Consider the following 72,089-nt stretch of genomic DNA (forward strand, 5'->3'; position numbering starts at 1 on the left):
TAAAAATTTTTTGAATTAAAATAGAATTGACCAGTACGTATTATGTGAACCAGAATCTTGCTCGATTGGAAAAATTCATACATTCAAAGTTTACATGATAACCATAATTTATTCCAGTTTTCACGCTAATTAATGACAATGTACTGTACGTAATTAAATGATCATGTAGCGGTTTTATAAAATTCTTTATATTCTATGATATTAATCAGATCAATCATGATTTAAAAATGAATCTTGAATTCAGTTTCAATTAGACATAAGATTTTGTTTTAACGGAAAATGATAAAAATATTATTATCTTTTTAAAACCAAAAACATATGCTGTAGAATAATATTCCTTTCTACGAATTTTGAACTTTAAGTATCATTACTATTTCATTCAAGCTAAAATGTACAAATAAAGATACAAAATAATGATCATCTAAGATTTTTTCTATACGATTTTATGTTTTATGTAATTTATTATCATTTAATTTATTATTTATTAATATAATGTAATATATAGCAAGGGGTATACTTGATAATAGGATAAAATGGCGCAGCCATTTTATCCTATTGTTAAGTATATCACATACAATAATTATATTCATATTGTGAGTTAAAAAAGCTTGTGTATTAAAAAAAAATTATATGTAAAAGTTTAAAAAGTTTATATAAATGTATAAATAAGTTTATTTTAAGTGATTGTTTTATTTTTTTATTAAATTATCGTATGATCATATATGGATTATTGTATATCTGCATAAAATAAATGTTTAATATGAACCTATGTGGCTAAATGATAATTAAATGTACTGTGCGGTCAGCTAAACCGTACTGTACCCAATCATAACTTATTATCAATATATACAGATCACGATACAAAGTTGTTAGCAATCAGATGATCTAAATTTCATAGTGTTGTTTATTGTGATTGGCCGTTGTAATAATAAGTTGTATTCCAAAAAAGGAAGGAAGTAGGTCCTAATTTGGTTAGCAAATATGGCAAAACAGGGTCCGTTTTTATATAAAATATATATAAACATAATTGAAATTTCGTTTCATTGCAATGAATTTCAATTTCAATTTCAATTTCAATATATCAATTGATTGTTTTTTGGACAGCAGTTGTTTAAATAAATTTCGTGAATTGAAGTTGATCATCATTTACGTCACAGTAAGTAAAAATAATCTAAAATTGGATTCACATGTTATAAAAATTGAAACTTGTATATAGTAACTATAAATAAATTAGTTATAATGAAGGTACTTTTTTTTATTAATAAAATTGTATTTTTTTATTTGTTTGTTAATTAAATTAAAAATTGTGATTTTTCCCATAAATTACACATTTTTTTAATTAATAATAAAAAAAAATAAATAAATTTACAAATTGAAAATCGAAAGATGATCATCATTTACGTCACAATGAAAATAATCTACAATTAAATTCACATGTTAATATTAGTTAAAAGAACTAAAGCCGCAATTAATAACTATAAATAAATTAGTTACAATGAAACCACCCTTTTTTTATAGCTATAATTATAAAAGTGTGGTTTTTTTCAACAGATTATTACACTTTTTTAATAATAAAAAATAAATAAATTTACAAATTGAAAAATTGAAAGATGATCATCATTTACGTTACAATGAAAATAAACTAAAATTGAATTCACAGGTTAGAAAATTTAAAGCCGCATATAGTAACTATAAACAAATTAGTTCTAATAAAATTACCCTTTTTTTATCATTTATTCAATTAATAAAGTAATATTTAACAGTTAATGAGATTATGTTATTTCAATCATAAACTATTATATAAATTAATAAATTAATTTTATTATATAAATTGTAATAAATTTTTGATAAAATCAATTTTTTTTCAATGTAAATAAATAATAAAATCGCAATTTTTCAATGAAAACTACTTTTTTTTAAATTTAAATAAATGTAATAAAATCATCATAATTTTGCAATAAATTGTAATAAAATCGTAATTTTTTCAATAAAATTGCATTTTTTTTAATAAATTTGATAAAAATCAAAATTTTTCATATATTAATAAATAATAAAATCGTAATTTTTTCAATGAACCACTTTTTTAAGTTTTAAATAAAATGTATCATAATTTTGTAATAAATTGTAATAAAATCACATTTTTTTAATAATCATAAATCATAAATAATAATAAATAATTGTAATATTATTACTTTTTTTTAAAAAATAAAATATATTATAAATATATTAAAGTCATAATTTTTTTTATAAATATAAGTAATTCATTTACTTTTTTTTACTTTTATTCATTTTTCATTTTAATAATAATCAGATTCAAAAAAAATTTCGAAATATGATTGCAAACATTACAACCATCGTGTATATACTTTCTGTGACTGATGAAACTATTAATAATGGTGTCTTGCAGAAAGGCATGGCTATTTCCCGAATTGATAATGAAGATGCATTTCAAATATATAAATTTTACAATTATATGACCTTAATAAATAACACAGACCTTGATTCAGATGATGGATCTGAAGTAACTTCGCCACTTAAGGCAGAAAATGTATACTTAATTACAGGAAAATTTTCAACAACTCAAGATGGTTCAATAAACGTCTCTATTACAACTAATGTACAACTCCTTATCGATAAGGAAGATATTCCTATAATAAAACCAACTGTACATCTTCTTGGAAAGACTTTGGGGTATGCAGAATTAACAGAAAGTGGATATACTTTACAAATACAAGTAAAGCCATATTTATATATCTAAGGATCAATTTACTCCATTTACTGTAAATTTAACTCACCCACCAAATGGGCGATTTAAGAACGCGTTAACAAAAGCCAGAAAAAATTCAACAGTTCATACAACAGGAGTATTTTTTTTTGCAAAAGATCAATTATACTGTGAAATTTTGGAATTTCAGTTTGTATCAGCAAAAATAGAATCAGATAACAGTATTGTAGTTCCATGGAAATCAAAATCTGATTCACGTAATGAAGGATCTTCAAAATCTGTTATAGAACAAAGAATTTCTCTCATACAACAGAATTCAACAACACAACCATCATTGTCAATGACACCAACTAAAAATAAACGTAAAACAAATATGACTAAAATAGCAGATATTTCAAGATCTTTGCTATTACAAAATCAACAAAGTGATGAAATTCATGATAGTGAAACTTCTATTACAAATGAAGAAAATGAAGAAAGAATTAATGAAAAGATTGAAGAAAATGAAGAAAGAAATGAAAATATTGAAGAAAATGAAGAGAGAAACGAAAATATTAAAAAAAAAATAATACACCAAAAATTTCAAATTCAACAAGAGGTAGAAAAAAACAAAAAACTAAATAATGTTTATGAACTAACGTAACCCAGTAATAATCTTTTCTTTAATTTTTTTTATTATCTGTTCTTTATATTTTATATGTAATAAGTGCTATATTTATTTTTTTTAATGAAATAAAAAACGTATTTTATTTTTTATGTCAAAGAAAAGTGGTTTAAAAAAAATTTGAAGTCTACGTAAAATTTAATTGCTGATCATGTTACACATGTCATAGATCACCTGACAAATACGAACTGTTTTTAAAATTCTTTTTTTATTATCTATTGTTTTTTATATTTTATATGTAATAAGTACTTTATTTATTTTTCAATGAAATAAATGAAATAAAAGAAGTTGCATTTATTTTATTTTTATATCAAAGTATAATTAGTTCAAAAAAAAAAATTTGAAGTCAACGAAGTCAACGTAAAATTTAATTGCTGATCGTACTATCATGCATGTCATAGATCACCTGACAAATACGAACTGTTTTTAAAATTCATTTTTATTATCTGGTATTTTTTATATCTTATATGTAATAAACATTTTATTTATTTATTTTTTATTAAAAAAAAAAATTGAAGTTATTGTAAAATTTAATTGTTGATCCTTAATAATAATATTACAAATATATGTTATAGATCACTGATCATATATATACGAACTATTAAAACTTTCATAATAATTTGATTACTAATAATTTTTTTAATAATTTATTACTAACATTAAATCATAATTAATAATAAAACTGAATCAGATGTCCTAAATGGGATCAAATTCAAACAATGAATTTAAATAGAGATGCATTCAAAGTAGATCCAAATGTGATTAAAGAATATTCTCGCTTGGAACAAGTAGCATCACAACCGCTTCCTATTTCATAAACAAACCTAGATTATCATGTTATCAGTTATCATATAAGTATAATAAAGCAATTAGGGGTTCTTTAAAAAAAGTGTTTATTTGACTATGCATTTATGCTCATGTTACACCTAATTTTATTTTGAAGGCCGCCGCCAGGCGGCCATAGTGGTACAGTTCTAGTTGTACAATAAAATATAATTGGTTATCACTTTCATACATTACAGTTTATCAATTATTTGTGAATGATTTTTTCATTCTATCATGAAATAGATGGTATTACATTTAAAGATGACATGCATCAAAAAATATTGATAATTTTTTTTGAATTTTTTGAACAAATACAAAATTCTAAAAATAAATAAGTTCTATATGAATATAATTCCTTCTTAAAATTTTAGTCCCTTCTTTATTAAAAAAAAAAAAATTACCAAAAAATTTCTCCAAAAACAATTGACTTGATAAATTAAATTATATATCAAATCGTGACCAACCTTTTTAATAATGAGAATTAATAATCAGATAACAATGAATATACAAATTTTAAACTGAAATTTTGTTCAGCTCCAGTTTTTCCATGCGAGATCTTTAAGGACAGTTCATTATCAAAAATGTAGTTTATTCGGAAATATGAACCAGAAAAGGTTTAACATAATATTTTTACAAAATTATTCATTGATTATACTCACCCACTATATATAAATTAATTAATTAAATTAATAGGTAATATTTTTTTTTTTTTACTCTTCAAAATATTTTATAATAAAATTTGTTATATCATCATGATATTTTAATAATTGTAATTTTCTTTTACATGATTTTTTAAAAATTAAAAAAGAATTATTTCTATAATTTATTATTATTTATTTAGTTATAATGGGATCAATCATCATTTTCGCAATTTTAAGAATATCATTTTCTTTTAAAATACAATTGAATTTGTTTTATCCATTCATTTGGATGAATATTTCCATCATATTTTGAAAGTTTCATTTTTTTTTTTAAAAAAAAAAGTTATGGAAGGTAAAAGAATTAACAGATAATCAAATGGCACGATAGCGCAACTTGAGCAAGTTTCACCTTGATCGATAATATGATACCATAATGGATTTCATATAATTGTGGAATAGTGTTTTGATATTCTGATTTACGTTACTTGTCATCCGTACATGTGACTGGCGCAGAGTATATTTATCTCAGCTTTGTTGGGTGGTCTGATGCCTATTTGTCACATCCACGTTAAAAAAATCGCGCCCACAAAAAAGGGTGTCGTCAAAATTTCAAATTTTCACGTGGTCGGGGTGAATAATTATATAACTTTTATCATATAGATTGGTTTGTGGCAGCGGCATTGTCTTCTATTCACAGACCGCTTCGGATTACCTGTTTGAAGAGGTGGGGAGGTGTGGTGTGCTGGTGCTAAAGTCTAATTTTTAGTTATAGGCCTTTAGATTAAGTTTTTTAACTTTTCTTTTTTTTTATGAAAAAAATTAAAAATTCAATAAAATACCAGTTGTTTTGCATTATTATGCTAAAAACTTCTAGAAGAAATGTTGCTTCTTTTCCACTAAGAATTTAAATTCATATATCTTCATACTCACAATGTATGTAGTGTACGATCAATTTTGGTTGATTCAAAAAAAAAAATAATAAGAATATTTTTTTTGTGTTTTATCAATGAAGTCCGTATTATATAATAAATAAATTAAACATTTTTATATTAAGGTTGATTTTCTTTCAGTCAAAAAACTTCTCCATAAAGTTGTTAATCTTCTCTTCCCGCGTTAAAACTGTAAGTTTTAAAATATTTGTGTATAGTTTTATAATAAAAAATTGTTTTTTTCTAACGTGAAAATTTTGTTAGAAAGATCGGCAGAGAGAGCTCTCAATTGTGATTGTAGGACTTCAACTCTGTCATTAGATTTTCAAACAATTCCTGTGATAGCTTAACACTGTCACACGAAAAAACTGAAAATACCATCATTGTTAGATTCTCTGTTTTATCACCTGTCTTGGAGTGAGAGATTCTTCAAATGAACGTCATAATCGCCACTAAGGACAACGCAATAAAAATTTTATTACTCTTTGTGCAAAGAATACTGAATGTACTATATAGACGCACAAACCTTGCTGTGTGATCATTTGTTTTGTAACACAGGAGTCCAGTTCGTCTCAGTAATCCCTAAAAGAAAAAGAAAATAAGTAATATTAAAAATACTACTAAAAAAAACAAATAATAAAATATTTTCTACCTAAAGTCTAGTTTATAATTTCGTCTGGAACTCCTATAAAAGAAGAAAGAAAATTGAAAAAAGAAGATAAAGAAAATCACCTCCAAGAATTGAACTTGGACACAGAAATTGTGGAACCAACGGTGATGGATTTTTGTTGAGTTGATAAGTTATTAAGGAAAGAAACTCAACAAAGGAATGAAATAAAGGATATCACATGTGAAGAAGGAAATCACATGAGATAGATCAAATGATCAAGAAAGGTAAATTTTACAAGACAAAGGATCTCTCTGACACCAATTAAGGGCGATGCAAATGATCCCCTTGTAAAATTTATCTATCTAAGAATGGTCAAATGATCAAGAAAGGGTAAATTTTTACAAGACAAAGGATCTCTCTGACACCAATTAAGGGCGATGCAAACGATCCCCTTGTAAAAATTATCTATCTAAAGAATGGTCAAGTAATCCCAAGTTGACCAAAGGGTAAAGATTATGTCTCCATGCTATATTTGGTAAGCAATGGGCCTAGCTACATAATATAAAATAATTTTGAAAAATATATAAAATATATGAATCAAGAAAAAATAAAAAAGTAGAATAGTATTTACTAAATGGATAATTTTGTATAGAAAAGAATAAGAAAAAAGGAGAATATAAATTATCCAATTAAAAATTGTAATTGTAATTGTAATTGTGAACATTAAAATTTGTACGAGCTCGTCTACGAAGTGGAGTTTGAATTCCAAATTCTTTCATAATTCGTTCTTCGTATTCTTTTTCCTCAGCAAGTATCATGTCAACTTCTGTAATTTCAACCTTACTGATTAAAGCAGCTTCACCTTCAGCTATCATATCAGATATTTTGGAATTAAGTCTTTCATAGATAATATCTACATCATCATCGAGATTATTATCAGTATCAACATGATCATCGAAATTATTATCAATATGACTATCCGTATTAAAACTATCAACATCATGATCGACATTATTATCGGTATGAGTATCCATATTTTTAATAATATTCATATCAATTGAAGATGATTTGTGACGTATAATTCTACGGCCACGACGAACACAGAATTTTCTTCTTCGTGAAGTTGAATTCGTTGGTGAGTGTGTTGGTGTTGAAATTTTTTGAGAAGTTTGAATAGTTGGATAATCAATTGTAAGTGAAAGTTTAGTTTCGGTTGTGGTTGTATTGGTAGTTGCAAATGTTGTTGCGTAAGGTGGAGGAAGTTCTTCATCAACAGTTTCTACATTTTCACCCCAAGTAGAAATATCTTTTTCCTTATAACCATAGACATTTTCATCATCATTGATATCATCGTAACCATAATTTCGTCTTGTTGAATGACCTCCAGTATTTAATGTATTTTCACTTAATATATTAATAGCATCAGTGGCAAAAGCGGAAGTATAGGTAGCAAGTTCTACAATTTTATATATAAAGTTTGCAAAAATTCCAGGACGACGTATTTGAGAAATTTTTTCTTGTTGTTGATGTTGAAAATCTGAAGTTGACTGCATTTTGTGTTGATATTTAGAGTAAAGAGTAACAAAAAAAATAAGAAGTGCGAGGTTGTATATTTGAGAGTAACGGTATTGGTAAAGAAAAAAGAAAAGTTTTTTTTTGCGTATTTTTAAAATTCATGTATGTATGTATGGGTATATATATATAATTTTTTTTATACATGTATAGGATGACTCAAAGGATGACTCATGGCTCAAATGAATTCACATTATTAAACTCGTGAGAAAAATATTACATTTTGATAAGATGGATACAATTATCACACACAAAAATTTGCACCCGATGAAAAAAAAGATCGGAACTATGTAATATGAGTAATATGAGTAATAATTAATAATTAATAACTTTAATTAAAAGATATATGATATAATGTACATATAAGTAATATATGTAATAGTTATTTCAGCGTAGCCGTGAAAATCATGTGACTCCGGGAAATAACTGTTTTATCTCACGGTATCCGTACCCTTTAATATATTTATTTTAACTAATAATGATTGATATTTTATTCCAATATTGATGGACTTTTTACCCAAATTTTTAACTAAGAACCGTGGGATAAAATATAATATAAATGTGATTGTAACATGTATTAACTGATGGTACGATAATCAATTGGTAAAACAATTGTCACATAGAAACACATTGTTTCAATTACTCTAGTTATTATATTAAAGAATTACATCGTACATAATTAAGATTAGTTATAATGTAAAAATCAATTATATAAGTATGACTAATCAGTAGTCAAAAAATAGATCAAAACGGATTGCTCAGTAAACGATAACCTTTCACGCGTTCTTTAATCTTCAATAGATAACGATTAAATCATTATTTCAATTGGTATTACAGTCTATTATAAAAATTAGGTATTTTTCGCACCAGGACCAATGAGTTTGTTTAAATAGTATTATAATATAGATGGTTACAGCAGTTTTTTGTTATATAAATTATATTGGAAATTGGTATTTTTGATTGGCCAGATTGGCGTCATGTTTATTTGTTTATTGAAACTCATTTTCATAATAGGTTCGAGGTTCGTTTCCTCGGTTCTTTCAACCTCAAGGTATTTTTCTTTTTTTCTTTTTATTTTTATTTCTAACTCACATTCTTACACTTTATTTCTTACTAACTCTATTTCGTTATTTTAGGTCTTTTAGTCCCTCCGAATCTGCAATTAAGGTTTAGTTCTTTGTTTCTGTTTCATATTTCGTTTTTCATTAATTTTATTCGGTTCTACAATTAATAAAGATATGTTTACTAACTTCATTTTTTTTTACTTTATGGTTTATTTTTTACTTGGTTTCCTATCATTATCTTTTGCTATCCAACCTCCTATCATGATCATTTTTTTATTTTTTGTCTCTCATCATTTTTCACCTCCTATTACTTCTCATTATTTCATTCTTTTCGTCTCCCATTATTTTCTATTACATCTTTTCATTTTCCACTTCCCATCACTTCTTTTTGTCTCCCATCACTCATTTTCGTCTTCCATCACCCTTCTTCATCTTCTCATTATTCCTCTTCATCTTACCATCGCTCCTTTTCATCTCCCATCACTCCTTTTGTCTCTCATCACTCCTTTTCGTATCCCATCACCTTCTTCATCTTCTTATTATTCCTCTTCATCTTCCCATCGCTCCTTTTCATCTCCCATCACTCCTTTTGTCTCCCATCAGTTCATTTCATTTATTATTATTCTTTTGATACTCATTTTCATGATAAATTATTAATTTAACTAAACTATTTGAATTAAAACCTTTATTCAAAAATCTGGTGATTATTTAGAGAATTTCGGATATGGATTTGGTTATAATAAAATCAACAATTTCTTAAAATCAAACTATTTATCCAGCTTCAATTTAATTGAAAAAACCTTAATCATATTTATTTAATAACTAGAATTAATACAATTAGAAAAAAGGAGTTATAGACTATAATGGAAATTTTATTTATGTGGTGTGGCGGAAGAACCGATAGTGATATTATTTTAAATGATGTGCTTATTTTATATACAATAAATCTTAATTTGGGTGAAGGAAGTTTAGTTAATGTACCAAGTCCAAGATTTAATTATAATGTCACTTTATTATCCAACAATAAGATTATTAAGAATTAATTTAATTCCAAGTAATATATTACGAAGGTTTTTTTCAAGAAGCTTGTTATAAGTCGAACGTACTGGAGGTTATTTTAAATTAAAAATCATTTTGTAAATGAATTTAAAATATGAAGAGAATTAAAAATTAATATTATTTTAGACAATCTATATTTTGATTAAAATTGAACAATTTATTACATGATAAAGTTATTTAAGAAAAAATCTGAGTTCTTAAGCGATACATGTTTTAGGTACACGACAGACTTATAATCTGGCGCTTGCCTTTATTTTCGCCAATAGTTAATCATTGTAACAATATTAAATATCGATAGTTTATTGCGTACAATATTGAAACGATAATAGGTATCTGAAGGGTATATAGCAAACATGTATTGTATGGTTAGCTTTGTATGTATTGTATTATTAAAACTTTTCAATGTATGTATGGTCTTTTTCCAATTATGTATGTATTGTACTATGTATTGTGGTAATTTCATGTATTATTTGATTTAAGGGTAACTTCTTGCCACACTTTTTATTACCAAATTTAACTATTTACATATTTTTCATAATGATTGTATACTGGCTAAAACAATTCAACGCGTATTATTATAATCTTTCTTTTCTTTTTATTTAAAAATAAATATTTTTACTTCAAAGGGTTAAGGGTGATCATCACCGTTGGCCGGAATTATCAATTTTTACCGGCACTATATTTTTTTAATGCTAGTCGATCATAATAATTCAATCACCAGTGATCATCACCTCCGGTGATAGTTAGAAAAATTCTTAGTACTATGTCCTATTATTCTTTCAGTTATTGAGACTATATCTGATGACGAAACTATATCTGAAAATGAAATTTAATTCCTTATGAGTCATCATTTATGAATATTGTAAATGTTGCAATTTTATTTATAATAAAAAATTAATTTTTTTTTTTTGTAAATGTATGGCGAAAATAAGTATGCCATACATCATTTTTAATATCCATACATGTATGGACTCAATCAAAGCATACATAAGCATACAATACATACAATGTTAAGCATACACTACATGTTTTATAATCACCTGTTATCACAATAGTAATATACTATACATAGGCCACCATACATCCATACATAGGTCACCATACATACATACATAGGATTCCATACTGTACTTGTTTTCGTTACCCCCGTATCTGCAAAATTCGTTGTAAAATCCTATTATACATCAAAAATAATTTAAATATAGTAATGTTAATTAATTTCTAGTAATATAGTAATAAGATATAGTAATAAGTATGAATATAAAGTCTTCAGTTAAAGCATCCCTATAAAAAATTTTATCCGTTATTTTTGTAAAAACTCCATAAAAATGAGCCTTTCACGGAAACTGTAAATAATTCGATAAATTCCGTAACATAAGGTTATTAATTCCGGAAATATGAGCCTTTTACGGAAAAAAGACGGAATATAAAAACGGATCGACTTTTTTTACGGGGCATTATTTGCATTAGTCTTACGATATATAGTCATTGTACGGTGGTACAACACCGTAAAATATCAATAATCAACTCCAAGAAATTTCATGTTTTTTTTCTTTATTTTTTTTTTTGAAGACCTTTATGCATCCTTTTTTCATTGTTTTAATGGCTCATTATTAATTAAATAATAATTCTAATGGGAGTTCAAAAAATGAAATTACAATACTTTATGATCAATTAAATTTTTCCTTTTCAAATTTAAATTACAACAATAATTATTAATCAAATATATTGTTGAAATTGTTGAAATTTCCTTTTAAATTTCAATGGCGTATATATCATCAACTCAATCGATTAACAAATATAGATAACTATAAATAAATGTAGTACAGCATTACTTGTACTACTAGTATTTACATAAATATTGTAAATATTGAATTAATTTTCAAACACTATACTTTCCCCTCTTTTTAATAAAAAAAATGTCCCAATTAAGCGAGGATATTCTTTATTTAATATTTAAAAATATTGAAAGATGAAAAAGGACACTTTATTCATGTCTTTCAACCAATAGAACTTGGTGTAGAACAGCTGTACCAATTTTATGGAAGAATCCTTGGAAGTTAAAGGATTCAGGATGGAAACAAATGTTAAACGTAATCATCTCACATTTATCAAATGAATCAAGAAATACCTTAAAGAATATATGTATCGATTTGTTACCTTTTTTAACAAATTCATATCAAAAACCCTTATTTGATTATATTAGTTTTTTGTAGTCATTTGGATTTAGTTAGTATTGATTATATAATCCTGAAATTTACAAATAAAGAATCTAATAGTATTTTAACAAATGAAATAATTAATCTTTTTATTAATTGAAGTAGAAAATTTACACACCTTTATATCCCTTATAATTTTAATTTTCAAATACATCTTATTCCTTAGAAGTTAGAAGTTGCCTCTCAGAAATTGAATTCCTTTCATGTAATGCTAATATAAATGATGATATTGTGGCCGGATTAGCAGATATTTGCAAATCAATTAAAAAATTAGAATTATTTATAAATGATGATAATTATGGGATTATTAGACTAATTGAAGCACAACAAAATTTATTTAATCTTGATTTAAAAATGCATCAAGGCAAAACTTATACAAAAGTGCTTGCATCTCAATGAATTGTATATTGTTCTTACTTTCTGTATTCATGGTTTACTAAAATATTATTCGTCGCAACAACTCCATTTTTTTTTTTTAAATGGAGTCAAATATATTACTTTATTTAGAAACTAGATGTAACCCGTCGCGCTGCGGTTATGCCTTACAGTGTCCGGTCTGATGATCTTTCCGAGTCCAGTCATGTCAATTTTTAGTACAATCATGTGGATTTGGGTCCGGACCCTCAGACCATGCGGTCCGATGATCCGCTTAAAATCACTTGGGTCCGATTAATTATAAAGCTTGATCTTGGATTTTTTTTTTGCCATTCGCTTTATAATGAGTCATTAAAAAAAATTTTTTTTAATTTAATGAGATATTAATATTATGCCATAATGAATAATTATAAATTCATTAATATTATATAATTAATAATTTTAATTAATAATTTCAAATTTGTAAACCTTCCAAATGAAATCTACAAAGTATTTCTTTCAATTTTCATGTATTTAATTTTATAAAGAAAAACATGGATGTAATTGACATTACTGAAAATAATAAAAATAATATTACATTTAATTCACTAATAGAAATACCAAATGTTAGTTATAAAATTTTCGGGTTAATATAATAATATTAAATACTATCATAATTGAAATTATTAAATACAAGAAATGTAGATCAGTCGTGTAAATTTAGTTCAGTCCGATTGATCAACATCACAGGACTCAGCACAATTAACTCAGTCTGATGGTAGCGAAGTCTGATCAAAGTTTAAATTCAAAAATTCACATGACTGTGCTAAAAACTGACATGACTGGACTCAGAAAGATCATCGGACCGGACTCAGTAAGGATATACTCGTCGCGCTGCGCCGGGATGAGAGTAATAATAAACACATATTTTATATTTTTATTTGCCATGCAGTGTGAATAGGTTTAGTTTTTTACTATTATTATGATGGTATTAGTAGGAATAAATATAATAAATCACACAATTTATATGATTATTTAAATAACAATGAATTGTGTGAGTATATGAAATATTATTATTAAATGCAAATTTTATTTAATATGAAACAAATGTTGCAGTACTATGAAATTTATGATTTTATTTATACATTTACAATGATAATTTTGTATAAGTAGTTTATTGTTACATTGTTACAAAAAAATCTTTTTTTTATCTTAAAAAATTTCATTGTAGCTTTAAAAAAATTACATCTTCTGCTGAAAAAAAATACATAAATATTGTTATTATATCTCAAGAAATTCATTATAGCAATCTATTGTTATAGAAAAAAAAATTATCTCACTAATTAATATGAAAAAAAATTCTGAAAAACTTCTATTGTCATGAAAATAAAGAATTCCTCAGAAATATTAATTATAACGATCGATTGTTACAAAAAAATAAATAAATAAGTACGGTAATTATGTTAGTCTATTATTGAGCTTGATACAGCCTAAAAAATATTGTTATTATTAATAATAAGAATCGGGAATTGTAAAAAAGTTTTTGTTGTAAAATTATTAACTTAATTATAAAAAAAGGTAATAACCATGACGCCGCAGCATTGATCCAAACCTAAATGGTGAAAGAATGTATTTAGGAAAAAAAAAATTCAGTTTGAAAAGCCAAACCGAAAGAGGAAAAGGGGAAAAAAATTTCAGATTGGAGAAAAAGCCAACCGGAAAAAAACAGAAAAATTTTGAAAAATAAAAATGAAAAAAATTTGAAAAAGAAACCGAAAAGGAAAAAGAAAGAAAAAACAACAAAAAAATTTGAAAGAAAAAGAAAAAAAAATGAAAAAAAAATTGTGGGAAAAGAAAAAGGATAAAGAAAAAAATCGGTTTAAAAAAGGGAAATTTTCAAAAAAAAAAGGAATCCGAAAAAAAATAAGTACCGAAAAAAAGAAATAATATAAAAAAAAAATCGGTCTTAAAAGATTGAAACAATAAGATTATTTAATAAAAAAAAATAATAATAGTTTTTCGGTTTGGGAAAAAAGTCCAAATCTAAACGGGGAAAGAATAGAAAAAACAAAAAAAAAATTTCAGTTTGTAAAAAAAACTGAAAAAGAAAAAAAAATGAAAAATTTTTAAAAAAAGAAAAGAAAAAAGAAAAGAAAAAGATGTTTCGAGAGAGAAAAGAGGAAATATGAAAAAAAGGAAAGAACTGAAAGTAAAAGATCAGTTCAAGAAAAAAAACAAAGGGAGAACAGAAAAAATTTAGATTGGTTCGAAAGAAAAGGAAAAAAAAAATTCTGATAAAATTCATTAACCGGAATTGGATTAGACAACATGACTTGCCGATCAAGCAGGCCTTCTAAACGAATTTTTATTATATTATTACAAAAAAAAATGTTTTTTTATCAAATCCGATCAATTGTAAAAAGAATTATTATTAAAAAATTTATAAAATTTATTAACTAAATAAACTACTGGCTATAGATGATCTTACAAAAGAGTTAGATCTTAAAAATCGCAAATTTCGAGATAAATGTATTTTAATAGCCCAAATACTCCTTGATGAAGAGCCATTAATCGACTATCAACCTTCTTTCTTGCAAGGATTAGAGCTTGATGCCTTCTTCCCAAAACATCAAATTACATTGGAGGCCAGCTGATATAAAAGATTCAAAAAATTTGAGGATATTGTAAATCGTAATCGTGTATGTATGTCTCAAAATCAATGAAGACTAATAACGTGACCGTAATATTTTACTCATGACATAAATACAATGAAGTATTTTAAGATCAACAAAAATTTAATTTATAAATTTAACTTATGCAAACATTTTTAAAAAGTTTAAAGTGTCTTTCAAAATTAAAAAAATTCATTATTCATCACACGATACGCGCCTATGGACAATTCAACCGTTATCAGTGGTATGAAAATGTTTTTGCACTGTTCTTTTTGTTAACATATCGATATTAATAAATCTATATATCTTTAGATTATTTTGATATGTTTAACAACATTGCGAAACTTCTCGGAGCTATAGTCTTCATCATAAAGTTTTTTGAACTGTTTAATTATATTATTCAAATCAAAAACGTATGTACAGTAACGTAACCTTAAATGATGATGCCACTGGTTTCACATTATAACATCTTGATTGGACGAAAAAGTGGAAAAAATTATGGCAACAATTGAATTCCATAACAAGTATTTAAACTTAATAGACAATAAAGTTAACTTCATAGACGATAAACTTAACTTCGTACTAGCTCTTATGAATGTCGAATCAAAATCGAAATTGAAAAAGAAATATGAATAACAGAATACAACTTTCTCGGTAAGACATTTTTTTCATGTGAATAATTTTGTTTGGTTAACCCAAAATTATTCCAATTACAGGGCTAGGTCTAGGGCTCGTGTTTATTTATGTTATAGTATGAAACACAAAAAGTTCTTTAACTAGTTTGTTACCTATCTTTATCGCTTGATGCTTACATAATGAAATTTAATTACGTAATGTTTTACATCCACTCACCACCCACATGTAGTATTATATAATACAGAAAATTATGCTCTGTTCAGTAAAAATATATTTCACTCTGAAACGTAACACAATTTTTTATCCGATTCAACTATCTATAAAAAGTGTCTGTCTCTGAAACTAATACACCAGCTTCTACCTCTACTTCCGCAACTGCAATGGAAGACTGCAACGGAAGAAAAAAATGCTCCCACTCAGGTTGAGGTGGTTTGAAAATATAAAATGAATGAACTTATTAATTTCTTGCGTAAGGAAGAAGACTTAGAGCTTGACAAGGACAACTTGAGGATTATTAAAAAAGAAAAGATTACTGGCCGTGACTTTTTCAAGACAACAAAAGATGAGTTTGGCAGTATTTGCTTGCTTAGCTTTAGGACCTGCGTCAAGGCTTGCGGACTTCGCTAAGGAACTTGGCAAGCGTAAATTAAAGCCATTTTCGTCTTATAAAACCCAGAAATACTTGGAGAATATACTGAGCAAATATAAAGTCGGTGGCAATAATATAACATGTATTCCCCCATTCACCAAAATGCGTAACTTGGGTCCAGCAACAGGAAGGAATGAGGCCTTATATCGAGGGAATATTATATGCATACATCTTCATTACTAAAAGACTTGCCAAGAATAGAATCACCTAAACCCTCAACTTGAGGTCGAAGGCGGAGAAGCATCGGGTCATATTAATTTTACTATCAAGAAAATCATATATACCGTGAATGAGGAGCTGATAGCTGTAACAGAAGGCAAACAAAAGGACTTGGTGGTGGGGTTCATGCAAAACGTGATGCAACTCGAGAGTTCCTACCACACGAACACAAGAAAAAGGAAGGCATATGAAGCTTTTGATCACGAGTTCGACTACCTATATGGAATCGTTACTACAGGTATGGCATTTTTTCTTGAGATTTTTTGCGAACTGCTGTCTTACGCTTTTCTTTATTCTAGCCTCGGCGGAAAGAACCTATTGCACGAAAGCTGACTATCACATCGCCCTTACCAAAGATATTTTAGATGATGACATAAAACTTCGTCAAGGGGTTAAGGAAGTTATGGAAGTGATTGTGGGTTTATTGAAGGATTGGGTGGAGGTTGATGACTCTCCTGATATTAAGAAAGCAAGGATGGAAAAATATATCAAGGGAATAATCGACCATAATATATTAGTATAGACATCATGTTTCGTGGGCTACGTCTCGAACTTTGTATTTTTTTTTTTCATGTATTAATTTTTTTTTCTTGGTAAACGGTGATCAACGTTACGAAAAGTAATGCGCACATGATTTAATTAATTTGAAATTGAATATACCCGAATTTATAAAAATAATGGAAAATATTCACTCCATTGATTCATTAAGAGAATTAAATGCTAAACTTTTAGCTGAGATTGCCAAGATTAGAAGGAAGAACGATAAGATTCCTGTACTGGAAAAGAAATTTGCTGAGGCTGAGGCTGAGAATGCGAAGTTGAAGCAGATTATTGAGGAGAATACGATACGCGAAGCCAGAGTCAAGTAACTAGAACAAATGAATACAGAGATTGAAGCTATATTTGCGATAGTGGAACAGGCTTCCTTGGTTGTGGATGGTCAAGCACAGAATGGTAAGGAAACGATACCAGAGGTGCGGTTATCTATAGATAATTCAATATCAGCTGTTGATTTATCCAACTCCGTAGTGGACCAACAAAATAATGCTAACACCAAATCAATGGAAGGGGTACCAAAAGTATCAGATAAGGAAATAGATGATTTTATTCCTGAAGAACCGATACCAAAGGTATCACCTGTCAATTTATTTCAGCCTTGTCAAAGATATCCAAAACTATTGGAAGAAAAGGAGATGGATTCTTTCCTAGATTAGGAAAACAAAAAAATGATTAGTAATCTGATAAGAGAGAGGAATAGGAAAAAGAAACTTCGAACTCAAGAACTCCACATCTTCTGAAAAGGAAAGCTCAACGTTCGAAGCATCAAACGTTCACAATTCGCCCAGGATAGAGAAAGGAAAACAGAATGAAACGAGTGTGGAGCACTCAGCGAATGTTGTTTCTGACAATAGTAATGAAAGGACAAAAAGGTACACCGTACAAAATTTTCCTGATTGATCATCATCATATGCTCTACTTGTGTCTTGAATTTGATGCACATAGTTCATATTTTTATTTATTAGAACCGATATGGAACTGAATTAGAACTGACGAACCGATTTCCTTCCCTAATCATCATTGATATAGAGAATCGATCACACAATGATCATCCCGATCCAGGGTAAATGTTCAATAATCTTATAATGCGCCATATTGTTCAAAAATCCCGGGTGATCACCAGAGAGTTACGGTACGTTTCGCCGAAGTTCATTTCGCAGAAGCAATTTCACCAAAGGGAAGTTTCGCCGAAGGGACATTTCGTTAGTAATCAACATATTCCTTGATCATTAACAATTCGATACAAAGAAAATAAAAATGTTCTCAAAGTACAAATTCTCTTTAAGCTATTTCATTTTATGATGCATTTTGTTCATATCACTTATGATATCATCTAATTTTCCTTTAGAGAACCAAAATTAATAAAAGAATGTGAACGTAAATTGTTAAATATAAACCTAAGTTGGGGTTAAAGACAAGAAAGAATGAATCGGAAACGAAAACGGAATTGATTGAATAATGATTATTATCAATTTATTGGCCTAACATATTTACCAAAAAATTTGGTAAGTTCGTAGGTTAGGCCTGATGGTGTGGAATCTCAATTGTTAATTTAAAATTCTTGATAAGCTGTATCTATTTCTTCATCTTCAATATTGCTGTCATTTTGAGATAGATTAATCCGTTATTATCAGAGATACAATCATCTGTATCCATTTTTTTTTAATCGTAAGTGAGCAATACCACATGAGGTTTTTGAGTTATTGGCGTTGTATTATTGGATTTTGATGGAGTGTATAATTACTCTTATTATTATAGTATCTTTGTCTTTTAAAGATTCGGTTTGTGTAGTTGAATCTTCGTAATATTGATCGCTCTTGTAGAAAATGAATTTCTGATTGTTCTTTTCTGATAGTATGTGTCTTTTTGAATTTCTTTAATTCGTTGAAAGTCACGCGATTCTCCCGAATAATTTATATTTATCTTCTAATTGTTGGTTAATTTCTCCTTGTTTTTGCAATGCGTGATGTTGTTCGATCACTTTCTCTAATGTATTAATTTTTAATTCTTGTAATTTAATTTTGTCAGTTAAAGTTTTGATATCTTGACGTTGACTGTATTATGATCGGTTGTTAAATATTTGTGGTATTTTTAGGTGGGCGTTGTGATTTGATATTTCTCGGGGATATTTTTTGAAGTGTAATGATTATTTTTGTTGAAGTAAGTAGTTTTACTAAATGGATTAATATGTGAAAGCTTTTGCTTTGATATCATTTATTTTTATCTGATTATCTTCAATAGACGAGAATTTTTTTGTTGATATGTGTGTTTAGGATTACCACAGACTGTACAATGTTTAAATCCATCATCTTTATTGATAATTAGAATTAAATAAAGTTTCGATCTTGGGTCAACTTTTAATTATTTGAATTTTTTTGTTAAAATCTTCTGATTTAACATGAATATATGCGTGTTTTGTAATTTGCTTGTTATTATGTGGTGTTATAGTACAACTTCACAAGCTTTTCTTTAATTCTAGTGATGATAGATGATAGACTATCTACTGTAGTATCAATATATAACCCTGTATGTTTGTCTTTTCGTATTATATTCGTTGTTGTAATTCGGATGAATAATACGTAATAATTTGGCAGATTTGGTATAGTCAAATTCTATTAGAAATGTGTTTAATATTGCTCGTTGCCCTAAATTTTTATCAAAATACGAACATCTTTCTTTCTTCGTTATTTTAACAATATTGCCATATTGTCTAAAAATGACATTTAAGTCGTGTTCAGATAGATGTTTTGAAACGTCTATGACGATTTTTAATTTCCTGATTTAGAATATTTAAAATTCGTTTTACTTCTTCTTTGGAATATACGAAGAAAGGTGCTTTGACAATATTATATTTTCAACATTAGTTACTGAATTCCGTGATGCTTCATTATGAAATCCTATAATAAGAAGGTGATGTTGATGCTTTTATGGGTCCTATGTATCCTTCAATACCAATAATAGCTTCTTTAAAACAAGTGTAAATTATCTTAAAGAAATGTTGGGGAAATAAGACTTCAATGTGAAACTGTGAAACTGGAAAAAAATTTTTCTTGTTAAACGATGTAATGACCTGGTTGGTAATCTCACGTTGATTTATTTGTTGAGGTTGTTGAGGTTGTTGATCATTTTGGTTAGAATGAAATTCATCAGTCGACATATTTGGGTAAGTAGGACATATATTTATGTGTGTTAATGTCGTAATATTTAAATTTTACTCTCGTGATATTTATTATATGTTTCAAGAAAAACATTTATGAAAAATATATGTTTTGGTAATGAATTATGTGTATTTTGTCTATAAATTTTCTTTTAAAATTTTGGTCTTTAGGTCGACGAGAGAGTCTTTTTTTTCGCAATTTAAAATTTGGGCAAATCGCAGATTTTAGTTTATCTTTTTTTGCTCAGCAGTTTCCATTTCCTGGTCTTATCCGTTTATTTCCTGATCTTATTCACAATTAATTAATTTAAATTAAATGTTTTCGTTTTGTATCTCAAAAGTCAAATAACCGTAATTTGCATTTGGTTGCGACCAAAGGTCAACATAAATAAATATTATTATTCGTTTTATAAAATGGCAATAACATAGTTTATTATTTTTGCAAAACGCAGTCATCTTGTATTGGTTACACGATTTTTTTTTTTGAAGCATTAAAATTATACGATTATACCAAATCCTATTACTTATTATTGTAATTTGTAAAATTCAATCTCTAGTAAAACTTTTTTATTATATAGTGCAATCTAATTATATTTTAACAACTTGAAAAACTTCATAATCATCTGCTTTAAAACTACCTATAGGTATATCAATTTTGGGATAAGAGCAATTATCCTTTTTATTAGGCTCACTATACCAAATACTTTGATAGAGAATTAAATCTCCCCAGCTACCACCAAAGAATGGACCATTTATTGAATGGCAGCCTATAGAATATTGGTCACCATTACTATAACTTACTTTAGTACTAGTAAAGTCATTTTTATTTTTAAACGAGAATATAAAGCTATCATAAGTAGACTTCCAACCCGAGGTATCCCAAGAAAGTGGATTATATCCTCCAACTATTTGATCCGAATTATTGATTTTTATTATAACTAAAGTAGCCCCTTTATTATCACATTCTTTATGAAATGCTTCAGCTGTGTCACCATTTCTACTAGCTCTAAATAAAAGTTGGAAATTATAAGGAACATATCCGGAGATTTTTTCTTTTCTATAAATCCAATTAGCAAAAATTGAAATATAATTCTGATTAATTATAACAGAATCAAGTTTACATTTTGATCGCCTAGGAGGTCGTTCATCTACATTTAATTTTTTATTTTGAGTCATATGAAATAGAATTATGTTATTAACTAAATCTTTTGGCATTATTTCTTTAAAAGGATATACCCTAATACCAAAATTTTCTGAAGAAATATGATTAAATCTTATTAATGAGATAAATTTATGAATTGTTCTCTCCATAATTGTAATTTCTTCATTATTCCATTGTCTAGGATCTTGTGAAATAATGGAATGTTGAGCCAGACACCATTTAATTAAACTTTCCCATATAATGATTTCATCTATCATTAAATCATCCCTTTTAAAAAGTAATTCTAATAAAGATGGTTTCAAACTAATAAATTTATCTGAACTAAATAATATTTCTGGTTCATCACAAATTTTCTTGAGCGAAAGATTTAATAATTCTGTGAAAGTTCCGTTTTGATAAGCTGCTTCAAGAATTCCAATGGGATTTTGTTGTAAAAATTCATGTTGATTTTTAATCAAATGCTCTTGAATATGGTTGGTTAAAGTTTGAATCCCAAGATCATCCACCGCTATCAAAAGCTTTAAGATATCAGGTCCTTGCAATTTCTCTAAATCGATCCTCCCACAATAAATAAACCTGAATATAAAGAAAAAAATTTTAGCTGTGACATTTAATTTAATATAATGTGCCATAATATAAATTTACATTGATCTGATACCTTAAAATAACTTCAAATAATTGAGGTAAAATATTAGGTTTTCTAAAAATAAATTTTCCATCCTTCTTCTCAGAAAATTCCTCAGAAAGTTCTGTGCGAAAGTATTGTGACCTAATACGTAAAATATTTGAATGTGCATGTATTTCTTTCACATTTTCATTTTCACCAACGTAAATAATAACATTATAATCTTAAGGTATTCAGAAGGCATCTTTATTTATTAATTTTAACCAGAATTTATTCAAGTATCTTTGCTGTTAAAAAAAAATTTGAATTTAAATGTTAAATTTTGTACGACTCACTCATGGAACACAATCACATGTAATTACAGAATTTCGGTGATGATCGGTATAATCATAATTTCAGCTAGCACTATTTTGATGATAGCTAAATTAACCAAATCATTTGTCTGAAATTTCTGAATTTTGTAAAAAAGTTTCAACAATTTTTATTAAGCAAATATTAAGAACTAATTTGGTTCGTATTATTTTTAATTATTTCTACCAAATGTTTTTTAAGTGAATTTTATTTACATATAAGATAGCCTTCTTTTAGAAAATGATATTTCATTAAAATCTGATGTACTAATTTTAAAAAGTTAAAACCTTTTAAAAGTTTTTGAAATTGATTAAAGTAAAGTACCACAAATATAACTATATTATTTTTGATAAGAAAACTAAATTCCGTTATGTCTAAACTTCGCATAATACTCAACTATACTTCTTTGATAAAAATACTTTATCACTAACTCAAAATATTAGTTAAAAAAGTTTAATTAATAAATGTATTTCAACAAATTGTAATAATAACAATTTTATTATATAATAATTTAAAATATATGAGTAATATATACTTTTGGAGTTGAAATGATAACAATTACTTCATTCCAACTATTTTTTTTTTTTAATAATTTGAAAGACTTCATAATTATCGGTATACCAGTCCCTGGATAAAGAGCACTTATAGAATTGATACCATTACTAAAGCCTACTTTTACATTTTGAAGGTCATCCTTAAATGAGTATATAAAATAATAGTGTGTAGACTTCCATTCATTACTTAAATCCCGGATTACTCTATATAGAAGATAGAAATCATAGGGAATATATTCGGAGACTTTCTCTTTTCTATAAATCCAATTTGCAAAAATTGCAATGTGATTTGATTGATTATAGTGGAATCAAACATATATTTGATCTTCTGGGAAGTCGTTTATCCTTATTTAATTGCTTATTTTGAGCCATTATCTTTACTCCAATTGTTATTCCTGCTATTCATACTCATATTTCTATATGTCAATAAAGTTGTAAATAATTTCCGCAATTTTCCCGTTGTAATTGGTGTAATGTCAAACGTATTAGATATATTAGAAAGTTCTAAGTATAGAAGTTAGGTGATTTTCACAATTTTTCTTTTAATAGGATCCATGCCTAACTTACAACAAAAACTTAATTCCGGCTGTAATTAAGTTTTTTTTATTTTGGACAATTTTGTGGTAACGATTTTCGGTAAATTGATTGTGACATGCCCATCAGACCGATAGTGCCGTGATTTCAATCAGCATACGGCATAATTTCGTATTACAACTTTAATACTGAACGGCATTTCATTTTCGTAAATTTTGCCGTATTTATTACTTACGGCGATCAACATTAGGATGATATTATGATATATAAATACTATATAATAGTAAGGGGATGGCCAGAAATGACGTCATTTCCTAAGAGGGAGGAGGGTTAAGACCATGATGATGTTACACACCTTCCATTTTTAGACACTTGTAGTTAATATATTCTAGTCAGAATCATGTTTTAATTTTACATTTCCTAAAACGAATGATGACATAGGGAGGGGGGGGGGGGGGGTCAAAAATCGTTGACTCAACTCATCTCTTCAGATACAAAGAACTGAAGAAAGGATATACAAATTATTTTAGTTCATACTATAACCTCAAAAAAAAAAAAAAAAAAAAAAAAAATGCTATTTGAGTTCTCAAGAAGTTGTTAACGATTATGAAAAATTATTTGAAAGTGAAAAATATCCCGATGTTATTTTTAAATAGAATTTCATGCACATTCACTTGTATTACGTACAAGGACTCAATATTTTCGTACGACATTCTCAAATGATTTTAAGGTACATAACGTAGAAGTTATATGAACATAAGTCACATGGATTATGGAATTAATGGAAAATTGTATATTTTAAAAATTTAGTAATTTTCTCTGTTAAAAATTTTAGATTTAAAGATTTATTTAGAGAATTTACAAGTACAAAGCTTTGATATATGACAGAAATTGATATTCAAACTTTAACCGAATATACACAAAATTACTTGACTATACATCATGTTTACTCCCTTCCTCACTTGCTACTCCATTGCATCTGAAATTTCAAACGAATTTTTTGATTAATCGAAATGACGTAACCGACCATGTTGATCGTCTGGCTGATTTGTGCGACAATAGATTTCATATATATACACCCAAAACCAGTTGGTATTTTATCAGTTAGTATATCTGCTAATCCTAATCCTTCGTATGAGGAAATAAATGAATATAATACGGAATAACTTTTAACTTTTTTACAAATGGTCCTTAGTGAGAATGTACTTGCAACTCTTTGTCAACAGGAAGTTGCTGGCCTTGACTTTTTCCAATGGACTATAGAAAAGCTTCGTAGTGAGCCATATAGCCTTCTTGATGGACTTGCAACAATACTTGTAACGTTAATCAATGATTTGAACACCCAAAGTAAGTTTTACCATATACTGTAATAGTTTAACGTTTGTACGTCCCGCGTGTTATTAAACAGACGTCTTTTATTGCAGTATTTTCGTACTGTTTTTTGTCATTACTTTTTAATGTGTGCATCACTATTTCCATTATATTCAGAACAACCATTATATTTAGAACAATATCCGGAAATTGGAATATGAGAATTTCCTTCTTAAGTTAGGAAATACACAAAATTCTACCTCTGTGTACAGATTTGCGAGAAAATATGGAATTTTTAAAAATTGGGAAATCGAGGAGGATCCCAGTATAAGATCACAAAGAGGAATTGGCGAAAATGTATTTAATGACTACCCTTGTGTTCCTGTTCAAGGATCAAATCCAGTAAGTGTAAAATCGATGCAATTAGGTAGTTTACGTGTATATGGAGATGTATATGGGATGTTTGCTCTCGGGTGAAAGATCAAGTTTACGCTGATATCATAATTGGCCATGCCGATTTCCACAAAGAATTGACAAATAACCCACCTGATTTATCAAAGGGTTTGGGCGGGCTGGGAAGTCAAGGATAGTTTAAGTGATAGTGTAAAAGTAAGTGAAGGGAAAGGTCGACCAATAAAATATGCCAGGGCATACCTTTCAGCGATTCCACCTTTATCAAACGCTTTCTACGGATGTTTATCTTATGTTAAATGATATTGATAACCTAAAAGTGAAGTCCAACTTATGAATGGAGTATAGAGACGGAGTATAGAGACGGCCTTACTTATCACAGCATAATTCTTCGTTATCGTGATGACCTGTTGACGAGAGCTTCTGGAGAATCTCAAATAATGATGAAACGTATATGTATAGAAGTAATAAGTCATTAATTTCTCCTGAAAGTCTCTTGGATTCTTTCATCGAAGAGGGTATCTACAGTGTACCAGATTAAACTCTGGAAATTGTATCCATGTGCAGATTACATCTCACCTTGGAACTGGAAAAGAGTATATAGTTTTTTTGGTACAAGTACATGATTTTGAAATAAAAGACGCCGTTTTGAAGGTAAATTATTTCCTGAGAATTTCTTATACTGCGTATAATAGACTTACCATATCGATCGTTTTTTTATCTATTGAAGTTCTCAAAGACAGTAAAATCTCTCAAATTTACCGTGAAATATTAGCGTTGCATGCACTAGGAGATCTTTCTTGCGTTCCCACAATTCTCTTCGAAGGTTATACAATGGGTGGATCCATGGCTAAACTAACCGATTTTGCGGGACAACACTTTGAATCATGGATTCTGATAACGGTAATATAGATGATTACACAATTTTTCAAATAATTCTGGATCTATTATCGTGCTTAGAGAAGATACATGCCCGTGGTTACACGCATGGAGATGTGGCCATACGAAACGTTATACAGAGAAATGGTAATTTTTATCTTATTGACTTTGGCCTTGCAACTCTGTTGCAACTTCTCTTCAATCCATGTCAAGCAATTATTCGGGACTACATTGGTTTGTGTCAAATCATTGGAGTTATCAAGTTTGGAAAGGAATTGTCGCTATTAGAATCAATAGATAAATTGGATGGAGAGTTGAAACCATTTGTTGCAATTATCGAGAATGCGAGTAGGTGGAAAATAATTAACGAATAGAAGTGGTTAGAAAGGTTTTGTGCTGAAGTCAAAGAACTTCATATCAAATAAACAAAATAGTTCAAATTCCATAAAGCATTTAATTTGTTTATTAATGCATCAGAAAAAGATAGCACAAACTTATGTTGGTGAGTGGATATGGAACTATAAGAAATGAAAAATTGGCTTTAAATATTATGGGGGTGGTTAATAAAGATTTGCAAATGGACAATTAGAAATTGGTTACTTATATTATAATGGAATAGGTGAGAGAGGCCATCACTTGCCTAGAAAGGTGGTGCTAGATATAATAGAAATGTTAATATTTTGTAAATTCGTGTAAACTTACATAAGTTGTGATTGGAGAGCTATGGCAAATTTATTGTTAATGGTTCAATAAATAAAACAGACTAGAGTGTCAATTTTTTGCTTGCAAATTACTTTTTTTCGCACAGTGTGGTATAATTGGATTAATATTTATTGCGCCACAGATTACTGCGCCTGTGACATGCATAATATCGAAAAAAATTTCATATATCATACTGTATATGTATATAAAGTTTCGCCCAATTTGGGTTATAATAAATCTTAAGGCTGTTATACTACTGTTTACTGTGCAGAAGAGTTAAATAAATTATTTCACGTGACATACTATACTTTTTTGACTTTTTTAGTTGACCCGAAAATATACGCGAAACATGCCGAAACATTACGAGTAATATCACATGACCTAAAATTGGTATTATTTAATTTTCAGATGGATGACTGCCCCTGATCGTTATGAATTGTTGCAAGAAAACCCTACCGAAATCCTTGAAGCAACTTGTCATCATTGAACCTTCAGTTTCCCTAGGAAAATTTTGTGAAAAACCCGAAATGTTAGTATTTAATTCAGATAAAATTTTCAGTTTAAAAGCACCTTTATTAAAGTTACTTTGGAGAAGTGATGACTTATCATTGGATGGAAATTGTTACCTGGGACAATTGACGTTTAGTATAAATAATTTCTGGTCTATTCTATGTTCTTATATTTGATCGGTAATAATAATTATTTTTTTAGTTCCCGGCAACATTTTTAAGTTAATAAATTTTTTTTAGTAAGAATTTTTTATAACAATAGTTTTTTTTAATAGATAATTTTATTAAAAAAAGAGAGATTTTTTTTGATAGAGAATTTCATTAAAGAATTTTGAATTTTCTTTAATAAGGAGTTTCTTTTTTTGATAAATTTTGCTGAGATTTTTTTTCTTTTTGATAGAAATTTTATTGTAGAATTTTTTTTTAAATGGAAAAAATTTCTTTGATAGGAGATTTATTTTTTTTGATAGAGAACTTCGTTAAAGATTTTTTTTTTAATTGAAAGGAAGTTTTTTTTGATATAGAAATTCTTTTGAGAATTTTTTTTAATAGGCGAGAAACTTGAATTTTTTTTTTAATAGGGACAATGTGTTTTTGATAAAAGATTTCGTAGAAAATATTTTCTTTAATAGGGGATATTTCTTTTGATTGAGAATTTCATTAGAGAATTTTTATTTAATAGAGGAGATTTTTTTTTGACAATTTTGTTGGTTGAATTGAGAGGCTTTTTTATAGGTGAGTCTTTTTTGATGGAGAATTACATTTAGAAGTCTTTTGATAGAAAATTATATTGAAAATAATTTATTTTAATGAGAATATTGGGAATTTTGGCTTGAAATTTTTTTTTTTTTAATAAAGAAATTTGTCAGAAATCTTTTTTTTATAAAAAATTTATTGGAAAGTTTTAAATTTATAAGTTAATTTATTCTTAATATATTTATGTTGTAAATATATTTATATCATTCTAATATAGTTATGATTCTAATATAATCATATTTTAAAAAACTCCATTATAAAATTATAACAATTATATATACATTATTTAATTAGATTGATTTGAGTGCAAAGCAACGAGCTAGTACTGCTAATTTAATTTAAATTAATTAATTACAAGCTTGAAAAAAATTCTTGTTAAATTATACATGAATAAGACCCGGAAACTGAAACCGTGGAGCAAATAAAGGATAAACTAAAATTTGCGATTTCAATGGTTAAAGATCACGTTATATTGGGAGTTCGGACTTCGGACAAAAATAATTTTGTGATACTACAAAGTTGTCAGATGATCACCCGGCAAAATTTGTGCCGAACTGCCGATCTTAAACAATTTAGTTATGTATTTGGTGTACTTACATCAGTTACATGTGATATTGTGATAATGTTATTGCAATGTGTAACAATGTTTAAATTTAAACAGTCGTAACAATATTACTGCAATGTATCCTTAAAAAATGCCTTTTGAATGTCCTCAAGAAGTTATTGACGACTTTGAAAAATTATTTGAAAATGAGGAAGAATATGATGTTATTATTTACGCTGGTGAAAATGAAAATGTAAAAGAAATTCACGCACATTCACTTATATTACGTACAAGGTCTCAATATTTCTATGCGGCCTTTTCTAAGAAATGGTCTGAGAAAAAGAATGGAAAATTTATTTTTAGGAAACCAAATATTTCTCCTCAAATTTTTAAATTGATTTTAAGGTAATGTAAAATTTTTATGAAATTCATACGGGTAATCGTATGTTTTTAAAACCCATAATATATTTTTCTGTTATAATTTCAGATTTATTTATTGTGGAAAGATTGATTTAGAAAAATTACAAGGACCCGATATTTTAAAACTTTTGAATGCAGTTGATGAGATTAATATTGAAACCTTAACCAAATACATTCAAGAATACTTGACTGAACATCAAGATGAATTTTTGCAACAAAACCCTATTGAAATTTTTGAAGCGGTTTATCAAAATGAATCATTCCCAATTTTATGGGATCTTTACCTAGAAAAAATTTGTGATAACCCTGAAATATTATTTAATTCAGATAAGTTCATCACTTTAAAAGCACCTTTATTGGAGTTACTTTTTAAAAGGGATGATTTATCATTGGATGAAATTGTTATCTGGGACAATTCGATTAAATGGTGTTTTGCTCAACATTCTAATGTTTCACAAGATCCCGAACAATGGAATAAGGATGAAATCACAATAATGGAGAGAACTATTCAAAGGTTTATTCCGTTAATAAGATTTAATCATATCTCCTCAGAAGACTTTATCATTAAAGTATATCCTTTTAAAGAAATAATACCAAAGGAACTGGTTAAAAACACACTTACATATCACATGGCTCCAAATAAGCAATTAAATGTGAATTTACAACCTCCCAGACAACGAAAATATATTAACGATTCTATTTTACTTAGGTCTCAACATTTTGCTATTTTTTCTAGTTGGATTGAGAAGAAAAATGATTTTCATTATAACGTAAGGAATATTCCTTATAATTTTAATTTACTTTATCGTGCTAGCAGGGACGGTAATTTAGCTGAAAATTTTCACTCTATATGTGATAATAAAGGGGCTTCTATAGTTATAGTAAAAATTTCAAATTCGGAACAAATTGTCGGAGGATATAATCCACTTTATTGGCATTCGGGTAACACATTTATGACTACTTATGATAGTTTCATATTCTCATTTGCAAATAATAATAACTTCCAAAACGCGAAGGTAGGTTACAGTAATGGTGCAAATTCTGTGTGTGGTTTTGCAAGTAATGGTCCAGCATTCGGTGGTAATAGTGGTTGTCATTTAGCTACTGCTGGAAGATCAGGCTATATTTGGTCCAGCGATGCTAGTATAAATAACACAGCTTTTCCTGAAATTGGTATACCAAAAAATGATTTTGATGTTGATGATTATGAAGTTTTTCAAGTTGTTAAAAAATAGTCAGATTAACATATTGCTTTAATTTTATTAAATTATTTGGTAAAGATAATTATTTATAAATTAGTTAAGTTCATCAAAGGATAAAACTCAATCACAATTTTACAGTATATGAATGAAGTACATATCATATGCTTTTGTTATTTTATCTATATAATTATCAAGTTTAAAATCACATGAAATAATAAATGAAAATTAAAAGCTCTCTATATTATAAATCATATCTTAATTACCTTAAGTGCAGAATTTTTACTTCCTTGTATAACAAGAACTGATATTTTCAATATATTCAGCTCACTATTTCAATTAAATTTTGATGAATTACTTCCATCGCATTAATTTCCATAATTCTATAAACAAAAAGAATGCAGCCAAAAATTTTGGTCACACAATATAAAGGGACATAATATATGTTAATAAATTATAAATTTCAAGTCGTTCTTCAGTTACTAAATTTGAAAATATAATCATTTTATTGTGCATATATCTTTCATTAAATTTAGTCTATTTTAAAAAGTCCACCTCCTTATAGTACAACAATTGGACAATTTGACATTTTGAGGACCCGAGCTATTGCATAAAAAGATAGAGGTATGAGATTACGTAGAATTAATCAAAATAATCACGTAGTTCTTTCCTTTTATAGTCCTAGTATAAAAAATAGAATGTCCGTAAATTGTCATCGAAAATGATAGGAAGGTTGTCCAGAAAGTGGAGTATAATAAATTATTACAGTACGTACGGTAATACAAAATTTTCCGTACTCAGCTGTATATGTCTTTTAAAGTTATTTTTCTATTACTCTACATCCACAGTTCAACTATTTTTGCTTTTCTTTCCTTTTGTGCAGTAATTATTTTTCTGTTGTCACTACTTTTAATTTTGATCGGTTCTGTAGATCGGCCCGTATGTGTACGAAAATACGAAATAAAAAAAATAAAATAATTTTTCTTTAGATCTTGTAAACGTACGCACAAAATGTAATGGCGTATCCGAACTTGCATCAATGTACAGTGGTACTACTTTACTTATTACCCTTATTACCTATGAAAGTGTGACATTCTTTTTTATAGGATAGATAATTCCAGTCAGAATTTATTGCTTTCTAGATATGTCGCCACTATATAATTCCGGCCCTGAAAAAATGTGCAGAATATTTTTCTTTACACATATACTGTGTATAGTTCGGTTCCTACATTCTGGCTATTTCTTATTTATAAAATAAAATCTTGCCAGCCGGTTTAACAATTTATAATCGGTTAAACTTACTAACTGGATCCATGCTCTAATCATTTGTGAGCAAAAAACATATAACTTATAATGAATACTATAATTATTAATAATTTATTACTTTTTCCACATTCAATGCTTGATACTAATTCTTATTGAATTTAATCTATTCATTTGAAAATAGTGTATGTGTCATTAGATGCATCATGAATTCTTAGATACAATAGGATACTACCAATATTTGGAAAACAGGCGATTAGTATACTATTTATTAGAAATTTGTATCAATATTTAGTTTTATCTCTTCATATTAATTATAATTGAAATCGTAGTAAAGGTAGATATGGAATCGGTACAAAATGAGTCGACTCGAGTCGATTCTAGAACCGATCCTAAATTTAAAAGATTCTGGATCTCCTGGGTTTAAAACTACTTTTAACTATAAAAACAGTTCTGAGCCGAAACCGACTTTGAACCGATTTCAAAAACCGACTCGAGTCATCAGTAAAGATCACATATCAACTATCGTTTGAAGGCCAATCAAAATTTTTCTAATTGATCATTATTACGTGCTCTACCTATTTCCTAAATTTGACACACGTAGCTCATAACTTTATTTATTGGAGCAGAATTGAAGCCGATATGGAACCAAATTAGAACCGACGAACCGATTTCCATCACGTGTAGGTCGTGTTGAGGTTGGAACCACTAAAAAAACTTTAACCAATTGAAAACTGACTACAAAGGGCCTTAACTTATTAAATCTTTTGATATTCTTTCTGAAGAAGTATTATAAATTTTATTAATGCGATAAATTAATGTGATAAATTTATGAATTACTCTTTCCATAATTGTGATTTCTACATTATTCCATTGTATAGGTTCTTGCGAAATATTAGAATGCTAATCCAACACCATTTAACCAATTTGTATCAGATATCAATTTCATCTAACATATCATCCCTTTCAAAGATAATTCTAATAAAGGTGGTTCCAAACTAGTAAATTTATCAGAAAAAATAATGTTTCTAGTTAGTTGCAAATGGTTTTAAGAGAATAATTCAACATATCTGTGAAAGTTTCATGTTGGTTAACTATTTCAAGAATTACTACAGGATTTTGTTATAAAAATTCCCGTAGATTTTTAACGAAAACGTTTAACTAATGTTTGAATTCCAAGTTCATTCACCACAAAAGCCTTAAATGTCAAGTCCTTTTTATTTTTTTAAATCAATCCTTTTGCAATGAATAAGTCTGACTGAATATAAAAAATATTAATTGCCGTATTCAACTTAATTTAACGTGTAAGGAATTATAAAGTATTTGAAGTGAAATATTAGGTTTTCTAGAATAAATTTACCATCCATCTTTACGTATCATTCCTTAGAGAATACCACACGAAAATATCGTGTCCTAATACGTAAAATACATGAATTTGCATGCATTTCATTCGCATTTTCGTTTTCATCGACGTAAAGCAAACTCATTTAAAACGTCTGAGAAAAATGATGAATGATATTGATGTTACGCAGAGGAGATTAAAATAGACCAATCAATGTTGTAACAAATGCAATTAATGACCCAATAGATTTAGCTAATTTATTTTGACAATTTTGATTTTGAATGTTAGACATATAAAGATTCAAATCTATACACAATGAGAATAGAAAGGTTTTGATATATACAATGAGCTAAACATAAACAATAAAAAAGGAATAGAAGCTTAAAGGAAATAAATACTAAGATAATCCCATAAAAATTAACAAAAGTTTTTGTGTCACAATGAACTAGTTTTTTTTTAATAAATCTGCGCCGCGGATGAATTTGGGAGTCACTGTACGAGTTGCGTTTCAATATTTACTAATTATTGAACAGTATTTATTATTTGTTCACGATTCAAGAGTGGCGTAGCAAATTTTAAAATCAATACATACGAAATTTGACAAATTTCATATGCGAATTGTATGTCAGAGGTTGTGCTCGATAGTTGAATATTAAATACAGCTCAGGATTTTAACTAAATTTTTTTCTTATCCGTAAATATTGTTTTATTTTATTAATTTTGTTTCCTGGCAAAAGTGCTAAATTTAAAGAACGATATTTATAATATAAATAAATTAATTATTAGTATTATGTATTTCATGGAGAGTTGAAATAATAGGGTTTCCCTTCCCAGCAGGAAACAAATGGGTAATCCACAGGAGCGTGTCACTCATTAAATTTAACATGTGATTAAATTTTAAACTAAAATTAGAAATTTCCCAATTTTCAAATATTAGTATGAAGGTAGGAATTTGTTAAGAATAGTCGTTATAGTGATACAGTATTACAATATTACATGGTACGAAACTTAAAGCGGGCCGGGTATAGAAAGTTTTATAAGTTTTATAATAAAGTTAATGTGGGTCAAAATTATAAAAGATCACATGACATAATTTCCAGTGGGTAAATCTTGCTGAATAATCGAACTTTCATTTGTACACTGCTCAAAAAGCGAAGAAAAAGGAAATAAATGATTTAGAATGTTATGATATAATGATCGAAATGAAATGATTTTATGTATCGGCCATTATCGTAAAAATATCATTCACTTTTTATGTTAATTGTAATTGTACGTAATAAATTATATTCTTTAAACACTTGTGTTAGGTATCACGTTTGACGTGCATGTTATACCAACAGGTAAGTATTAGCAACACTGATGAATTAATGATATCTCAGCATTTGGTTTAAACTTTAAAGTATTGGTTTATGAGTTTGCAAATGGTGGTGCATTTTTATTTGCAATAACAAGATGCATCTACGCTTTTCTTTTCTCGACCTTTTCTAAAGTATTGCGAAAAATGTCATATAGCGACACAACAGATAAGAGACAGCATATTACACATGTGATAATCATACGTCCGTCGTACAAATGATACAACCTAAACCTTTTTTCTCTACTCTAAACATTTTAGTGATAGTACCATTCTGTCAAAAAGATTTTTGATTTCAACCACAATAACACGAAATTAACCAAATTTGTAATGGCTAGAACGTCAAGTTAATGGAGTGGACCACAAATATTTTGATAGAATTTTCATTCAAAAAATTCCTTTGTTCATTTAAATTCATTTAAAGATCGATAGAATACTAATAATCTTTTTTCAAATAATAATAAATCATAAATCAACAACCTAAAAAGAAGTTCTCAATATCATCTTTTGTCGTACGTTTAGATAAAGATTTAAAATCCATTATGTCGGGAAATCGGCCGATTATTTATCATTGTTGTTAATCACAATAAAATGATTGCTTTTGACCAATATAATTCAAATTCATTATGATACGTCTAAAAAAATATATTCAGAATAAAAAATGATCAAATATTTTTTAGTTAGTCCAATAATAATAACGTAGCTAATATAATGCGTCCATTCGTTAATAAGGATATTTACAGTATGGTAAGACAATTCGTTTTAAATTATTGACTTTAATTTAAATCATACGACTCAAACGTATTACTTTCTATCCTTAACCAGTTTGGGCCTGTCGAAAGACCCGGATAGGAGTGAATCTTACAGATGGTCTTATTTTACGATTTATATATAAATACTCTCACAGCCCAAATAATTTAATTTTCTTCTCTCTATTTTTTGAACAATTTCTTGATTGTACGTAAAAAAAAATGTCGTTAAATAACATTAATTGTGTTCATATTTCTTTTATATATTTAAATCGTCATCAAAGAAGAATTAATAGAAGAAATCGACGACAAATTCGACGTATGATCTTCAACAGAACATATGGAAGACGTGCTTCGAATAATAACAATGATACATTAGATCTAATCGCACGATTACCTTTACAAATTACGAATGATCCATTTGCAAGTCAAATACTTAATGGTTCTTCTTTCTATTGAATTCATACTCATTTGGTATGATTTCTTTGTTACTATGTATCTACGTTTTTATTGCTAAATTTTGATTAACATGACCCATTTTTCATAGGATTTAAAATTTTTCAGTCCAATGAGATACAGTATATTTCCTGTTTATAGATGAAAATATTTTGCTTGGTATATTAAAGTTGCTTGTGTACATTTATTATAGTGAAATTTAAAGTTCTATAAACATATTGTTACTATTTATAAATTATAATTATCGTTACATAAAAAACATGTCCCTTTTCATAGATTAAATTCAACCATAATTATTTAGAAAAATAAAGTTTGAAGATTTTCTTTAAAATTAAATTCTTTAATAAATATAATGCCTTTGCAGATAATGAAAAGCAATAAAAATAATACAAATTGAAGTAATTTTTTATCGCGTTTAAAATGTATTATTTTTGATAATTAAATAATAGTTGTTACCAAATTTACTAATTTTCCATTTAAACTCCTAATGAGTTTCAGATTCATTATATTCGATGTGTTTTAGATGCGTCGATGTGCTCGATTACAGTGTTTAAATTGTTACTGAAAACGTAATAAAGTTATTTACATTTACTTGGGCTCACTTTTTTGAGATAATATAATAGATACAGTAACTCTTGATATTTTCTAAAAGATAAGACCAGTTAGTTTTAATAAATTTTTAACATAACACTTCTGTTTTTATTTATCTTTCCACCAAAATAATTTACAAATGGATAATAACCTCAACCCTACTGGCAACGGGTTTAATCAATTACCACAATACTCCAAAATATTATAGAAGCATTGCCCTCAATATTTCTTTATTGAAATATACATTTAAAGGTCAAAAGTCTACTCCCCGAATAGCTCGTTAGTATCGGAAAAAAACACTATTTTCGAATTAGTTATTTCTTCTTTTTTACTTATTTTTAATTACAAAAAATAAGTAAATCTTTTTACTTCTTCAAGTTTTGTCCTCTCTTTTTTTCGTCTTACTTTTTTTTTCTTTCAAGTTTCGTCTCTCTTTTTTTCGTCTTACTTTTTTTTTCTTTCAAGTTTCGTCTCTCTTTTTTTAAGTCTACTTTTTTTTCAATTTTCTCTTTTTCTAGTTTTTTTTTCGGTTTCTTTTTTTTATCTTTTTTTTCGGGTTTCGTTTTTTTTCTTTCAAGCTTTTCAGAACCCATATTTTTCTTAGGAGCGTTCGGGTGAGGCCTGACCAACTTATTTTGTTTCGCTCCAGATTTATTTTTTTTTTAGGGGGACGGCCCTGCCACAAGGGACTTCCTAAGAAGCGTAATACTTATACTTTCTCATTAGACAATTAATGATTGAGATTTCCAAATGTGATAAAATTAAAAAAAATTGCAAAATTAATTATAATATTTTCTCTTTTTTCTTTTTTAGCAAAATTCTTTTCACACTATTTTTTTAATTAAGTTAAAATTTTACTTTATTAATTTGGATAAAATAAAGTGTATATTATGTTGAACAAATACAAATTTCCTTGCCCAGTAATAATTTTAGTTTATTTATTAATACTATTTTTACTAAAATTATATGTTTGTTTCATTGTTATTAATTTGCATTTTAAGCATTAACACATTACATCACTAAATAAATATGTGCATGTTAGTTCCTAAAATATATTACTAATTTTTATATTTTACTTAAAATACTTGAAATCCTTTTTAATGGAATAAAATTTGCTAAATAAGTATTTTATTTACATAAAGAAAATACATATGCAAATATAGGCTAATAGTATAATAAAAAAAAAAGCAGTATAAATTACAGACTACATATGTATGTACATTAATTCCAACATTTTTTTTAATCATTTTAAAATTAAATAAAGTAATGACCAAACTCATATACCTCACTTCTTTCTCTTCAGCAGATTATTTTCTTTCCAACATTTTGATTTTTCATTTATAATTATTATTGTTAACTCTTCTGTTTTAAGTAATTTTTCAAAATCATTAGCTCCTTTCGAAAGCATCATTTTTATAACAATAAATACCTCTAAAAATTCTGTTTAAAGAGTTTTAGACATTTAAGGCTTAAATTTGAATTTCGGGGATGGTCGATATAAGCATCAGGACTGTCTTATCTAAATTTATGTTCAATTCGCATAACAAACACTCTAGCATATTATATATACATATAGTAAAGCATTTTTATACCTTTAATGTTCAAAAGTAAAGTCAAATAAACAATTCATCCAAAAAATTGCTACTGTAGTAGCAAAAATTTAATACGTACGCGAATGAGAATTATTCTAAGCTAAAAAAGTTAAACTATATTACTCTAATTATTTTTTAACAACTTGAAAAACTTCATAATCATCAGCTCTAAAACTACCTGTAGGTATATCAATTTTAGGATAAGAGCTATAATTATCTATATTACTATACCAAGTATCTTTATGAAATTTTAAATCATTACCACCACCAAATACTGGACCATTATTGCCCGAATAATAACATAAAGAATATTGATTACCATTGCTATAACTCACTTTTGCACTTTGGGGATCATTAAATGAGAATATAAAGCTATCATAAGTAGATTTATGCTTCTCTCTTGAATTCAAATCCCAATAAAACGGATTATATCCTCCAACTATTTGCTTTGAATCAGTGACTTTAACTACAACAATGGTAGCTCCTTTGTTATCACATTTTTCATGAAATGCTGCAGGTGTATTACCATCTCTGCTGGCTCTATATAAAAGATGAAAATTATAAGGAATATATTCAGGAAATTTTTCTTTTCTATAAATCCATTTTGCGAAGGTTTCAATATGACTTTGATTAATTATAACAGAATCAATATTACATTTTGATTGTCTAGGAGGTCTTTTATCCTCATTTAACTTATTTTGAGCATAAAATAGAAGAATGGTATTAATTAAATCTTTCGGAAATATTTCTTTAAACGGATATATTTTAGTAACAAAATTTTCCGTAGAAATATAACAAAACCTTATTAATGAAATAAATTTATGAATAGTTCTCTCCATAATGGTGATTTCTTCATTATTCCATTGTGTAGGATCTTGTGAAATATTAGAATGTTGAGCCAGACACCATTTAATCAAATTATCCCAGATAACAATTTCATCTAACAATAAATCATCTCTTTTCAAAAGTAATTCTAATAAAGGTGATTTCAAATTAATAAATTTATCAGAATTAAATAATAATTCTGGTTCTTCACAAATTTTCTTTATAAAATAATTGAATAAATCTTTGAAAGTTTCATAATGATAAATTATTTCAAGAATTTCTAGAGGATTTTGTTGCAAAAATTCGTTTTGATATTTAATTAAATATTCTTGAATATGATTGATTAAGGTTTGAATATTAAGTTCATCTACTGCTATCAAAAGTTTTAGAATATCAGGTCCTTGTAATTTCTTCAAATCAATCTTCCCACAATAAATAAATCTGAATATAAAAATAAGTTTTAATTATAATATTTAAATTTAATTTAAAATATTTCATTATCATCTTAAATTTTAATTAATATAGAAACTTTAAGATTACCTTAAAATCATATCAAATAATTGAGGTGAAACATTAGGTTTTCTAAAGATGAATTTTCCATCTTTCTTTTCATGCCATTCCTTAGAGAATGCAGCACGAAAATATTGGGACCTAATACGTAAAATACTTGAATGTGCATGTATTTCCTTTAAGTTTTCATTTTCACCAACGTAAATAATAACATTATAATCTTCATCAGTTTCAAGTAATTTTTCGTAATCATCGGCCACTTCTTGAGAGCATTCGAAAGTCATTTTTTTTTTAATAGGTAAAAAGCGTAAAGTTGAAATGTTGAGAGAAATTCTATTTCAAATGTAACATACATATATATTAACTGTAATTGGAAATAACATGCAAATCATTTCATGGGAACTTATCACAAACGTACCACAGCCGCATTTCAGTACCACGAGCGAATCGAGCGATACATTAGATAAATTCTACCAATTTTCTTACGAATTCGTTATATAGTACGGTACTAAAGTAATTTCACCAGAGTGGGTAATAACATCATCATATCCTTTATTTGTTTCAGGTAGTTTCTGCTTCTCTGTAAAGAGAACTTTCAATACTTGAAAATTTAAGAGAGTTGATCGAATTTATTAAAAACATTTTGTTTAATGATTTAAATCCTTAAAATTCTAAACATTTATTATTAACTAAAGGAAAGAATTATAAGCTTAATACAATCTACTTAAAATGCGACCTCATATATGTGCAAATTATTTCATTCCTGGTTCTTTATGATAATATTTTACGAAGCGAACAGGTGAATAATTTGATAGTACTATTTAAATTAAAGTTTCTCTACCAATAACAGTTTTTTTTTTGGTTTTTTCTAACACTCCTATAATTTTTAGTACCTCTATCACCTTGCGTTCTTTCTCAAAAGATTTCTTATGTCAATAAATTTGCCTTATTTACGTCTTTCGTTATGTGACTATAATATTGCAACGTGGTTTATTATCAAGAAAAGCAAATATTCCTGAATCATATTTTGGAAGAAAAGTTGACGTTTTAAATAAAATCTTATTAATATCATATTATTCGCATATTTTTTTCCCCAGAAATTCAATACAAGATTGACAAAACTTAAATAGCTAAAACATCATTAAGCGCTTGAATTAACGAATTTTGAATGTAAATGGATAACGGAGTTGAAGCTCTAGTGGTACCAAAATCTATAATATTAAACGCAGGAGTCAAATTCCTAATATTTAATGATCATTATAATTAGTTATAGTACGATACGTACTAATATGGATAAAAAAAAACACTCACACTCTTCGTGAACTTGTGGGGACTGGATTCTTAGTTTCCCGAACCAGGACATGCCATTCGCCGTTCCTATAATATAAATATGTAAAAATAAGAATTTCTTTGTTTTAAAAAAAAAATAAAATAAAAATTATTATACTTACAAATTAGTGTGACTATTAGCCTTTCTAAAAAGAAAAATACTCCATAAATTACGAATATCTTGTAAAATAAGTGACTTATTGTTGAGCAATAATTGTGAATTATATATTTTATTATAAATAAAATATGTTATTCCGATAAATGGATAAACATCTTCGAGATATACTATATTAGAATTTCTTAAAAGGTAAGTTATCCCAAGAACAAATTTCATAAATGTTACGAGTGAAGTAAAATTATTAAGAAAAATTTGTTGATATATTTGGGCATTATCAGTTAATATGATTTTTGTAGGATCGATATTCTGATTGGTTACTGCATCAACAAATCTTTGAAAGTTACGATCTCTTGGATTTAAAACGTTCGTTGTATTATTATTAATAATATTTCCATGTCGACACCAATTCACAATATGAGGATCCATATATGTATTAAATAAATTTGATAATATTTCAGAAACGTTATCAATGTTATCATGATAAATAGACGAACGATAAGAATACATTTTAGTATATAAGTAAATGTACGACTAAATTAACAAGAGAAATATGATAACGGATATCACATATTTTATTTTTAAAAGTCAAATCTCGTGTTAAAGGAAGGAGCAGCCTTTTATATTCGTTTATTCAAATATCAGTTACACTGAAATTAACATAAAATATAGACGGTATACTATATTAAAAAAGTCATAGTACTTTTATACAACAAATTGCAAGTGACCTTTTAAAGTCGGGAAGTTAAAAGTACTACATATAATCATTCAATCATTTCTTTGCATATTCTTAATATACACAAGGCTGTTCTTCAAGGTTCCACTACCAAAAATAATCAGAATGAGCTCAACAAATCAAACGAATATTATTGCTTGTTTTTTTCTTTCCCTGTTTAGTCCTCTTTTGTCGCCTTAACGTTAAAAACGTGCTACAATTATGGTGTGACGGAATTTTAAATCCGTTAACTACTTAACTGTAATTTTTTGCTGATCTCACCATTCAGCATTCATCTGAATACTATTATGGTTAGTATGATTAGTACATTGCATATTTGCAAAGGTATATCGGATGAACATTTCCATTATTAACTATCGGAGTCAGATGTAAAATTTTATTATAAAATGACTTTTAAATAAAATAAATGATAATGATTACAAATTCAAAATTCAAAGCATATGGAATACGTCCTAATACTGCAATAACTAATAATATTTATAACGTAATAATAATTAAATATAAGTTACTTTATTATAAGTAAAATTATAAAATGGAACGTTAACTTACTAATTACATATTACATACTATAATGACTTTTTTAAAATTTTTAGACAATTCTACAAAGGGATTTGGATTTTAGAAATCTTTCCTCTTTTTTTTCCCATTCTTCCATGTATGTATTAATCAAAAATAATTACATTTTCAATATTTTCACCTGCCGTTCAAATATTTTCTCTTTTTTTGCCATTTTTCCATTTTTGTTATCACCTTTGTTTTACTTTTCTTTCTGATAGTCGAGCATAAAACTGGTGAAGTTTCAAATGAATTAGATGAATTAATTGGATAATGTAAATATAACAAGAGATTTATTTATCAATTTCTTTAATGAAAATAAGTAAGGATTTTAACTTATATTTGAATTTATATTATAATCATCTAAGCGACCATACGCCTTAACTAATTATAAATGGTTATAATTCAAAACAATATTTTATATTAAATTTTTTATATATCACTTCTAAGTAAATACTAAAAAGAAATTAGAACTATTAGTTAATAACTAATAATTACAATTATTTGAATATTTTTAAATTAATAATTTCATTATTTAGATCTCGAAGAAATGAAATTTACCATCTTAAGCTTCAAGAAAATTTTGAAATTCTTAGAAATTATTCTATATGATACTCCTTTCTAGTTAATAAAAATCAATTTAATAATTCTAAGAGTTGCCTGAACGCTCTTCCTAGTTATGAATTTTAATTCTTCTAGCATAACCTTTTTTCTCTATATTTTATTATACTGGTCACTTCTTGAGGGAATTCGAATTTCGAAAGTCATTTTTTTTCTAACAAATAAAAAAATAAATTGAAACGTTGATCAAAAGTGCAATGCATGTATATATTTAGTTGGAAACAAGATAAAAATTATTTTGTGTGAGAACTTATCACATGAAAGTTGTTTTTAAAAAACATGCCGCAGTCAGATTTTTGGTCTTTTATTTTAGAGCGAAACAAATGTTGGTTTGGTAATTTATTTATTGAAAAAGTTATAATATTTAAATTACAAACTAAAAACTTGTAAAATATTTACTACTCTAGTCTTAGTGTTTAAATAATTCAAAAAGAGAATATAAAAATTTAATACTTGGATAAACTATATAAAAAAGGAATTATTTAAATTACAAACTAAGAAATTTTACTAGTGTTACTAGTGTTTAAATAAATCTAAAAGAATAAAATAAAAAACAATTTCTGTTAAATACATCATGTGATCATGTCAAATGTCACTTTAAAAAATAAACTATAATTAAGTTATTTCATCTGAATAATTAAATAAATACATTTAATTTTACATAATAAATTTTCAAGATCAATTTTCTTTATATACTATATTACATACCTAATTATTTATATCTTTAATTATACAATCATTCAAATCTTCAGTTATACCAGTAGAAGAATCTTGTGAATCTTCACTTTCAAGAATTTCATTCAATTCTTTACTAGTAAAATCAAGTAAGCGACTTCTATAACATGCTTGTGGATGAGTTTCAGTAGCAAGATTGTTATGCTCAATTGGTGCATTTATAAATTCCACAATTTTGCATTTTAATTCTTTATTGATCTCTTCAATTTTCTTTTTATAAGGGAAAAAAATCCATTTTTCAATAATATCAAAAACTTCTTTAAAAGATGATCTTTTCAAAGGATCTTCATTCCAACATTAATCTACATAGCATTGGGAAGTATTTTCAATAATTTCAAGACGTTCACCCTTACAAATACTTAAACTAAGATGAAGATCATGTGCTCTATTATTAAATGGTGGTATTCCAAATGTAAATTCCCACATAATAATAGGAAAACTATATATATCACTAGCTGGAGTATAAGATTTGCCTCTTAAAACTTCAGGCGCCATAAATGGTATAACACCATAAATATCATATTTTTTCAAAAATGATTTTACAGGTTGACATAATCCTAAATCACAAATATAAATTTTACTCTCATCATGATTTAAAATATTGCCATCATGAAAATCACAATTAATAAGATTTTGCTCATATATATCTTTAAGTCCAGAAATAATTCTATACAGCATATATAATTTTTGATTCCAATTACTTTCAATTATTCTTGTTAAGATTCCTCTTAAATTACCTTTATTTGCATAATCCATCACTGCCATATATTTCAAAGTATCTGGATTTTTTGTAAATCCATAAAAATAAATAATACTTTCATGCCATTTCCACTGTAAAAAAATAATATATATTAGTATAAATAAATATATAATTTGAATTAAAAAAAATAAATAAATAATATACTATCATACTTCATTTACGTCATTTAAAAATTCATTTAAATTTACATTTAAATCATTATGACATTTAAGAATTACTTCTTTACTTCTATCATTTAAAAATGCTGGATGCTGATTAAAGTCTTCGCCATCTTTATATTAAAGTTAACTAAATATTATGTAAATTTCAATTTATGTTACATAAAATTTTCACATAGATTTATATTGTAATAGGTTTAAAAATACTTGTCTATTTTATTTAATTTTTAAATAAAAACTATACTAATATATTTTATATTAAAACACAAACTAATATTTCAATCTAAATCTAAGTCTAAGTTAGCACAAAATATGTATGTATAGCTTGCAATCACATGACATAACCATCCTTTTCTTAAACTTTTTAAATTATTTATAATAATAGGTATTTAAAAGGTCATGATTTAAATATAAAGAAATAAATAATAAATAAAATAAATGAACATTTTGTGGCTTAAATGATTATTATTCTACAGCCAAATAGGATCATGCTTCTTTCATCATGCTGATATTTTTTTTATTAAGCTATAAATAAACTACCATTGCATAATTATTATTGATATTTTTGACGTTGTTTAATCAATAGTTTATTGTATTTATAAGATGATCATTGGCGGCTGCAGAATAACACAGTTATTTGATATTGGTCATCCGAACTGCTTCGCAGTTCGGTGATATTCTAACCCCCCTATCAAATAACTAATATATATTTTGCATGATCGGCATTAATTGAAAAATCAAAAGTGCTAAAAGTCCCTAAAGATAAGATACAAGAATGAAAAACAAAAAATCAACAAGATGATAATAATCCAAAAAAAAACAAAAATCAATTAGTTTTACAACTTCATTGATAATTTTATGTGATTACCAATGTGATTTGTATTTCATTTAAAACAGTTTAATTATAAATTATTTGTATAAATACATTTTCTGAATTTACAATTTATAATATTAAATAATACTTATTTAAAACTATATGAAATATGTTTGAATTTTAAATAAAAAATCTACAGACATATTTTACTCATTTACATAAAATCCGTGTTGGGTCCTTAGAATATAAAATAGTGTATGTAAATTTTATATAGAACTTTTCATCTCCTTTCACTGCTGCACAAAAAATAACAATTCTGAAGGTATGATAAAATTAAGATACTAAAAAATTTGCATACTAATTATCTCAATTATGGTTAAAAAATATTAGAAATGAACAAGTTCAAAATAATTCACATTTCATATATTTTACATTTTATAGTCCTAACTCCCCTTTAAACTTGAACTCTTATTCATAATAAATATCCGTATTTGATTCAATTTATAAAATCTTAAAATACGAAATAAAAGAAAACCTAAAAAAATGCTTTGAGCGTAAATATCAAACAAAGACAAAAATTATTATCTTCAATTGAGAGAAACCCATGAGTGAAATGTTTTTGATCGGCCATTTTTTTATATATAAGCCGTTAGTATTGTTGAGATAAAGATGATAAAGATATCATAAAATAGATAAATAAGAATAGATGACGACAAAAATAAATTGTTATTATAAATTTTTTATTGATAATTTATACATTTAAAAAATATGAATAACTTTATTATATAATTTATTTAAATTACAAACTAAGAATCTTGTAAAACATTTTTTCTACTGCTCTAGTCTTAGTGTTTAAATAATTCAAAATAAAGTATAAATAAATGATAAAATTTGGAATATAATATAATATTTGTTATTTTAATTTTATAAAAAGTCAATTTAAAATCCATCTAGAGAACAAATTAGTAAATTAATTAGTTTGCTTTAAAAAGAAATCTTATTTATTTAAAAGCTTACCATCAGGAATTTCTAGTTCATCTTGTTCTTTTGAATGAAAATTTAAATTATTATATATTTCGTCATCATCTATAAAAAAATAAATATAATTAAAATAGCGTAAGAATTATTTATTATTATATAAAATTTTCACCTACCGTCGGTATTAATATTTTGCCTTTTTATTTGTTAAGTTATTTCTAATAAAAGTCACGTTTAATAAATGAAATTGATATAAAATGAATTTTATTTGTTAGTAATTTACTTACCATTTGAATTTATCTGCAATTTTTTAAATTCTTTGGGTAATTTTTCATTATAATCTAGATTAAGAATAAAGATATTTATTATTATAGAAATATTGTTATTTCGATTATAAAATTTAAATATATTACCCTCAAAAGTATTAATTATTTTCGATGGTTTATTACTATTCTGCTCATTTGATTTATTAAAGTCGTTAACTAAAATAAAAATTAATTATTAAACATTATTATATGAACACTGTAATGTTAATAGATACTTAACATTGTTAGGAATGTTAAAATCATACAATTTACTATGAAACGCTATTAGTAGTAAATAAAGTATTTTAAAAATTAAATTCTTATAGTAACCAAAAATGGTAATAATTATTATTTATATGGTTAGTATACCTTCTTGTTCTTCTATTATAATAAAAAGATAACATTAATAATGTAATTTAAAATAGATATATTTATTAATAAAATATTATACATTTATAACTTCTGTTGCATTTCTTGGTTCAGGTAGATTTTCAAAGTTATGAATTTTACTTGTAATTAATTTGCTACTCGTATAATTTTCTCCTATATTATTCATATCTAAATTATCCATTACTGATTAAAATAATTCATCTGGCGTATTTTGATAATCTAAATAAATTTCATTTATTTTTCTCCAAAGTGCATTAGCATCAGGTCTTTTTAATGGATCAGCATCCCAACATTCTTTCATTAAATTTTTATATTCTAATGGAGTTCCTGGCACAATTTTTGGTCTTAAACCATTAATAACATTCATTACAATATCATTTTCATGTTCATAATTTATAAATGGTGGTTGTCCAGATGAAATTTCCCACATAAGAATTGCAATACTATAAATATCAGATGCAAAAGTATATTCTCTTTCAACAATAACTTCGGGTGCTATGTAAGGAAGATTTCCATATATACTTGTTGAAGATTTATCAGCAGGTCCACAAAATCCAAGATCACTAATATACCAACGATCATTAAATTGCGAAAATAATATATTTCCAGAATGCAAATCTCTATGAATTGCCTTCTCATCATGAATATAACTAAGTGCAAGGATTATTTCATAAGTAATTTTAATTCTATCTTTCCATGTAAGTTGATTATGATTTTGTTGTAAATATTTTCTTAAATCTATATCCATTTTTTTCATTACAAGCATATAATTTTTATTTGGTGGATTTTGTGTTAAACCAAAACACCGGACAACATTTGTCCATTTATTATTTATAGTTAAATGCGATTTAGCCTAAAAGACAATAATTTGTGAAATACTAGTGTTACTACAAAAATTGACTAATTTTATAAAATATAATAAAATTATACAAACCTCTTCAAACCAACTTTGATTTGCACTTTCAACGTTTTCTAACGTTTTAAGTACTACTTTTGCCACTATATTTTGTATTCCAGGTCTTTCATCCCTTTTTAATTGGTTTTTTTCAGAATCCCATTCTTCATATTCTCCATTAATCCAGTCTGCTGTATAAATTTCTGAAAATCCACCTTTTGTCAAATAATTAATATTTTTCAAATTGCTATACGGGATCCATTCAACTATATTCCGTGGTTCAAGTGATTTCATTTGACATTTCTGTATTAAATTATCAATATCATCATTTCCAGATGTCCAATTTGAAAAATTTTCTTTTAAATAATTGCGAACACAATATTCACAATATAATGTAGCTAAACATTCTTGGTTACAATTTTCACAAATTCTTTTTGTTCCTGAATCAAAAATAACTTTATTTCGATCATAATTTTTAGTTAATAACCTTATTGCCTCGGATTTTTCTTCATTTGTAAGAATTTTATCAGCAAGAACTGTTAGTTGTAGGAACTCAAATTGTTTATGTATATCATTATGAATTTTAGTATCAGTTAACATTGCTGCTCTTTTATTTGTTGCATAAATTAATTCATATCGAAGAGTGGACATAATGTAATTAATAAATTAAAAAGGGAAAGAAAGAATTACTGTATGTTTCAAGTTCGTTACTCAGATAAATTAGTAAATGCAAATTGTTGATCAAAACTTGTACCACCATAATCCCCACATGAATAGATCATAAGGCGCAGTATCAACGTTCGTATTTTAGAAATACAATTTGTGTGACAAACTTTATTATTTGATTCCGTATTGATTAATATTTAATTTGACGAAATAAAAAATCTAACTTTCAAAGTTGATTGAGACTAAATTAATTAAATTCAATATAAATATGGTTGGTAAAAAAGGCCATCTTTTTAAAATCTATTTAAATAAACAACATATCGAGTAACGGATATTAGTAACCATTCAATTTATTATTTTTCTTTAAAGAAATCATAAGTTAGAGAAGAAATTTTGTAGAATTATCATTTCTTCATTGAAATATGGATTACGTTACGAATAAATAGTTGAATTAAATATATAGTATAAATTGATAAAGCACTTTAAAAACTGGATAAATAAAGAAACCATTATATTGAATTAAGTATATGTAATAATTTCAATTTAACATTACAAATAAATTATTCTTTATTATAATATTCATTTAATGATTTTAGTAAAAACAAACGAACATCAAATGTAAGTTTAACCTGCATTAAAGTAGACTTATAAAATATTACAAATTTAGAAAATATAGATTAAATAAGTGCTAGGCCTCAAAAAGATATATAGTTAGTTGCTCTTTGTGACAAACCATTCGCATTTTAACATTATATTCAATTATGCATAATTTTAAAATTTTTGCGTTTTGTCATTAAAAATAAAAATATTTGCAACGTTTATCATAATATTAACGGATAAAAATTTTTGTTATGTGCAAATGATAATTAGTTTTTTGATGCCTTTATTATAATATGATTTTAGTTAAAATATTTATTGATTTTCCATTATAAAATTTAAATTACAATTTTTATAATTTTATAATTTAAACTTATAATATTAAATAGTGTTGTAACAATACGCAACGAATGTAACTTTGAAATCTCATAGAATTTCTTCACTTTTTTTTTATAAAAATTCAGCTTTAAAATCTTGTGTCCAAATTATTAAAAACAAGAGTCGAATATTTTTAAAAACATCATACTTTTAATAAAATCATATCTTATTAATTTTTTAAATTAAAACCTTGTTTTTTTTATAAAGGCTTTTTTGATAGAATTTCTTTGGGAATTTTTTTTAATAAAAAGATTTTTTTTTGATGAAAAATTCGTTAGAGAATTTTCTTCATTGATAGGGATGGATAATTTCGTTTAAAAATTTTATTTTATTTAATAGAAATTTCATTGGAAAATTTTTTTTTAATAAGATTTTTTTTTTTTTGACATATACCTAATTTGTTGTAACAATTTTTTTTAACAGGAGAGATTTTTTTTTGATAGAGAATTTATTATATCATATTCCTGATTCTGGTGGTATCGGAACATTTCGCAGAGCTGAAAAATAATCTTTATTCATAATGCCCCTATTTTTCGGCAGAACGTCCTTTCGGCGAATGTCTTGTAACTATTTCTGGTTGAAGTAAATTGGCGTTACTTGCGTACTTCTCTTCATCTTCCCATCACTCCTTTTCGTCTCCCATCACTCCCTTTTATCTCTCACCTCTTCGTCTCCCATCACTCCTTTACATCTCTCATCATGTCCTATTTCTCCTTTTTGTTTCCTATCACTTTTCATTCTCTTTTTTTCCCTTTCATCTTCTATTACTTTCTATTACTCCATTGTTATTTCATTTTTTTATTAGCATCTTTCGTTTCTTTTATTTGTATCACTTCAATAAAAATAAATATGGTGATTTTTTTCTTTAAAATCGTAAATGTGTGACTTAAATTTTAATTTTTGCAAATAAAATTTCATTAAATAAGATTACTTTGAATAAATATGCTTGCAAAAAAAAATTGTTTTAAAAATTTTTGGAATAAAATTTTAAGTTTAACTGATCAAAAATTAGATATGGCATATTTGAAAAAAACCCGGGCGATGATCACCCAGGCGACGTTTAGCAATCCCTAATTTTTATTTATTTATATATATTAAAAGTATTTAAAATAGTAAATTTTCAAATAATGTTTTTATGCCAATTATTTAATATTACTAATGAAAAAAAGAGAGACACTTCAAACAAATTTCTGCTATATACTTTTTTAATTATTTTAAAAACTTTTTAATTTATGTTATGAATATTATATGATTATATAATAAGAAATTTGTAAAAAATTTCTATGAAATTAAAAAAATATTAAAATTAAAAAAAAAATGCTAAAAATTAAAGTTATTCTTCACTGAAATTCTCTATCAAAAAAAAAAAACTTCCCTGTTAAAAAAATTTACTAACGAAATGATCTATCAAAAAAATCTTACCTATTAAAAAAAAAATTCAAATTCTCAGCGAAAAAATTATTTATCTTCCTATTAAAGAAAAATTCTTTAATAAAATCCTCTATCAAAAACATCCCCCTATTAAAAAAAAATTCTCAAAGAAACTAATTTTTGGCAAGATAAAATTATCAAGTATAGTTGGATTAAATTAAATACAGTTGGACAAAAACATCAAGTACAGATAGACACGGACAGATAAAAATACCAGGCACGAACAGATAAAAACATCAAGCATCATGTACAGATAAAACATCAAGCATGTACATCTCAAGCATGGGACAGATGAAAATCAAGCATAAACAGGTAAAATGTCAGATACGGAATGACATTTTGTCTAGCCATGCTTGATTTTTTGCTGCACAATGTCTGATAATTTTGTCCAACTCGACTTACCATATTATATAATTAAAAGGTTGTGGATTTTAAACTAGGCTAAATTTTTACGAAATATAATGTTTTCTTTAAATTTTATGAATTATTTTCAACCATCAAAATTAAATTTAATAAACAAAAATTATTAACCATTATAAATAGTATGATTTACTGAAGAATATAAAGTTATAAACACTCTAGTAATACCGGTATATCATGGTTGGTGATAATTATATAATTTGAAATATTTTCAACTGGTAATTTTTTCAAATCTATTATATTCAATCCATTATAAAAGGTAACCAAGAGGGAATTTGGAAATTTTGGATAGTTTTGATTTTAAAGTAAATAAGTAATATATAATGGTAAATATGATAAATGCAATTCCCCTTTTTTCAATCTTTTTGCTAAATTTAATTCAGATATTAATTTTATATAATGTTGTCATATGAATTATATATAATAATTTAGCTTATTTTGATATGTTTTTACTAAATTCGTAAATAATTATTAATTAACCTGACTTTTTTTGCATTTCTTAAACATGATAACATCAACAGTATTAACGTTAATAATTTTTTTTTATTTTTTCAAAGATTAATATTGAAGGTTAAGTTTTTTTGAACAATACATTAGTCATTTAAATTCTCTTAATTTTCCATATAAATAAACGGAGAACAGATTTTATTTTAACCTTTTAAAACTTCATACTTATTAATTTCTTTATACAGTGATTAAAATAAATATTAATCACATGACTCAGTAATGCAATATTACAAATTAAATTGTGTCTTTCTCATCTCATTTCATTATTTTTTTTTACTTTTTTTATTTTATCCATAATCTCTGTATAATGTATTTTTTATTTATTATTTATTATGGAAGAAATTAAACTCAGTGATGATGAGTTTAAAGATTTCATTACTAGTCACATAGAGACTAATTTTATTTATACTGGAAAAAGTAAATTTACTCTAATTTGCCGTAATGATTGAAAATGCTGGATCTTTCCAGTTTTGCCATTTTTATACCTGTTTAACAGTATGATTTATTTCATTTCAAATTGGAATTACTATTAAAAAGTATAAATTTTGTTTACCACTGATTTATATGTTAATAAGTTTAATCATTTATGGATGTCTTGTTTTATAAATTGGTGAACAATTGTTAAAAATAATTTTTTTCTTTGACTGATCATCAAAAAAAAAGAGAAAATTTGAATGATTTTTTTATCTGAATTGCAATCTAGGTAATTCAGATTAGATCTTTTGTATAACTAACATTCAGATCTGATTTCATCGTGTCAATTGTAATACAAGAAATACATTTTCTCTCTTTTTTAACTATGAATACCAGCTTTGCTAATTTATTGCCTGTAATGTTTAATCTAACAACGTAAAGGTAATATTAAACACAAAAATTGTACTACAAATTAATCAATAATTCAAACTTATAATATGTTTAATTTGATTTACTAATACACGAGAATTAGCATTGGGATTTAAGATACTTCTGAATCAAGCCAAACTTTTCTTTTGACATCCTAAGTGCGCTAGAGGACCTTTTTATTTCCTGATACCTTAAATTTGTCCTTTTAATCAAATGTTATTTCATGTTTAAATTTCATCACATGGTATATGTGGTTATTTAGATAATTTTATTTTATTAAAAAATAAGATATATTTGTTAATTAAAAAAAAACTTCAATAAATAATCAAATGATATTTTAATAAGAAATTATGTGTAATTTTTTCTTTAATCCACTACGACGATAAAAAATAGAGAAATCATTCCTTTTTCTCTTAAATTTTTAATAGAGGATTCTAGAAAAGTAAGTTAATGTATTTTCTTTAATGTATAATAAATATATAAATATATATAAATATAATTTTTTAAACATATAAATCTTATAAACTTAAAACAAGTATAAAATACAGTTATAAGGTTAAATTTGATGAAAAATAAAATTTTGCTTTTACATTATTTTAATATTCTATTAACTATGTAAACAAAAAATTTAATTGCAATCTTCGGAATTAATATTGAGTTTGGTAAAATCAACTTTTATTGATTCTAATGTATATAAAAAAGCCAAAAATAAATATTGTATCAAAAATACGATTTAATAAAACAAATTAAATTCGATATAATTTACCTGAATATTCTATTCCAAGTAAATCATCATTACTATCGGCATTTTTTGGTTCTGGAAGATTTTTAAAATCTAAAATTCTACTTGTATAAACTGCTTGAGGATGTGTCATATATGGGAGTGTACTTGTAGAAGATAATGGTGATTGAGCTGTTGAAAATGATGAGGACGACTTTTTATTAATTTCATCTGCTTCTTTTTTTTGCTCATTGAGCACAGAATCTAAATAACTCTTAACATATAAATCACCAAATAACTTTTGTAATTCATATGAATTAGGTCGTTTTAAAGGGTCTGCATCCCAACATTGATTAATAATGTCAAAAATTAATTGAGGAATTTTATAATTAGACTTTGGCCTCAACCCATTACAAATTTTTATTGCTAAGAAATCATCATGAGCTATATCATAATAAGGAGGGAAACCTGTACAAATTTCATATGCAATAATTCCAAGTCCATAAATATCACTTTCTTCAGTATATTCTTTTCCTCTTAAAACTTCTGGAGCTACATAAGGTAATACACCATATATTTTTTTATTACTATTTTGAGTATTTTGAGAGGATTGTACATTTGCTGGTTGACATAATCCCAAGTCAGTAATATAAGCTTCATCGTCAAAATTACTTAATATATTTCCACAATGAAAATCTTGATGAATTAATCCTTTATTATGAATATCATTAAGACCAAGTGCAATAAGATATAAACTTTGTAACTTTTGATTCCAATCCAGTGAAATAAAGTTATTGTTCAAATGTTGTCTTAAGCTACCACTTTTTAAATCCATCACCATTATAAAATTATTTGTTTTTGGATCTTTGGTAATACCAAAACAACGAACTATCCAATTAGTATAACGTGCTAAAATATGTGTTTCAACCTTAAAAGAAAATTACAGTTAGTTTAACATTTATAAAGGCTAATAATACTAAAATCAGTAAAAATATCTTACTTCTTTTAAAAAATCTGCTGTAATATCTTGGGAATTATGTAAGCACTTTAAAGCGACTTTTGTTTCACCTTTCCTTTCCAATTGATTATTGTTATATTTAATTTGCCAAGGACCATCTTTCCAAACTGCTTTAAAAGTAGTTCCAAACCCCCCTTTTGCTAAATATTCAACATCTTCAAATTTATCATATTCAATCCACTCTATGATATGGTCTGTATCCTCAACTTTTAATTGTGCTTTTTGAATAAATTCATCAACGTCATGATTTCCACTTGTCCAATTTTTGAAATTTTGTTTAAAATATTGTGATTTACATGACCGACAATAATAAAAACTAGATTTAGGCTGCTTACAATTTTTACATAAACCATAGTTTTTATAACGTTCTTTTAATTCTTCGTCTGTTATTAGTTTATCAATTAACGATTCTTGTTCTTTAGTTAATTCACGATAGATGAAGTCTTTTATTTGTTCAATAACATCATCACTTAATTTAATTTCATCCATTTTAATAAATAATTTTTAAACAAAAAATATGTTAATAATTCATGTGTAAAAATTACTAAAAAGTAATAAAGAAAAAAAAAATGAAAAAAAAAGTGGTGAAACGTTATTCTATATTGAAATGATTTCAAGATCGGCAACAAAATTGTAAAACAAGACTAGTTAAAATACACAAAGGAACACAATAATCTGATCGGCAATTAAATTTATCCAATTTTGGCAAATAAGGGTTTTTATTTAAATTTTCTATAATAGGTAAGATCAATTGACGAAATAAATAAATAAAATAAAATATAGAGTATTATGTAATTAAAAAGTTGTGTATTGCAACGAAATGAATTTTTTTCATAAGTAAAACTAAAATTTATGATAAAATAATTTATATATTGAGAAAAAGGTAAAGAATGTATATATTCGTTATTTTGAATATGATAAATTTATTCAAATAGTTGAAATTGGTAAAGGAGCTTTTGGTAAAGTGAGTAAATCAAGTTTTGTTAGTACAGGATTAGTCGCACTATTGTTAATCGTATAATCATGTGACCGGCGATCATGTTACGAATGTTGCAAATGTTACGAATGTTTAATATGTTTAACATGTTAAACATATGCAACATATTTAATATATAACACATATTTAACATATTACATTTGTTAAATATGTAGCATTTATTTAATATTTTAAACATGATTAGCATAGATATTTTTGTTATAAATATATGTGTTCCAAGTCAATGTAAAAGATAGATAATCCTGTTATATTTTAATAAAGCATTTATTAAATAAATTATCTCATTGTGTATTTAGAGTTTTATTACATTTGTGAGTCAACATTTGCGTCTGAGTGTATATGCCCGTGTGTGCAATACCGTATTCGCATTTGACTGAAATTTCATTTGTTTTATTGTGTAACCTTCGTAAATCGATCGACAGTGATACATTTACTAATATTTTCATATAGTTTATTTCACTTCGCGTTCATTAACATTATTTAACATTTATTTTTATTATTATACCTTCTGCTTACTATACACCCCTACGCTTATTTTTATAAGCATACAAGAACTGGCTTAACACTATCAAGTATGAGCTTAAATGAGCGAAGGTAGGAATCAACTTTTTATGTTGTACACTAGGGTGAAATCAAGAATCAAAGTTGGGCACATTAATTAACAAATTTTTTGGTAAATGTATACATTTTAAAAAAAACGGCAAATTATATAACAATTTTTTTTCGATCCTAATTAATCAATGATTTTATATTCCTGAATAATGAAACATTGTTATTTAGTTCATTATCATTAATTCAGGATTTAAAAAGTTTCATACAGATTATATAGATTATATAGATTTTATAGATTTTACTTTATGTAGGAATTCTTTAACTATCTGCCCAAATACCATGTATCAATTTCATTTCTTTGATAAACATGTGATATTATTTTTTTACAAGAAATTTTACTATAATGTTTACCGCAATACTTGTAACTGAAAATTTTACGTTCAGAATGCAATTACTAAAATCTTAATAATATTTGGGGAGCGGTAAAACAAACTTATTCACATGGATACAAATTAATTTGTTAATGTTTTGTAACAACAGTGTTTTAGATAGATCAGGTGATTTATTTTACATGTTGATCACGTAAAATTTATTACTTCTTTTGGATATGAACAAGTAAAAAAAGGAAATAAAAAGAAAAGTATTTCAATAGCACGTGACTGTAATTACAATATCTCTTAATCGTTGTGTTTTAAAAAATATGAAACTAAAATTTTTGCATTGTTACTACAGGAATTTATTACGTTTTAAACAGCAATCATATAGAATATTTATTATACTGTATTGTTAAAACATTGCTAGTGTTTTATATGATATCATATCTTAATTAAATTACAAGCCATAAAAGAACATTAATACAATTACTGAATTATCAAGCATGTGAAAAAAAATAAAAATTTAAAAATAAAAATAACATTTTATAAATAAATATTCCAAATGGTATGATGGACAGCCGGACAGGAACTGTTGAAACTTCCCAAATCTCAAATTGAGATCATTTGACATATCGACATGCAAAGTAGTTCGGAAACCATGGATAGAAGGAATCGTGGAGTTGAATTAGGGAAAGATTGGTTAATATACTTGTAAAATGTTTTCTTTTTGAGCATAATTATTATTTTACTTCTTTTAAAAAAATTCCCTGATTATTTTAAAAAAAAATACAGTATCTTGTTAAGAAATCAGTTTAATCAATATAATCGTTATTTTGCAAAAAAATCTTTGATTCATTGATCTCAATTACATCATTAATTATACCTTTAGTAAAGCCATTGAAGCGCCAATGCCAAAAAATCTTTTAAAATATTTTTACTCTTATTATCCAATTATAAATTGATTAAGTATTGATTTATTGAATACATTCCACAGCTGTGGGTTTGAACTTTGAATATTAACATATATAATAAAAAAAAATTGATTAACTTAAATAAATAAATAAATAATATAAAATAAGTAAATAAAATAAGATAAAATAGTTTACCACAAGAAAAAAAAATAAGATTAAATAAATAAAACAAAACAAAATAATAAAATTCAATAAAGTAAAATAAAATATTTTTTCTATAAATATGAATAACTGAAGGTAACGAGTTTTATTAAGCTTTATTAATTTGATCAAAATTTTTCGGCGATATTCAGAGTGTGATTCTTCCCCACGTGATCTGCTAGGCGTTACACTCTTCGCGTTTCTCATTTTCATAAGTATTCTGGAACTTTGGTTTTTACAAGGTGTGAAATCATACTTGTTACTCTCGTTTAATTTCCTAACGCAATAATGCCGGCCAAAAGTCACATGTATACAATTTCCTTTTTCACATTTTAACAAGCTATGGCAAAGAGATTCCATAAGTTCTAAACTTTTAAAAGGATTACGCAAAATGTAAAGAACAATAGGATTATCGAATGCATAATTAAATGACAATTTTTTCAGGTAATGAAATTCTATAAAAGGAATTACAATTTTTGTAACAAATAAAAGAATCATGAGAATTTTAAAATCTTATGCAAACAGATTTATTTAATTTTAGCAGGTTCCAAATGATAAATTATAAAGTCATAAAAGAAAATAAAATTTAGATATATCAGAGATAAGTTTAACTTGGATGTTAGCGATATTATAAACAAGATAGATTTGTTTATTAAAAGATAAGAATATAAAGAAAATTCAGAGAGATTGGAATTTTAGCTAAAATTAATAGCAAGAGAAAGTTTAAAGCTGCCGATTCAATAGAATATATTTTACATAGTAGTAATCTTAATGAAGTTGTTGATGAAGAATTTTTAAATGAATGGTTTCCTGCTGAATCTAGGATGAGATTCATTGAAGGAAATAATTATGACGTTTATGGAGTATCGTTCTTGGACTTATTGGTGGAATTCTGTGGGTCATATTTATATCAATTACTTTTGTTTTAAAGAATGAATAATTTATAAAATCTTAAAATGCTAAGATTTTTTTACACGTTAGTACACATAATATATATATATTTTTTTTTTATAGAAAAATTTGTCATTTCTTTATTTCTAATAAATAAGATTATTAAATAAAAACAAATAAAAACATTAAATACTTATAAAATTAACCCACTTGAATCTGAAATATATATTATTTTGATTATTGTCATTTTCAAAATAGTAGCGTTCAATAATTTGGTTACGGTACATTTTGCCGAAAGCCATTTCGCCGAAAGGACGTTTCGCCGAAAAATAGGGCCAACATTATGCAGAATTATAAATAACTCAGGCCAGAGATTATTTTTCGGCGAAATGGCTTTCGGCAAAATGTCCTGATACCCAATAATTTAACTTTAGTACGTATCACATGTTGATCTTAATTGATCAATGAAATACACCCCAAAATTTTAGGGACTCGCTCAATTAGCCAATACGTAATAAATACAACATGGAAATAAATCGAAAATTTTGCAACGCGGCATTAACTTTTAACATACAATTTAATATTTATGATAAATTTAATAATGCAGCGATACATTTTTTTTAGAGAGTTTTTTTATATTTATTTTTTTTTTTGTGATTATAACGCTTCGGACGCTCTAACAGTTCCCGTTCCTAAAGTATTATCTCTGTTATCTGTAATGCCAATGATTGAAAGTTCGTGGTGATAAATATGTTTCACGAAATTACTTGCGATCAACTTTCTGAGGCGTATGTCTGTCTTATCTGTCCCCACTCCCCTACCTACTTTGCGTTGAAATTTTAAACGTTTTATTATTATTATTATTTTTTTAACATAATTTTTTTTATCTTGTAACTGATTAATGAAATATAGCATGTTATATAATGGAATTCTGTTTAGTGTTACACTTAAAAAGATTTTAATCACGAAAATAAATAAAATGAAAAAAAAACTAAATATTAATAAATCAATTGATAAAGTAATTTTGAACAGGCGGCCGGTTAAAAATTTGATTATTTTAGCTTAGAGGCTTGGATTTGTGCTTGTGTAACTCAAGTCTCGAGTTGGCTCGACTTGAGTCCAAGATCTAATTTGGCTATTTTAATAAATTTGAAATTTGGAAAACTATCCCTTGAAGTATACCTTAGAAAATATTACTTCAAACAAGAATATATTTTTTAATTTTTGATCTATGAATAATTTTCTCAAAAAACTTTTAATAGAATGGATGATAATCAATAAATTACAAATATATGTGAAAATATTTAATCTATATAATTTTTTTTATTAAACTTACTAATAATTAAATTTTATATTTGTAGCTGTAGAAAGAGGGAAAAAAAAATCAAGTAAAGGAAGAAAATTTTTAATAAATTATTATAAAGTTTGTTTATTAATATTATGTGGACTTTTTTATGAAATTTATCTTACACTTTTTTTAAGATCTTGGACGCTATTTAACTAAAATTTAGTATATAAGAACTTACGCTTGGGTGAAAAATATAATTAAATTTTAAATTATTTGAATCTTTTATCAACTTGTTTCATTTCTGCTTTTATACACTCATGATAATTTTTTTAAAAAAAATAATAAAAATCTTATATATAAAAATAATCAATATCGATTTTTCAACCAATATTTTGAAATTTAATGACTAAGGATAAAGGAATTATTATTACGAGAGTTGTTACACAAACAGTAAATACTTGCTTTTAATGGAAAAAAAACGGAGTCACGATATTATAGTAACCTGTATCACGCGACAATTTACAATTAAGTTGATCACTGCATCTGTAGAATTCTTTTATTCTTTCATGGAATTCTAATCGGAGTTCATTCAAAATCTTTCCATAATGAACTTCTAGATTAATTGTTTACTATAATTCTTTAGGATTTTGAACTCCTTACTTTAAATATATATACTAGAAGGTTTTCTTGAACGCTACAAATAAATTATATATCTTTTGAAATAACAAAACAATTAATATAAATATCGTTTATGATGTCTGACAATATTTCCTTAAGTTGGCTAAGTATATTTAAAAAATGTAAAAATTGTGAGAATCATGAAACTTGTAAATTATGTTATGAAATATTCAAATCTAATTTAAGTGGGAACAAAGTCATCGATGACATTATCAGAAATACACGAGTTAATTATGTTAAAGGTAAAATTTGTAGGATATTGGAATTTGTTCCCTATGATCAATTCAAAAATATAGAATTTATTGCCGAAGGAGGATTTAGTAAAATTTACAAAGCTATTTGGGTTGATGGTCCAATTCATAATTACTACTACTCTACTGTTCGTAAAAATAATTATACAGTTGTTCTCAAAAAACTTAATAATTCTAAAAACATTACATCCAAGGAACTGAACGAGGTACAGTCCATACAATATTTCTAATTTTCAACATGATGATGATAAATTAATATTTTTCTATTTATTTAGTTTAAGGTATATTATCAGATTTTATCAAATAGATATACATTTAATGGCATTAGTATATGTTTTGGAATTACTCAAGATCCTATTACTAAAGATATGATGATTATCATGCCATATTATAGTTCAGGTGATTTGATACATTATTTAAGTAATAACTTTTATAATATTAATTGGCGGATAAAACTGCGTAGATTATTTTATATAATATATGGACTTCTAGAAATGCACAGGGTAGAAATTATCCACAGGGATTTACATAGTGGAAATATCTTTTCTGATGAATTTGAGTCGTACATAGGTGATCTGGGAATAAGTAGATCTGCAATTGAATCAAATAATGATAATGAGAAATATGGTATTATTCCTTACATGGCACCAGAGATTTTTCAAGGACAAAAATATACTGAAGCTTCAGATATATATAGTTTTGGAATGATTATGTGGGAATTTATGACAGGTAGAAGACCTTTCTGGGATGAAATTCATGATATAGAACTTATAATCAAAATATGTGATGGTTTACGACCACCAATTGTTACAAATGCACCCAAAGGATATGTTGAATTAATGAAAGAATGTTGGGATTTTAATCCGGATAATAGACCAACAGCTAATGATATATTCAGTAGAATTGATAAAATACATAGGGAGGAAAGTATCTTTAATCCAACTAAAATTATAGAATCATCAGATATTGGACCTGTAATAACTAATCACTTAGGCGCCATTTATAAGAGTAGACCATTAAGTCACTTGATTCAATCTGCAATGTCTTTAAGGAGTTCAAGGAGTCAATCTATCGGTAACAAATTTTATTAATTACAACGCATTTTTATTATAAGAAAAATTTTAATTATTTATTTTAGATCCATTTTATTATTATCAGTAATTATTCAGTTTTTGTTTAATGGTTTTTTTATGTTCTTACTTATAATTAATATTGTTTTAAAGGTAAAAGAAAGTTTGAAGATGATTCAGTTGAAGATAGTAATGACAATGGTATGGTAATTAATTTAATAAATTATTATTTTTAATATATTTTCTACTATTTAATTCACATTCATAATTATTTAGAACAAAGTATTAAAAAAAGAAAATTTCTTGAAAATGAAAATAATGGTAAATAAAATTACATATTAACAAACAACATATTTCATTTCATAATTTAATTGATTTTTATGATTTTATAGATTACTTTACAAAAGAAATTGAATTAGATATTAATATGCGCTCTAACCAACCTCGTGATAAAGGTAAGCAAATATACATTTATAAAATATTAGTCAACATTATAAAATTTTTATCTAATTTTTGTTTTCAATATACGGATACGTCACCAAAGAAATTGAACTTGATATCAATCATATTCTTTAAATTATAATGTTTAAACCCAAATTTTTTACTTATTATGCAGATCTATAAATATTTAACATACAAATATATTTATATTAAACCATAGATGGATTAATTTTATATGAACTTTAATCGTTGAATAATGGCTAATGGCTTAACCTAATTTTTTATTACTTATTCATTTTCATGCATGATAGCAAATGAAAGTTAAAAAATTGGGTCTCATCAAAATTTGTAGTTAGTATATTAAATAAATGAATTATATAGTTTAGAATTTCTGGAATATGAAAATTGAAAATTATATTTTGTATCGTCTAACTAAAAAGCTTTAATTGCGAAAAGTTTAACGATTAAAAATGGTATTTTATTATCTACATAAAAAACTGTAATTTTATTAATTATTAACCACGTAAAAGAATCGTCACTTTTTCTTTTGAAACGCGTTCGAGTTAACCAAAAATCAAAAAAAAGTGGAACAAATGATATGAAAGTTATATATATGATGATATACAATAATTTTGTAAATAAACATGTTACGTAAGACAAATAGGATTTAAATCAGATTTTTTAATAAAGTGTTTCATAAGCGCTTGATTATAAATTCAAGAATATTCCAATGTATACCATCAAATTTTTTTTTTTTTTTTTTTTTTTTGTCATTTTAAAGAAAAATTACAAAAAAAGGAATGATCTACATTATATAACATTTAGTAAAGAACATATGGAAAGCCGCCATGGTCAAAAGTGCGTAGCAAAACATAGCGTGTATACGCTATGTTTTGTAACGCGTATACGTTATATTTCACGGTGGGTTACCCCTGTTCTGTCTGTTTCAGGGGTAACCTGTTGCGTTTAATACGCTATATTTCATAGCGTTATATACGTTATATGTTATGACGGGTACCCGTTATAAGAAATGGCGGGTACCTGTTATAAGGAATGGCGGGTACCCGTTATAAGAAACGGCAGGTACCCGTTATAAGAACTGGCAGTCAGCATATTAACTTTTGATAAACATCAATAATGATAATTATTTATTTAATGAAATTTTATTTGACAAATATTAAAATTTAAGTCACACATTTACGATTTTAAAGAAAAAAATCACCATATTTTTTTTATTGAAGTGTACAAATAAAATTAACAATAACAATAAATAAAAAAGATAAGTAAATTACAATGATCAAGGATCAAGGAGAAAGATGCTAATAAAAAAATGAAATAACAGTGGAGTAATGGAAAGTAATAGAAGATGAAAGGGAGTAAAAAAGAGTAATGAGAAGTGATAAGAAACAAAAAGGAGAAATAGGACATAATGAGAGATGAAAAGGAGTGATGGTAGACGAAGAGGAATGATGGGAGACGAAAAGGAGCAATGGGAGATGAAAGGAAGTGATGGGAAGATGAAGAGAAGTAAAAATTTATAAAAATTGTAAATTTAATAAAAAATTTTCCAATCAATTTTTTATAAAAAAAAAGATCTCTAATGAAATTCTTTATTAAAAAAAATTTTCAAGCCAAAATTCTCGATACACTTATTAAAAAAAAACTATTTTCAATAAAATTTTCTATTAAGATTTCTAAACAAAATTCTCCATCAAAAAAATAAAAAAATTTTTCAACAAACAATTCTCTAATGAATTCTCAATCAAAAAAAATATCCCGATTAAAGAAAAATTCAAAGATTCTTACCACCTATTAAAAAAAATTCTCAAAAGAATTTCTATACCAAAAAAAAAACTCCTCTCCTATTAAAATAAAAAATCTTTACCGAAATTCTCTATCAAAAAAAATCTCCCTGTTAAAAAAATTTACACTAACAAAATTATCTATCAAAAAAAAATTCTATGATGAAATTTCTATCAAAAAAAAAATATTCTCAGCGAAATCTATTTAAGAAAATTCTTTAATGAAATTCTCTATCAAAAACAATCCCCCTATTAAAAAAAAATTCTCTAATAAAATTCTTCATCAAAAAATACTTTCACCTATTAAAAAAATTCCCAAAAGAAATTCTTTATTAAGGAAAACTCCTTCAATTAAAAAAAAATTTGTAACAAAATTCTCTATCAAAAAAAATTTCACTTGTTAAAAAATTTTCTAACGAAATTATCTATCAAAAAAAAATCTTCTCTATTAAAAAAATTCTTCAAATAATTTTCTACAAAAAAAAAAAAATCTCAAATAATTCTCTATCAAAAAAATCTCTCCTGTTAAAAAAAATTGCTCCAACAAATCATGTATACGTCAAAAAAAAAAAAATCTTATTAAAAAAAAATTCTCCAATGAAATTTCTATCAAATAAAAGTTTTTAACGAAATTATCCATCAAAAAAAAAAAAAAAAAAATTTTTTTTAAAAAAAAAATTAAATGGCGGGTACCCGATATGTGAAATAGCGTTTACCCGATATGTGAAGCGGCGGGTACCCGATTTGTGAAGCAGCGGGTACCTGATATATGTGAAGCGGCGGGTATTCAATCCCTTGAAAATTTTAAAATTTGGTCCAAAATAAATTAATAAACCGTTATAATATAAAGCGTATACACGTTAAATTATGTAGCGTATACACGCTGTTTTTTATGGCGGGTTACCCCTGAAATTGACAGGTTAATCCAACAGAACAGGGGTAACCCACCGTAAAAGATAACGTGTATACGCTATGTTTTGTAGCGTGTACACGCTATGTTTTGCTACGCACTTTTGACCACTACCGCTTGCCATAAAAACACGATCGAACTATACTATAATATTATTAGGGACTTAAGATTTTACGTTCAAAAGAACTATCTACCATCCCGCACATCCAAATAGATTACCCGCATAACTACTACCATTCATATGAACTTCGGTAATGTTGTATAAGAACCCACCACAACACCTTTTACTACTACTATAACTAGGGATTGGAACCGTCAAAAAAAAGCTTAATTGGTTAATAACCGGTTAATTAGAGCGTCTAATCAGTTAATAGTCGGTTAATTAATCGGTTAATTAACCGGTTAATTTGTAATGAGGCTAACCGGTTAATAACCGGTTAATATATAAATTTTATATTTTAACATGTGTTTAGAGGCCTATTTTTTGTATTTTAACACGCGTTTAAAGATAAATTTTTGTGTTTTTAACTAAATAGTATTATTTAAGAGTAATTTCTGGTAAATATTTATATTAAAATGTATACATTAGTAAAAAATTACATACAATATATTGTAATTACTTACTACCCAGTCATGCAGTAGTCACCGGTATCAGCACTAAGTTGAAAAGTTTTTTAATTATATTTTTAGTTCTATCCGAAATTCCATTCCAATTCTGATGGCCACTGTAGTATTCAAATTTTTGCATTTTTTCTTATTTAAAATACTATACCTGATCATATGCTGATTTCTGCATAAATCAAGGTTATAACTTTAGAATATTTTAACATAAATAATGTTAAATTATAAATATCATATGCAATATATTATATTAAAATATAAGATTGCAGGTTTATCATCGAATCTATTAGGGTGGGCAAAATTAAAGTTAATGCTAGTAAAGTTAAAGTTAGAAGTTGGCTAGGAATTACTAATTTAGGATGATCTGTATTTTAACCGGTTAAGTTAGCCGGTTAATTAGTCGGTTAATTTAACTGGTTAAATTAACCGGTTAACCGTTTTTTGAGAGGTCTTAACCAGTTAACCGCCTTAACCGGTTAATTAACCGGTTAACCTTAACCGGTTTTAATCCCTAACTATAATTACAAAAAATAATAATAAAAATAAAACTACGAAACACTACTGTAATCTACTGTGTTACCTCAAAATAAATATGATTTTGAAATCGAAGTATTTTCTTAGTTTTTGATATTCGCGTTTTATCAATAAACCGTTCTTTACCAAAATGTTGTTTTTTAACATTTTTATCTATTCCCAACCCTCTATCAATTTCGTTAAGTTTATTACACCGTATTTTCTAAAAAACCATAGACTTATCTAAATGTATACCATTAAAATGTTACGTTATTCGTTATTTATGAAGTAAAAAATTAATTGGTCCATCATTTCCTATTTCATAAAAAACGTGACATGGTCTAGAATAATATTTAATACCATAAACTTGATTCTGTACTACAATATATCGAGAAGTAAGTCTGCAAGAAATTTTTACACGTGCACCTCATTTAAGATTTCATCAAATGTTTCATCACTAAAGAAAAAGAAGAAAGGAGATCAAAAAAATTTCTTATACAATATTATTAATATTAATTAGAGTAATTTGGGCATAGGTGAGCTGAGTTAAATATGCATATTTGAGTAAATAATAAAAGAAATTGTACCATGTATCAGTATCAGTTTTACTTACAATCCGATATTTGATAGTAATTAAAAAGCAAGATTTTTGTAATTATAAGTAAATAAGTATATTTTAATTTGGCTCATTTATATAAATTCCTCCTAAAATTAAAGTATTGAAAATATAAAAAAAATTTGTGATTTATTTAGTATGTGATTCATTTTGTTCATATGATCTGCTGTGTCTTAAGATCTTGAGACTTGAGTTAAGACCCGCTTGATATCGGCAAGTCATGTTGTACATCTAACCCAATTCCAGTTACAAATGGTTCTTTCTTTTTTTAAAAAAAATCCTCTTTTCTCTTTCGAAACACCTTCTTTTCCTTTTTTTTCTTTTTTATAAAATTTTTCTTTTGTTCTTTTTATTCTTTTTCCATTTAGATTTGGTTTTTTTTCCAAAACTGAAAATTATTATTATTTTTTTTTTATTAAATAATCTTAAGACTTATATTATTTTTCAGTCTTTTTTTTGACCATATTATTAATTTTTTTTTGAATTTTTTTTCAGTCTTTTTGGACCGAATTATTGTCCTTTTTTTCAAAATTTTTTTTTGGTGCTTATTTTTTTTAAAAAAAACCGATTTCTTTCTTTATCCTTTTCTTTTCCCCCCAATTTTTTTTTCTTTTTCTTTCAAATTTTTTTTATTTTTTCTTTCTTTTTCCTTTTCGGTTTCTTTTTTTAACCCAATTTTTCTCTTTGTTCCTTACCACAAATTTTTTTCATTTTTATTTTTTTGGATTTTTTTATTTTTTTTGTTTTTTTCCGGTTCCCCTTTTCTTTTTTCTGTTTGACTTTTTTCTTCCAAACTGAATTTTTTTTTCCCAAATACATTCTTTCACCATTTAGGTTTGGATCAGTGATCAGATCGATGTTGCGGTGCCACCTTTTTTCCCGATTCTTATTATTAATAATAATACTTTTTTGTATCAAACTAAATAATAGACTAACATTATTACTTATTTATTCATTTTTTGTAACAATAGATCATTATAATTAATTTTTCTGGAAATTTATTTTTTCATATTAATAATTAGTGAGATATTTTTTTTTAGAGGGTGTAATTTTTTTTAATGCTACAATGGAATTTTTTAAGATAAAAAAAAAAGATTTTTTTTTGTAACAATGTAACAATAAACTACTTATAAAAAATTGTTTTTGTAATGAATTTGTAAATTTCACAGTACTGCAACATTTGTTTCGTGTGATAAATAAAATTCACATTTAATAATAATATTTCATATACTATATGACACTTGTACACAATTCATTTTTATTTGTATAATCATATAAATTGTGTAATTTATTATATTTATTTTCTACTAATCCCATCATAATAATAGTAAAAAACTAGACCTATTCACACTGCATGGCAAATAAAATATAATTGTGTTATTATTACTCTCTTACTTAATGGCCAAGTATCATCCTCGGCGCAACGCGACGGGTTACGCCTAGTTTTTTTTTAAAAAAATGAATCTTTACTCTGGAGTGCAAGAATAATTAATAAAAAAAATCCACTTCTTAAAAAAAAATATTTTTTAAATAATATAAGAAGTTTCTTTATTAAGTTTAAAAAGTTTTTTAAAAATTCTTTTTTTTAAAAAAAAGTTTTTTTAAATTGATTTAAAATGAAAAAAAATCAAAAAAATCTCTAATGTTGTAAATTCATGCATCTTGCATTTTTTTCTTCAATTAAAACCCGATTATCACTCGTCTATTAAAAATTTATATATAAACTAGCAGTTGCACCCGGGAGTAGTAGTATTACTATATAATATTAAATTTTTAGTCACAATTAGAAGCTCACTTTGATTAATAATTAGATTATGAGAGTAATAAAATATAAATTAATTTAAATAAAATAATATGCAGGTGAATATTGTTATGTATCTATATAATTAAAAACAATCTTATCAAAAAAAATATTTTTATGTGAATTTATTAGTCAAAAAATAAAAACAAACTAACTAAAAAAAAATTTGTTGATACTAAAAAAATTTTTACACGAATTTATTAGTCAGAAACAATATCATTGACTAAAAAAATCTCATCAAACATCAAAAAATTTGTAGGACATAGTTCTAATTTGATTATAGTTTTGATCCGATCTAAACTAAAAAAGAATAATAATATTCTTTTGGGTTAACCAAAAACTTTGATAAATTCCGATCCAATAAAAATATAATAAAAAAAGAATAAGAAAAAATTTTGGTTAAAGGGATAAAAAAATTATTAAAAAAGGTAGTTTCAGTTTTTACGGTAAAATCCGAAAATAAAAAAAAATTATTATTGTCTATCTAATAGAAATGGTTAGTTGTGGTTAACTAAGAGAGTGGTAATAACTGACAATTAATATACTTTTTTTTGTTAGTATTAATTTATTAGAATAAAAAAAAATCCAGTTAAAATTTTAATTAACCGGAAATGTATCAGTTAAAAGATTTTCTTAATTATGATATGATAAATACGAAATAGATCGGGCGCAAGAATATCACACTTTTCAATGTTACACAATTCAAATTATTTATATGGGTAATCTAAATATGACAATTTTTTTTTAAATTCTGATTTTCTCTTCTTAGAATAAAAAAAAATAAAAAAGTATATTTATTTTTCAATTATACAGTATTATTTCTAATACCAGAAAAGTTGAATATGATATGCTACATTTATGTTTCAATCTAAAAGTTGATTGCATAAAAGAAATAACTGAAATAACTGGAATATTGAAGAAGACCCAATCAAAACCATTTATCTAAAAATCGAAACTTTTATTCCATTAAATAATTCAGATACTATAAATCATTTAAAGCGAAAATTGATTTCTTAAAAATAAAAATAATACATAAAAAATCAATGAATATTTAAAAATATAATTTATGATATATATGGATGGATATTGATAAATAATTATAGAAATACGGCATTCAATATACTATATATCTTGCGTGCGTATTCCAACTACTGGATGTCATTTAAAAGTTTAACACGTTTTCCTATTTTTAAATATTTTAAAATTGATTAAAATAATATTAAAAGAAAATATAAATAAATATCATTAAAGCAAATGAATAAATATTTACCACCACTATTACTATTGTCTTGGGTTTCAGAATTTAATTCTTCATTGTTTCTCTTTTTTAAAGAGGTTGAAGAATTTTGAATTGTTATATCTTGTGATGATAAACTAAATTACAATTAAAAATCAATTAATTAGTACATAATATAATAAATTCAAAATATAATTACAAATACCTTTCAACGTCTATGTCAAGCTCTTTTTCTTTCGAAATATAATTATAATTATAATCTAAGAAAATAATATTCATTTAAAGATTACTGTATATAATAATTTTCAATTGCAATTAACTCTTTTAGCAATACCTTGTTTATCGCAAAATGAAATTGCTGAGGATGAATTAATGGATGAACATTTAGAAATTATATCACTTAATGGTCTACTTGTATAAATGGCTTCCGGGTGACATTTTTCAGCAAATTCAGGACCAATCATCTTTGATTCTATCAATCTGTTTCTTTTTACTTCAGCTTGTTCAAATTCTGCTACGTATTTATAAGACCACTTACGTAAATTTGAATAAATTTCTTTTATAGAAGGCCTTTTTTTTGGATTAGGGTCCCAACAACTTTTCATTAAAGTGGCATAACATTCTGGTGTATCTTCTGTAATTTTTGGTCGTTCTCCATCAAGAATTTTATAAATGAGATTATGGTCATGTTCAACATTAGCAAAAGGTTTACAACCTGTTGTAAGTTCCCACATAACCATGCCAAAACTATAAATATCAGTTTCTTTAGAAAATGCAGACCCTTTAAATATTTCTGGTGCAATATAGGGTATAACTCCGTATATTTCATTATTTGATGATTCGCCATTTGTAGATTGTGATAATCCTAGATCCCCAATTTTCCATTGAATTATATCAAGTAATATATTTCCGCTATGGAAATCTCGATGTACAAATGTATTTTTATGAATATATTCAAGTCTAAATGAAAAAAAGAAGTTAAAATTTAAATTTCAATAATATAAAAAATTATATTTAAATATAATTACCCTTCTGTAATTTGCAATAAAATAAATAGTTTTTGATTATTCCATGTAATATTTGTAAAATTCTTTTGTAGATACTTATGTAAATCTCCTTCTGGCGCATACTTCATAATTAATGTATAATCTTCTAATTCAGGATCTCTTGTAAAACCATAAGTTTTAATTATATAATTATCAAATTTATTAAAACACTGTTGATTTGATCTTAACTATAAAATTTTAAGATTTAATAGCCAAAGATTAAGGACTAAATTAATTAATAAAAAAATTAATCACAAAAATATTAAAAATATTCACCTCATTTAAGAAATATTTATTATTAATTTTAGAATTTTCAAATCTTTTTAAAATGACAGTTTTATTATTATTTAACCAAGTTGCTTTATATATAATACCATATCCTCCTTTTGTTATTTCTTTTACATCTTTAAATTCAGAATATGGTATCGACCTAACTGGGATTGCAATCTTTATTTTTTTAAAAATAGAATATAATAGAGTTAATGGTTCAAAAACCCTATCAATGCTTTTTATAATATTTGCAATCTCTAAATTTAAGTTATCAATGTTGCCATATGAAATATCATCAAGAAAGAAATCATCAAATACATTCCTGTCTATAATAAGTGATATTCTTTTACATTTTTTGCATGTGGTTTGACCTGTAAGTCCAAAAATTATGTTTGTTGTTAAGCAATATCTGCATCCGGTATAAAACATAGGACAATTCCCACAATACTTTTGACAATCTGATGTAAATGTTAACTCAGAATGACATAAATCACAATTAGAATTGTCATGCCACCATGGTAAGTAAAGAATTAGAATTTGCTTTTTAAACAAGGTTGATTCTATCCATTCAAATGAAATTAGATAACAATTTGAGCATAATACAAAATTATCCTTTGTTTGAAATGGCTTAATACATAAATTACAATAATGGGAATATTTCCTATGCATAAAATTTAAAGTTTTCACGCAATTCCCACAAGTTCCTTGCGACGACTTTTTACAATGTACACACATCATAATATTTGTACTATCATAATGCGATACGTAACATTTTTTACAATATTTTTTCCAAGGACAAAAAAGCTTCCTACTATATTCTTCTTCACAATAAACACAATTTTCATCAGCCGTATTAAAAGAAAAAAATTTAATTGGTATAAGACTAGATTTTAATTTTGGTGTTGGATCAAAAGAATCATCGTTTACAAGGTTCATTATATTATTTTAATTGTTGTGTTATAGATGATATTAAATAATAAAATCGGAAAAAACGTTATTTATATTTATTTATAATTGAATGATAAGGTTTAAAAAGGATAAAATTCTCCGTTGATTATATGGATTTTCTCCGCGGAAAAGTCAGTTTTAAATTTAGAAAATACTTTATCGAAGAGCAAATGCCATAGCGATGTGCAATTGATGCATCGGCATTATTTTTTACTTATTTAGTTAGTTGATCAACTAGGGGAAGTATTTTTTAAGTATTTGACGTAATTATTATTTCATCATAGAAGATAACGGAAACACAAATTAAATTTGTTTAACAATTAAATAATGCACAAATAATTGGGCATGTAAAATTCATAATAAAACAAGCTTCGTTAAATTATTACACTCCAATCCTTTTGAGATAAATAGTCTCATTACTAATTATTTGTTTTGCTGATATTGCAGATATTATTTCTTTTGTATTCATTTTATCAAAATTTTGAATAACCCGAGACAATTCCCCAT

The 72,089-nt window shown here is 26.0% G+C and overlaps 12 protein-coding genes across 12 annotated transcripts; 6 read left to right on the forward strand and 6 right to left on the reverse strand.

Moving 5' to 3' along the window:
• Positions 1-2,332: 2,332 nt before the first annotated feature.
• On the forward strand, positions 2,333-3,368 carry OCT59_003658 (uncharacterized protein; the record flags this gene model as incomplete). The annotated part of the gene is made up of 2 exons (XM_066147786.1): positions 2,333-2,734; positions 2,817-3,368. The coding sequence occupies 2 exons, from the start codon at positions 2,333-2,335 to the stop codon at positions 3,366-3,368; spliced, it is 954 nt and encodes a 317-aa protein (XP_065996457.1).
• A 3,715-nt stretch (positions 3,369-7,083) lies between these two features.
• On the reverse strand, positions 7,084-7,947 carry OCT59_003659 (uncharacterized protein; the record flags this gene model as incomplete). Its single annotated transcript, XM_025325066.1, has 1 exon — positions 7,084-7,947. The coding sequence occupies one exon, from the start codon at positions 7,945-7,947 to the stop codon at positions 7,084-7,086; it is 864 nt and encodes a 287-aa protein (XP_025183132.1).
• Positions 7,948-17,716: 9,769 nt separating this feature from the next.
• Positions 17,717-18,052, forward strand: OCT59_003660 (uncharacterized protein; the record flags this gene model as incomplete). Its single annotated transcript, XM_066147787.1, has 1 exon — positions 17,717-18,052. The coding sequence occupies one exon, from the start codon at positions 17,717-17,719 to the stop codon at positions 18,050-18,052; it is 336 nt and encodes a 111-aa protein (XP_065996458.1).
• A 2,231-nt stretch (positions 18,053-20,283) lies between these two features.
• On the reverse strand, positions 20,284-20,553 carry OCT59_003661 (uncharacterized protein; the record flags this gene model as incomplete). The annotated part of the gene is made up of 1 exon (XM_066147788.1): positions 20,284-20,553. One exon carries the CDS (start codon positions 20,551-20,553, stop codon positions 20,284-20,286), a length of 270 nt encoding a protein of 89 aa, XP_065996459.1.
• A 4,410-nt stretch (positions 20,554-24,963) lies between these two features.
• OCT59_003662 (uncharacterized protein) lies at positions 24,964-26,276 on the forward strand (the record flags this gene model as incomplete). The annotated part of the gene is made up of 5 exons (XM_066147789.1): positions 24,964-25,126; positions 25,332-25,563; positions 25,651-25,699; positions 25,994-26,155; positions 26,232-26,276. The coding sequence occupies 5 exons, from the start codon at positions 24,964-24,966 to the stop codon at positions 26,274-26,276; spliced, it is 651 nt and encodes a 216-aa protein (XP_065996460.1).
• Positions 26,277-26,388: 112 nt separating this feature from the next.
• OCT59_003663 (uncharacterized protein) lies at positions 26,389-26,754 on the forward strand (the record flags this gene model as incomplete). The annotated part of the gene is made up of 1 exon (XM_025325064.1): positions 26,389-26,754. The coding sequence occupies one exon, from the start codon at positions 26,389-26,391 to the stop codon at positions 26,752-26,754; it is 366 nt and encodes a 121-aa protein (XP_025183129.1).
• Positions 26,755-30,064: 3,310 nt separating this feature from the next.
• OCT59_003664 (uncharacterized protein) lies at positions 30,065-30,546 on the forward strand (the record flags this gene model as incomplete). Its single annotated transcript, XM_066147791.1, has 3 exons — positions 30,065-30,081; positions 30,176-30,192; positions 30,332-30,546. 3 exons carry the CDS (start codon positions 30,065-30,067, stop codon positions 30,544-30,546), a joined length of 249 nt encoding a protein of 82 aa, XP_065996461.1.
• Positions 30,547-40,314: 9,768 nt separating this feature from the next.
• Positions 40,315-41,146, reverse strand: OCT59_003665 (uncharacterized protein; the record flags this gene model as incomplete). The annotated part of the gene is made up of 3 exons (XM_066147792.1): positions 40,315-40,432; positions 40,504-40,569; positions 40,644-41,146. The coding sequence occupies 3 exons, from the start codon at positions 41,144-41,146 to the stop codon at positions 40,315-40,317; spliced, it is 687 nt and encodes a 228-aa protein (XP_065996462.1).
• Positions 41,147-43,256: 2,110 nt separating this feature from the next.
• OCT59_003666 (uncharacterized protein) lies at positions 43,257-44,039 on the reverse strand (the record flags this gene model as incomplete). Its single annotated transcript, XM_066147793.1, has 2 exons — positions 43,257-43,540; positions 43,985-44,039. The coding sequence occupies 2 exons, from the start codon at positions 44,037-44,039 to the stop codon at positions 43,257-43,259; spliced, it is 339 nt and encodes a 112-aa protein (XP_065996463.1).
• A 9,014-nt stretch (positions 44,040-53,053) lies between these two features.
• OCT59_003667 (uncharacterized protein) lies at positions 53,054-54,653 on the reverse strand (the record flags this gene model as incomplete). The annotated part of the gene is made up of 5 exons (XM_066147794.1): positions 53,054-53,109; positions 53,192-53,482; positions 54,023-54,074; positions 54,147-54,382; positions 54,461-54,653. 5 exons carry the CDS (start codon positions 54,651-54,653, stop codon positions 53,054-53,056), a joined length of 828 nt encoding a protein of 275 aa, XP_065996464.1.
• A 6,493-nt stretch (positions 54,654-61,146) lies between these two features.
• On the forward strand, positions 61,147-61,953 carry OCT59_003668 (uncharacterized protein; the record flags this gene model as incomplete). Its single annotated transcript, XM_066147795.1, has 5 exons — positions 61,147-61,381; positions 61,531-61,578; positions 61,654-61,698; positions 61,770-61,832; positions 61,922-61,953. The coding sequence occupies 5 exons, from the start codon at positions 61,147-61,149 to the stop codon at positions 61,951-61,953; spliced, it is 423 nt and encodes a 140-aa protein (XP_065996465.1).
• A 7,276-nt stretch (positions 61,954-69,229) lies between these two features.
• Positions 69,230-71,570, reverse strand: OCT59_003669 (uncharacterized protein; the record flags this gene model as incomplete). Its single annotated transcript, XM_025329653.2, has 6 exons — positions 69,230-69,264; positions 69,352-69,455; positions 69,524-69,578; positions 69,653-70,278; positions 70,347-70,552; positions 70,641-71,570. The coding sequence occupies 6 exons, from the start codon at positions 71,568-71,570 to the stop codon at positions 69,230-69,232; spliced, it is 1,956 nt and encodes a 651-aa protein (XP_025183121.2).
• Positions 71,571-72,089: the final 519 nt, after the last annotated feature.

Source organism: Rhizophagus irregularis, chromosome 12, assembly GCF_026210795.1.
Source record: "Rhizophagus irregularis chromosome 12, complete sequence".
Classification (NCBI taxonomy): Eukaryota; Fungi; Glomeromycota; class Glomeromycetes; order Glomerales; family Glomeraceae; genus Rhizophagus; species Rhizophagus irregularis.